This window comes from Leuciscus leuciscus (genome assembly GCF_965113295.1).
Source record: "Leuciscus leuciscus genome assembly, chromosome: 18".
Classification (NCBI taxonomy): Eukaryota; Metazoa; Chordata; class Actinopteri; order Cypriniformes; family Leuciscidae; genus Leuciscus; species Leuciscus leuciscus.
Window position 1 is genome coordinate 33,938,051 of NC_138742.1, and position 58,240 is coordinate 33,996,290.

General features: G+C 35.8%; 2 protein-coding genes and 3 long non-coding RNA genes across 6 annotated transcripts; 4 read left to right on the forward strand and 1 right to left on the reverse strand.

Annotated features, from left to right (window-relative positions):
- The first annotated feature begins 6,576 nt into the window (after positions 1–6,576).
- Positions 6,577–7,500, forward strand: LOC309481533. Its single transcript, XR_014200043.1, has 2 exons — positions 6,577–6,672; positions 6,831–7,500. It is a non-coding gene; the product is annotated as an uncharacterized lncRNA (long non-coding RNA).
- A 16,484-nt stretch (positions 7,501–23,984) lies between these two features.
- Positions 23,985–27,092, forward strand: LOC309480144. 2 transcript variants are annotated; one of them, XR_014199554.1, is made up of 7 exons: positions 23,985–24,110; positions 24,490–24,526; positions 24,705–24,775; positions 25,047–25,102; positions 25,365–25,446; positions 25,849–25,959; positions 26,525–27,092. It is a non-coding gene; the product is annotated as an uncharacterized lncRNA (long non-coding RNA). The 2 variants fall into 2 exon arrangements; XR_014199555.1 differs by lacking the exon at positions 24,490–24,526 and having other exon boundaries at positions 24,027–24,110.
- Positions 27,093–27,217: 125 nt separating this feature from the next.
- Positions 27,218–27,866, reverse strand: LOC309480145. Its single transcript, XR_014199556.1, has 2 exons — positions 27,810–27,866; positions 27,218–27,721 (listed from the first exon to the last, which is right to left on the reverse strand). It is a non-coding gene; the product is annotated as an uncharacterized lncRNA (long non-coding RNA).
- A 3,302-nt stretch (positions 27,867–31,168) lies between these two features.
- On the forward strand, positions 31,169–35,571 carry kcnk15 (potassium channel, subfamily K, member 15). The gene is made up of 2 exons (XM_082146496.1): positions 31,169–31,767; positions 33,872–35,571. The coding sequence occupies exons 1-2, from the start codon at positions 31,479–31,481 to the stop codon at positions 34,801–34,803; spliced, it is 1,221 nt and encodes a 406-aa protein (XP_082002622.1). The 5' UTR covers positions 31,169–31,478; the 3' UTR covers positions 34,804–35,571.
- A 17,111-nt stretch (positions 35,572–52,682) lies between these two features.
- Positions 52,683–55,462, forward strand: LOC309480302 (uncharacterized protein). The gene is made up of 5 exons (XM_082144715.1): positions 52,683–53,407; positions 54,362–54,427; positions 54,639–54,722; positions 54,940–55,029; positions 55,221–55,462. The coding sequence occupies exons 1-5, from the start codon at positions 53,310–53,312 to the stop codon at positions 55,429–55,431; spliced, it is 549 nt and encodes a 182-aa protein (XP_082000841.1). The 5' UTR covers positions 52,683–53,309; the 3' UTR covers positions 55,432–55,462.
- Positions 55,463–58,240: the final 2,778 nt, after the last annotated feature.

The window sequence follows — 58,240 nt, forward strand, 5'->3', positions numbered from 1 at the left end:
CAGCAAAGACAACGTCGGCATTGACGGCAAAAGGCTACAGAATATTTCGTTTTGTATTGACAGGTGCAATATTTTGAAAATCGATAATATTATCTGCATTTGTCTCGAGCCGCGTCTGAGACGCGAGCGTCTCACGCAGGCAGTGTGCAAACTCTAACCTGTTCACATGGGAGCCGAAATAAAAACGGACACGCCACGCAGCTGAGCTGATGGAGATTTGCCGGGTGCGGTAAAGTAGGTTTTATGTTGGACATTCGTTAGACATTCGATCTTTTCTGCAGCATTAATTGATATGTAATGGCTTAATAGTCGTGGATGATGCTGTATCTCGTCTAGGTCACATTGTAAAGCATAATGTCAAAAGTGAATTTTAATATTATTCGATGATGTAATTTTTTTAAGAATTGGAAATGAAAAAGTCCTCACAACTATCCCCACTTGGGCACTTCAAGTTAGGGAGTGTCTCAAAAGTGCCAAATCAGCAACAAAGTTTGTAAAGTATGTGCATTATTCCACAAAAACACTAAAAACGTGATCCTTTTACGTATGTAGTTGATGTTAGTAAATGGATTAAAAATAGAATAAGCCAATTTTTAACTTGTATATGATTTATATATCTGTTATACATATGTAATTAAACTGAATGTTTTAAATTAAATACATCTAGGCTATTTAACTTTGTGGTTGTTTTATGTAAATACCTCAAATGACCAACAATGTATTTATACACACATGCAGCATATAATACACAACTTAGATTGGTGAAAAATGATGATGTCACACCACATGTAATGTATTCACCAACCCTTAGAGCACACCATACACGACTTGGATTTGGAAAATGCCATTTGGTGTATTTTTAATGAATTTTTGAAATACGCAAATCTATATAACTTCCTGGTCATGTGACCTGATGATGTCACACCACATGAAATGTATTCACCAACCCTTGGAGCACACCATACACGACTTGGATTTGGAAAATGTCATTTAGTGTATTTTTAATGAATTTTTTGAAATGCGCAAATCTATATAACTTCCTGGTCATGTGACCTGATGATGTCACACCATATGGGATTTATTCACCAACCGTTGGAGCACACCATACATGACTTGGATTTGGAAAATGTCATTTCGTCAATTTTTTATGAATTTTTGAAATACGCAAATCTATATAACTTCCTGGTCATGTGACCTGATGATGTCACACCACCTGTGATTTATTCACCAACCTTTGGAGCACACCATACACGACTTGGATTTGGAAAATGTCATTTCGTCAATTTGTAATGAATTTTTGAAATACGCAAATCTATATAACTTCCTGGTCATGTGACCTGATGATGTCACACCACCTGTGATTTATTCACCAACCTTTGGAGCACACCATACACGACTTGGATTTGGAAAATGTCATTTCGTCTATTTGTAATGAATTTTTGAAATACGCAAATCTATATAACTTCCTGGTCATGTGACCTGATGATGTCACACCACATGTAATGTATTCACCAACCCTTGGAGCACACCATACACGACTTGGATTTGGAAAATGTCATTTCATCTATTTTTAATGAATTTTTGAAATGCGCAAATCTATATAACTTCCTGGTCATGTGACCTGATGATGTCACACCACATGTAATGTATTCACCAACCCTTGGAGCACACCATACATGACTTGGATTTAGAAAATGTCATTTCGTCTATTTTTAATGAATTTTTGAAATATGCAAATCTATATAACTTCCTGGTCATGTGACCTGATGATGTCACACCACTTGGAATGTATTCACCAACCATTGGAGCACACCATACACGACTTGGATTTGGAAAATGTCATTTAGTGTATTTTTAATGAATTTTTTGAAATGCGCAAATCTATATAACTTCCTGGTCATGTGACCTGGTGATGTCACACCATATGGGATTTATTCACCAACCCTTGGAGCACACCATACACTACTTGGATTTGGAAAATGTCATTTCGTCAATTTTTAATGAATTTTTGAAATACGCAAATCTATATAACTTCCTGGTCATGTGACCTGATGATGTCACACCACTTGTAATGTATTCACCAACCGTTGGAGCACACCATACACGACTTGGATTTGGAAAATGTCATTTCGTACATTTTTTATGAATTTTTGAAATCCGCAAATCTATATAACTTCCTGGTCATGTGACCTGATGATGTCACACCACTTGGAATGTATTCACCAACCCTTGGAGCACACCATACACGACTTGGATTTAGAAAATGTCATTTCGTCTATTTTTAATGAATTTTTGAAAAATGCGAATCTATATAACTTCCTGGTCATGTGACCTGATGATGTCACACCACTTGGAATGTATTCACCAACCCTTGTAGCACACCATACACAACTTGGATTTGGAAAATATAATTTTGTCTATTTTTAATGAATTTTTGAAATACGCAGATCTATATAACTTCCTGGTCATGTGACCTGATGATGTCACACCACATGTAATGTATTCACCAACCCTTGGAGCACACCATACACGACTTGGATTTGGAAAATATAATTTTGTCTATTTTTAATAAATTTTTGAAATACGCAAATCTATATAACTTCCTGGTCATGTGACCTGATGATGTCACACCACTTGGAATGTATTCACCAACCGTTGGAGCACACCATACACGACTTGGATTTAGAAAATGTCATTTCGTCTATTTTCAATGAATTTTTGAAATGCGCAAATTTATATAACTTCCTGGTCATGTGACCTGATGATGTCACACCACTTGGAATGTATTCACCAACCATTGGAGCACACCATACACGACTTGGATTTAGAAAATGTCATTTCGTCTATTTTCAATGAATTTTTGAAATATGGAAATCTATATAACTTCCTGGTCATGTGACCTGATGATGTCACACCACCTGGGATTTATTCACCAACCCTTGGAACATTTTTACAGGTTTTCAATTTTTTATTTTTTTCTAATTGATATTAAAAGAGGACTTTGACAAAGCTGTGAAATTAGATTGATTTCACAAGTAATGACCATTCACATTAAGAAATACATGTTTTGTCATATTTTCATAGAGGAAAAAGAAATTAAGTGCATACAGTTAGCTCATGACATCCCTTTATTGAAGAAAACATACAGAAGTTAAACAATCAAGAGATTTATTTAATTTTCGTCTGTTTCTTTAAATATTAACAAATGTGAACTTATGGTATTGGGATTTTGTAATATCACCATTATGTAGGCTAGTATAACAGTGAAAAAAGTAGTTGCATGTCTTATAACTGTAAAACCAAATGCTATATTTCAAAAGGCACCAGAGTTTTTACTAAAATGCAATTTTCATGTTAATAACATACCAATTACACTTATACACTCATAAATAGGTTTTACTTTGTACAATAATAATTTCTTCCTCCACAAAGGATTGATGCACAATTTGGAATAGTAAATAAATCAAGGTTAGAAACAAAAACTTTTTTTAATGACAATTGGTTTGGGAATTTTGGTTGTGGAAATTGATTAAAGATGATGGTCTCTTTAGTTTTATAGAATTTACTAATATTTAGCTAATATTTAATTGTATGCAATTCCCAGAGAACTTTTGAGGCTTATTGGATTAGAGACACTTGGTGTACTTCCCAATTTAGGCTGAATAATAAACATTTTTTAAGTTATGGATGTAATAATTGCTTATGCTCCATTGTCTAAACAAAATATATTCTTGATGTTACAAATACATTGAACTTTCTGTTCAAGAAACATGTTTTAGATTGGAGTAAATTATAGATGACACCTCATAGATATTCTATAACGAACAAAGTTAATGAGTTTTCATAAGATACATAACACTGAGTAGTAGGCCTACACTCATTAGACACTTGTGCTTTAAAGTTGATGTGGAAGACAATTGTATATGTCATGCCCATGAGCCACTCATATTGAAGCTGATATTGTTTTGAAGAAAGTGATATTTAAATGTTTTACAATTGATATAGATAAATATTTATATATTTATATAAAATCAATACGAACCATGCAACTGTTTAGTATTATTATGTATTTAATGTTTAAAAAAAAAAAAAAATCCATTGCCACTATACATTGTTTTGATGTTTTCTAAAAAAGAGAAAAAAAAGTCTTTGATACATCAAACAAACAAATAAAATAAATTAATATATAAATAGAAGGACATCTCTATTCATATAAGATGTGACGTGATCTATCATTTTGATATCACAATGTTTATTTATAATGCTTCATTCTCTTTCTCTAAAGTAATGACTAAAAATGTTTGATTTTTTGTTTTGATAAAAAAAATTATATATATATATATATATATATATATATATATACACACATATATACACTACCGGTCAAAAGTTTTAGATTGGTAAGATTTTTAATGTTTTTAAAAGAAGTCTCTTCTGCTCACCAAGGCTGCATTTATTTGATTAAAAATACAAACAAAAACAGTAATATTGTGAAATATTATTACAATTTAAGACAGCCGTTTTCTATGTGAATATATAGTAGTGTAATTTATTCCTGTGATCAAAGCTGAATTTTCAGCATCATTACTACAGTCTTCAGTGTCACATGATCCTTCAGAAATCAGTCTAATATGATGATTTGATGCTCAAGAAACATTTATGATTATTATCAATGTTGAAAACAGTTTTTTACATTTTTATTTCATGATGCTATGATGAATAGAAAGTTCAAAAGAACAGCATTTATCTGAAATCTAAAGCTTTTGTAACATTAAACACTACCATTCAAAAGTTTGGGGTCAGTAAGAATTTTATTTTTATTTTTGGGGGAAAGAAATAAAATAAATCAATACTTTTATTCATCAAGGATGAGTTAAACTGATCAAAAGTTACAGTAAAGACATTTATAATGTTAGAAAATATTATATTTTAAATAAATGCTGTTCTTTTGAACTTTCTATTCATCAAATAATTTTGGAAAAAAAATTTACACAACTGTACATTTATTTTCTGAATTTTTTACTGAAAAACATGCAGTTAATTATATGCATGATTTGTTGTGACTATACATCACTGCATCAGCAACTACACAGTTACTGTCTGTTAAATAAAGCAACATGCAGCATTGAAAATAATAATGAATGTTTTTTGAGCATAAAATCAGCATATTAGAATGATTTCTGAAGGATCATGTGACACTGAAGACTGGAGTAATGATGCAGAAATCTTCATAAATCTTTTTTAACAGAAACACACAGTTAAAACACAGTTAATTCACATTTATTTTCTGAATTTTTTACTGAAAAACATGCAGTTAATTATATGCATGATTTGTTGTGACTATACGTCACTGCATCAGCAACTACACAGTTACTGTCTGTTAAATAAAGCAACATGCAGCATAACATCTGTGTTTCTCTTCTCATTCTGAACTGAAGCTCAGGCTCTACTCTTCAACACAATGGTGACACACGAAACACACCATACAGAAACACTTTAAACCCCAACAGGACATTAAACACTACCAGATCTCTCAGGATCTCAGCATCTTCACTTATTACAATCCAGACTTTATTTATTTCATACTAACATTCTTATTGAGGATTAACAGAGGTTTAGAAGTTGAAGTTTTATTGAAAAGAATAAAGTTTGATGTCACCATGATGGAGATTAGTGTTTGCTTTAGTTGGGCTCTTGACCGTTTAGTGTTTAACTTTAATGTTTCTCTGGCTGCATTAACTGTGTGTCTCTGATGCATATTAGTAATTGTAGCAATCCAAGAGAAACTCAGATCAGATGATGTTGGTCTCTTTTTAGTGATAATAGTCATCATGTAGTGTCCTGCTTCATTAATACTACCTGAAATGAAATATCTGATTAAGTGGTTAAATATTAGTTGTTCATTTTGCATGATAAAACTGCTGTAGAATATCCTGCAGTGCTGTGATACTCAGATTTTATGAAGTCATTATACAGAAAAGCGTATGAATCACAACAATGGTGACAATGAAAAAAAATCTGAATTACTATAAAGTCACAAAAAGGCTTTGTTGGTTGTCACCATTGTTGAGTTTCATATGTTGATTCTTGATGTCTCTATACTACTAAAAGAATGAACCAGCTCAAAACTTTTTCTGTACAATATATATATATATATATATATATATATTTTTTTTTTCTATTATAATCACTCTATTATATAGAGTGTTATAATACTGATGGCACAATATTTCAAGGATTATGTGAAAAATTATGACATTAATTATAGACTTTGTATAAAACTAAACTCAGTCAACATATTATGAAATCTAAGCTAATATATTCAGAGATTTGACTGACACATTAGTGAATCAGATCATCATATAGTGACTATAACATCATCAACGAATAACCAAGATCATCTGATATTTTCTCCAGTATTTATTGCTATAACAAATGTGTATCAATTACACAGTTAAAGCAGCCAGAGAAAAATAAAAATTATAAACTCAAGGGTCATGAGCCCAACTAAAGCAGACACTGATCTCAATCATGGTGACATCAAAATTATTTTAAAGTTTTTTACACTTTATTTAAATTAGCATATTATACTTAAATTTTATGGTTTTTGTTTGGCAGCCGCAGCTGCCAGTCATTTGACCCTTTTTTTTACGATTTTTTTTTACAATGAAGGTGTTTGATCATAATAATGCAGGAAATACCTGTGAAATAAGTGTTTTTTCGGTTTATTTAAATTATAATATTTTACTTTAATTTTAAGGTTTTTGTTTGGCAGCCGCAGCTGCCAGTCATTTTACCCTTTTTTTTTTATTTATTTTTTTACAATGAAGGTATTTGATCATGATTATTCAGGAAATACCTGTAAAATAACAGTGTTTTTCAGTTTATTTAATTTAGGATGTTTTACAGTTTTTTGGGGAGCTGACAGTCATTTGACCATTTTATCATTTAACTGTTTTGTTTCTGTTAAATTACAGATTATGTTTGTAATTTTACATCCATTTTTATGTAATTTAAGAAAACAGAAAAAATATTGTATGAAAAATACAATCAATTTTCTGTATAAAAAATGTGAATTACTGTAATTTGTCATTAATGTCACAATACCTAAAATAACAGCTGAATTTTTATTTTACAGATATTATTTGTAATTTTACAGTGTTTTGAGTACAATTTAAAATTAAAGAAAATGATCGTCAAAAAATCACAGTTATTTTCTGTAAAATTAGGATTTTTTTTTTACAGTGTATGTTATTAACATGAAAATTGCATTTTAGTAAAAACTCTGGTGCCTTTTGAAATATAGCATTTGGTTTTACAGTTATAAGACATGCAACTACTTTTTTCACTGTTATACTAGCCTACATAATGGTGATATTACAAAATCCCAATACCATAAGTTCACATTTGTTAATATTTAAAGAAACAGACGAAAATTAAATAAAACTCTTGATTGTTTAACTTCTGTATGTTTTCTTCAATAAAGGGATGTCATGAGCTAACTGTATGCACTTAATTTCTTTTTCCTCTATGAAAATATGACAAAACATGTATTTCTTAATGTGAATGGTCATTACTTGTGAAATCAATCTAATTTCACAGCTTTGTCAAATTCCTCTTTTAATATCAATTAGAAAAAAATGAAAAATTGAAAACCTGTAAAAATGTTCCAAGGGTTGGTGAATAAATCCCAGGTGGTGTGACATCATCAGGTCACATGACCAGGAAGTTATATAGATTTGTGTATTTCAAAAATTCATTAAAAATTTACGAAATGACATTTTCCAAATCCAAGTCGTGTATGGTGTGCTCCAACGGTTGGTGAATACATTCCAAGTGGTGTGACATCATCAGGTCACATGACCAGGAAGTTATATAGATTTGCGTATTTCAAAAATTCATTAAAAATAGATGAAATGACATTTTCCAAATCCAAGTCGTGTATGGTGTGCTCCAAGGGTTGGTGAATACATTACATGTGGTGTGACATCATCAGGTCACATGACCAGGAAGTTATATAGATTTGCGGATTTCAAAAATTAATTAAAAATAGACGAAATGACATTTTCCAAATCCAAGTCGTGTATGGTGTGCTCCAAGGGTTGGTGAATAAATCCCATATGGTGTGACATCATCAGGTCACATGACCAGGAAGTTATATAGATTTGCGTATTTCAAAAATTCATTAAAAATAGACGAAATGACATTTTCCAAATCCAAGTCGTGTATGGTGTGCTCCAAGGGTCGGTGAATACATTAAATGTGGTGTGACATCATCGGGTCACATGACCAGGAAGTTATATAGATTTGCGTATTTCAAAAATTCATTAAAAATAGACAAATTGAAATTTTCTAAATCCAAGTCGTGTATGGTGTGCTCCAACGGTTGGTGAATACATTTCATGTGGTGTGACATCATCAGGTCAAATGACCAGGAAGTTATATAGATTTGCGTATTTAAAAAATTCATTAAAAATAGACAAATTGACATTTTCTAAATCCAAGTCATGTATGGTGTGCTCCAAGGGTTGGTGAATAAATCCCATATGGTGTGACATCATCAGGTCACATGACCAGGAAGTTATATAGATTTGCGTATTTCAAAAATTCATTAAAAATAGATGAAATGACATTTTCCAAATCCAAGTCGTGTATGGTGTGCTCCAAGGGTTGGTGAATACATTACATGTGGTGTGACATCATCAGGTCACATGACCAGGAAGTTATATAGATTTGCGTATTTCAAAAATTCATTAAAAATAGACGAAATGACATTTTCCAAATCCAAGTCGTGTATGGTGTGCTCCAAGGGTTGGTGAATACATTACATGTGGTGTGACATCATCAGGTCACATGACCAGGAAGTTATATAGATTTGCGGATTTCAAAAATTCATTAAAAATAGACTAAATGACATTTTCCAAATCCAAGTCGTGTATGGTGTGCTCCAAGGGTTGGTGAATAAATCCCAGGTGGTGTGACATAATCAGGTCACATGACCAGGAAGTTCTATAGATTTGCGTATTTAAAAAATTTATTAAAAATAGACGAAATTATATTTTCCAAATCCAAGTCGTGTATGGTGTGCTCCAAGGGTTGCTGAATACATTACATGTGGTGTGACATCATCAGGTCACATGACCAGGAAGTTATATATATTTGCGGATTTCAAAAATTCATTAAAAATAGACGAAATGACATTTTCCAAATCCAAGTCGTGTATGGTGTGCTCCAAGGGTTGGTGAATAAATCCCAGGTGGTGTGACATCATCAGGTCACATGACCAGGAAGTTCTATAGATTTGCGTATTTAAAAAATTCATTAAAAATAGACGAAATTATATTTTCCAAATCCAAGTCGTGTATGGTGTGCTCCAAGGGTTGGTGAATACATTACATGTGGTGTGACATCATCAGGTCACATGACCAGGAAGTTATATAGATTTGCGGATTTAAAAAATTCATTAAAAATAGACGAAATTATATTTTCCAAATCCAAGTCGTGTATGGTGTGCTCCAAGGGTTGGTGAATACATTACATGTGGTGTGACATCATCAGGTCACATGACCAGGAAGTTATATAGATTTGCGGATTTCAGAAATTCATTAAAAATAGACGAAATGACATTTTCCAAATCCAAGTCGTGTATGGTGTGCTCCAAGGGTTGGTGAATAAATCCCAGGTGGTGTGACATCATCAGGTCACATGACCAGGAAGTTCTATAGATTTGCGTATTTCCAAAATTCATTAAAAATAGACTAAATGACATTTTCCAAATTCAAGTCGTGTATGGTGTGCTCCAAGGGTTGGTGAACAAATTCCAGGTGGTGTGATATCACCTGTTTCTATAAGATAAAATGAAATTTTGGGAGTACAATGTAATAACCATGTACCCATTCATAGTGAATATCCCATGCACAGCTTAAAACTATCTAAGCCTATTTGACAAAAAATAGGTTGTCCACTTAATTCACATCTTTACATTTTATTAGTATGCTTTGCGTGGTTTCGCACCTTGGAATGCTTATTTGTGTGTGTGTGTGTGTGTGCAGTTTTGAGACAGTCCCTTAATTTGCTTGGCGAATGTCTAACGAATGTCCAACATAAAACCTACTTTACCGCACCGATTTGGCGTTCGATCGGTAAGATAGTTAACCTCGTTTAAGCCTGCATAGCCATTCCTACTAACGTTACTACTACTATTTAACATATTAACATCACATAGTCACAGGCTAACTTCAGCGCGCATGGCACAGTAATAAAGAAGTAAACAGCGTAGCTTTAAATAAACATTATTAAGAAGTAAACAGTGTGACTTACCGATTCAGTTAACATCCAGAGAGTGTGTGTTTGTTTATTTTTAAACCACAGCCCATTATGTCAGAATGTTTATTTTTAAACCACAACCTTTTAAAAATTATATATTTAACGATATCTTTAGCATTTCTCACCCAAACAACGTCAAACTTGGCACTGCACTTTCTCGTTCCCGTGGAGAGACACCTGTCAAATTTCAAATCCATCGGACTAACGGTTCGAGAGATATGTGGTTAACAGACATACACACACACAGACAGACAGACGTTTCTGTAATTTATAGATAGATTATTATAGGCTACTTAAAGGGTAACTAAACCCCTGGTCTGAGCCTGACTCCACCCACTGGCAAATTTGAAAAATGCTGTAAAAGTGGGCAGAGCCCAGCGGAGAGGGGGCGTGCATCTGAGACGCATCTCTCTGTAGGCAAGGGCGTGGTTAGCTGGTACCCTCTGACGTCACCGGCCACCATAACTTCCAATAGGAAAATTAAACTGCAGTAGCCACTGTTCAACCTGAAGAGGGCAGCACTCAGACGTTTTTACACCATATATTGTAGAATTAAAACACTTAAAACCCAAATGTCAAAAAAATGACTTGAATCAATGAACAGCATTAATAAAGCCCCAGTCTTACAGATCATTAACTAAAAAAAAGTTGGTTTAGTGTTTAGTTACCCTTTAAGTTTGATTCAGTATACATGCCCAGGTGAAAAAGACGTACTATTAAAAATGTACTTGAGTGTGTTTTTAGTAGGCCTATACAATACAAATATACTTTAAAGACCCACTCCGATGAAAATCATGTTTTTCTAGGTGTTAACATGTTCTTGTGGCATTTTTCTTATGCTAGAGGACATATCTTGAGAAAAATAAGCTCAAAGTTGTATTTCTGAGTATGTCTGCATTCAAATGGCTGTGAATCAGTAGCAGACGCTAAAATGCCGGCTAAAATAGACTGGAGTTGTGACGTAGTAACTCCACTGGGCGGGGCCCGCCCGGTCAGGTTCTGAGGAGTGCAATGCTAAGAGGAGAGATATTGGTATTAGCTTTCATGCTTTACCAAAACATGTTGCTGTGAGAGATGAATGGATTACGTTCCAGGGTTCCAGACTGCGACCATTTTTTGAGAATGTGCGAGTTAAAATTTTATGTGGTCGCATTTGTGCGAGTGCATGGTCATGTACTACTCAGTTAAATTCACGCATGAATTTTCCTGCATTGAACTTGTTTTAGCGCCCGCCAAAGTGAATTTTTGTCCCGCCAAAGTCTTATTTGATCGGTGAGTAATGTAGATGAACGGCTGCATTTGTGACAGGACATGTTTATAACTGAAAGAACGAGCAGAGAGAGAGACCCGGACGCGCGCGCGCACTCTCTGTCTTCAGAGACAGGCGAAAATGTAAACAAGACCTCACCGTCTCCAAACTAAGCGCTGTCTTGCTCTCTCTCCCTCGCACATATTAATCAAAATAAATCGACACGGCGGTAAAAGGTCGGAAGACCAAAGTTTCATGTGGAGCATTCGGAGATTTTTTTTTTTTTTTCTGAATTGCCGCTGGGTGTGAATTGTGCTAAAAAAGTTGCCTTATCTTCTCTGAAAAGCGTTCCGGACATTCAGCTGACATAAAACAACACTTTAATTAAACGAAAAAAACTATCCAGTGATGAAATGTTTTCTGTGTTGACAGAAAGAAAGAAAGACAGAAAGAGGCTGTTGCTGCCTATGTATCTCGCTTCAGCCAACGGCTCCGCCCACAACGCAGAGGCGAATTGCTAATGAGCTACTGCCGCTCTGCTGAAGCGAAGTCCCAGAAAACGGCACAGGTTTTGTGATTTTGGCTAAAAACGGCATAATCATCATTTAAAGACCACTGAGAATGTTTAAAAATAGCTCAAAATATGATCGGAGTGGGACTTTAATACATTTTTAATACATTTAACAGTAGCCTACGTCTTTTTCACCTACACAGTAAATTCCCCAGTGTTATATTAACACTGCTCAGAGCACATATGGTCCCACTCTACATGGTGTTAAAGTAACACTGAAGCAGTGTTAAAGTTAATGAGACAATTAAGTGATTAATTGAGTGATGATTGAGCATTATTGAAGACACCTGATGATAACAAGCAGAATCACTGAAGGAGAAAATCTCAAATTGTAAGCCACCGCTATGGTGATGGGTGTTTGCTTTAGGGCGCTTTCACACTGGCAGTTTAGTGCGGACCGGGGCACGGTTCGCATGAAAAATCGTTAATGTGAACGCTGTCATCGGACCCGGGTGCGCACTAGAGTACCGAACCCGAGACTAGCTGGAGGAGGTGGTCTGAGCTCGGTTGCTCCCGAACCGTGGTGCGGTTCGCGTTAATGTGCAAGCAACACGGACTCGGGTGCGCGCTTGTTCAGGAAGTATAGTATCCCGCGCATGCGTATCACTGTCGATATCATTGTTTGATTGCGTTTGCGATGACGTAAGATCACTGCAAACGCACCTGGGTTCGATACAATTAATTGAGTGTGAAACCAGACCAACGCTGCGGGAGGCGCCGGGAACTAGCGCACTCGGGTTCGGACCGCAGCAAACGAACCCAGTGGAAAAACGCCCTTAGTTGGGCTCTTGACCCATACTGTATATTATTAACTTTAGACTTTGTTTGTCTGCTGTTATTGATTTATAACAGTCAAATGAACAAAGAAAAAGTGTGATCTGATAGTGGTGGTTATGTTTTGACATAATCATGCTGTGATCCGAAAATGAAACTTATTGAGATAGTTTAGTGTAACTTCTCAGCAGCAGCTTTTTGATTCTACAGTATGTGATTATCAGCATTTTTCTTATAATCCAATATATTTAATAAACATTGTTCTGATCAAAACACTTTCAAATGTATTAATTTAGAAACACAGACATCAATAATCAGCCTGTGAATCCCAACAATGGTGACAATAATAAAACATGTTGCAGTGGCTGCCACCAATCACAACTCATTAATGGCTCCCATCATGCATTGCGGTATGAACAAATTATGATCTGAATTGTCTATGTAATTTACTTTTCCCAATTGTCACCATTGTTGAGATGCATAGACTGAATCTTTATGTCTGTGTGTGGCTATAAAAAAAGTTTTTTTTTTTTTTTTACTTTTAAGAAATCCTTTATATTATATCTAAAATTCTGGATATTTATGCAGAATCACAGTTGTGCTGTAACCAACAACATAAATCAGAAACATAAAGTTAAAATGACGATTGTCATAACATAACCATCACCATCAGATCACTTTTTTTATTTGTTTATCTGGCAGTTGTAAGTCAGATACAGCAATCAAACAAAAACTTAAGTTAATAATTTAAGGGTCAAGAGCCCAACTAAAGCAAACACCCATCACCATAACGGTGGCTTACAATTTGAGATTTTCTCCTTCAGTGATTCTGCTTGTTAACATCAGGTGTCGTCAATAATGCTCAATCATCACTCAATTAATCACTTAATTGTCTCATTAACTTTAACACTGCTTCAGTGTTACTTTAACACCATGTAGAGTGGGACCATATGTGCTCTGAGCAGTGTTAATTTAACACTGGGGAATTTACTGTGTAGGTAGCTTACATTTATTTAGTATCTATAGGCCTATTTTATTGATTAATTTAAACCTTAAACAATAACACTAAATTATAATAATATTAATAATAAGAATTAATTCATTATTATTGAATAAATAATAGTAATAAATTAATAATTTTACCTACTTCTTCATAAATTATTATTTGAAGAAGAAGAACCAGGAGGAGAAAAGTTTTATTCTGTCACGAAACTACTTCTCTCTCCTCTGCTGTCGTCGCTTCAGTGATCCTCGCGCTGCTCGCGCGCAACAAAGCTCAGCTGATCGACGTCATCGGGTAACGGCTCCTCTCATCAAAGCTTCCGACGTTTGTTCGGCTCTCCGTTACAAGGTTTGTAAACTCGCCAAATAAATATAAATACAGATTCTACTCACTATAATATTCAAACACACACATATAAACTAAATTTATTATACATTACTACTTTCCCAGTAAACAATTACCGTCTTTCAACGTTGAAATATGGTTGAAAATAAGTCGGTCCGCCTTGGACTGGTTTACGACGTGATTTCAACTAAGTAGTTTCGGCCGGACTGTTTGACTACGTGTTTTCAACTGATCATCTCTAAGACATGTTTTCAACTGATAATCTAAGACAGCTAGGATAGTCTGTTATACATGCTAAAACAACGGAGAAAACAAATTACCAAACCATGTGCATTATTATCTCAAATAAATTTAAAGAGTTTTACATATTCCGTCAAAGTTATAAAAAAATACATTGAAACTGTACGTGCAATGAGGATTCATACTTGGAAAGAATTACCACACCCCAGCTGGCGGCAGTAATGCACCATTAAAGTGAAGTGGAGTAAAACTGCCACAGAAGTTGAAATCAGGGCTGCTATGGCTGAGACACTTAAACATGCTCCCGGGAGAGTTGGAGGTGGAGGTCGCAAAGTGTGAACATTTGTATTGTAAATTTTCTGAGTTGTGTTTTGTGTTGACTCTTGGAATGTGCTTTTGGAATGTGAAATCTGTGTTTTATTGCACTATATTTTATTTAAAATGTGCTGTTTTAAGTATAATAAAGCTATTCGCTCTTATTTGTTTAAATGTAAAATGTTATTTGGCATGTTAATGTAGCTTTCCTGTAGCTCAAACAGTAGAGTGTTGGTGCTAGCAACGCCAAGGTCATGGGTTCGTTTCCCAGGGAAAGCAAGAACTGACAAAATGTGTACCTTGAATGCAATGTAAGTTGCTTTGGATAAAAGCGTCTGCCAAATGTAAATGTAAATCTGTAATGTGTTGGGACTTGAGAATTGACAATTGTCAGGCATCGAGTAAACGTTGAACATTGACCTGTTTTCAATGTTGAAAAGTCGGACAAATTTGACGTCTTTTCAATTTTCATTTTCAACCTTCAGTGGACCGTAATTAGACGTTGAAGATTTACGTCTATTCAACGTCTTATAGACGACTTTTTGCTAGCTGGGTTACAGTGTTTACCACTCGTTTATTGCACAGTATCTGGTATGAAGGTTTTAGCCGCGATGCTAACTACGTTGATCTAACGTAAGTTAATGAACAAATGGAAATTATTGACTTATTGTCTTAGATTGATTTAGTCATTCAATTCAACATATTCTGTACAACTGTGTCTTCAAATTGCTGAGATAGCCTAACTAATGTAGCTGATTCCTGCTGTCGTCATTGGCGTTTATTAATAACAAAAGCAGGTTAATATAGTTTGGTCTGTTTTTGTTTAGCCTAACTTTACTTACTACAGGTGCCCTCATTCTCTCAAATACCATTTTAAAGCCATTTACTGGTCAATAAATATTATGTTGTGAATAATCAGCTTTGTTCTTTTGTTTCCCCAGAACAACCAGTACATTTCTAAAATAATCTGAACATTTCAGAGGCAACATTGAATTACAGTAAGTTACCTGCACCACATGCAAGTACCTTATTACTATGAACTTTCTCTGTGTGAAATTGTATTGTTTGACTGTGTACTTTTTTAATCAGTTATTCTCTGAAAATCTTCCCTCATGCTCTCAAATCTCATTCATGTTACTCAGAAAAATAATATCACAGGTTTGGAGCCAATAATGCTATGCATTTTTTATAGGCTATACCTTAATCATATGCATTTGAATATAAGACATTTGAACCCTGAATTATAACTTCAAGTTTAGTCTTTTTCGAAAAGAAAAAAAAGGAAAAAGCTATTATATGGCTTCATAAGACTTACAACACAACCCATAACACATGAGTTGTGAACTCATTGATTATTTTTAGGATCTTTTCTGGGACATTTTTGGAGCTTAACCATTTTTACATAAATTGTTGCATTGAATTGAACTAGACAAGTGTACATAAGAATAGTTTCATGAATGAATTACACAATTTTTTTATGCTTGTGTTTCATGCAGTGATATTGAATGGTGACGGGTTGCATTATGCCTGAGATCTGCTTTCGGGTTCCACAGACAGAGAGTCAAACAGGTTTGGAACGTCACAAGGCTGAGGAAATTATTTAAATTTCCCAACTATCACTTTAATAACCTTACTAACAGTAAATGTTGTACTTTGCAGGGATCTCGGTAAGCTGAAATACAAGTTTGATCAAGAATAAAAATCCTCCTGTAGACCTGAAAATCACTGAAGTGCCTGGACCATCCACCAGAAAAGAGGAAAAGCAAACAGAAAATGAAGCTGATGCACCTTTTCACTTTTCTAACTCGTTAAGTACCTCACGTGTCCCTTGTGAAGATTTTATAATTGATTGCATTTTATGTTGCAGCGAGTAAAGGTGCATCACATTTGTGAATTTCGTGAAATTACGCAGGCAAAAATGTCCATTGACCATTGTCAGCAGTGTAGCGATGTAATGTATGAAGCACCACACAAAATTGCTGATCGAGTGAATTCTTATTGAAATTAGTGAATTCACCTGTGAACATTCACAGAACAACAGATAATTTTACTGCACCTTAACTCTGTTAAAATGGAAAATGTTTTCTGCTTGTTGTGACATAAGGAATACTGGTCGAAGCCTTTACTTCTACTTCCTCTATCTTGTTTCTAGATATTGAGAATACTCAACAACCATTTATGGGAACTGTTGATTCAAGTCACACATTTAAGCTTTTCAAAAGCCATAGTGTACATAACAGTCTCCAGTCTCACGGCATCCCAGACTTCAACATTTTATAATTCAAAATAGCTGAATAACTAACCATCTGAGATTCGGAATAGAGATAAAGGTTAGGATCCTAATTTTCAGGAATAGGACAGTACAATGAGTGTATATTAGCACTGTTTGTTGTTTGTTTTTGGCATCTGATAGAGCTTTTGGACTTGGAAACAGTGACGTCAGACTTAACAAGTGGACTGAAACACATGTTTTAAAATTAAGTGAAGATGGACATTTTTAATTAGTCAAAATTGTAATTTTTTAGATTGATTTATTACATGGAACATGTGTTTTCCATGCATTTTGTTGAGATGTCTTTTCTTGTGTAGCTTATTGTATACACATGGTTGATTATTCATGTTACTTATGTATTATACAATTTTTTTGTATATACAATTCATTGATATTAATCTATTACTAGCTTTTTTTTCCAAGTGCATGGAAGTGTATTAAAATGGATCTAAAATATGTAATAAACAATTCTTATTTTGTATTTGGTTCAGTTTGTTTATTATAATAGAAGTTAATGGTGGTAACCATATATCAACATGAAATTAATTTAATACAAATAAAATAAAATTGAAATTTGGTTCCTGGAGGCACCCACAGTGGTTCCACACAGTGCCTAATATAAGAGTTCCTCAGGAAACCTGTGTGGTTCCTCAGAGAACCGCCCCTTTTTAAAGGGTGCCTAGAGGATCTACAGACGGTTCCGCCGGTGTGGCAAAGTGAAGAACCCCAAAAGGTTCTTCCAGGCACCTTTTATTTTATTCTTAATCACTGTTATATTATCAGGTGAAACTGACAGAATGGTAAGTTATTGAACTACTCATTTTCATGGTATCCCACGAGCAAAAAAAGAAAAAAAAGGAGGCAGCAACTAAAAATGAGGTATAAAAACAATTCAATCAGTTAAATCTTTAAGCATAGAAGGTTAATGGGTGTAGGCTACATGACTTTACAAGCATTTGACATTAAATATCATTGAGTGTCTATTTCAATGTGCAGCAGCTGTTTCCATAGTCGAATGCTCTTTTCACATAATTACATGTTCTCTAATCCAACCTGTAACATTTCCTAATTAGGCTGATGAAATTAACATTTGACTTCTACTCAGCCAACAGCAAGAAGGACCTGCACCCCCACTGACAGATGAAGAGGACACTCACACAATAAAGTGCCGGAAGAATATCAAAATCCAACAGCAAAAAGAATAATTGCTTTTGTATTTGTATAGGAAATAAAGATGACCAAATAAATTGTGAATCATTTTTGTGTATTTAACACACTGTAAAACCCAACAAGTTCAACTTGCTCATTTATTTTGAGGACACAGATTACCTCAATTTCATTGATTTGATAAAAAACAATAGTTATGAGTACTCTGAACTTGTTTTAATCGAGTCCACTAAAACAAGGATATTTCTTAATTGTAAATGAACTCGGAGTGCTTGCTAGCTCACAATATCACACTCAAAGTCAAATCCAATAAGTTAAGATAACTCTTTTTATCTTACTCAGATTACCTTAATTTGTTTAATTTTAGAAACCAATAGTTATGAGTACTCTGAAATGATATCAGTTGAGTCAGCATTACCAGCTTCACTTATTACTAACCAGACTGACTTTATTTCTGTCATTCATCTACAGAAATCTACATATTACTTTAGATATTAAATTTATTATTCATAATAACAGAACACTGCTTCTATGATGTATGATCGATTTTTATGACAATCAGATTTGAAAAATCTCTATTGAAATCTGCCGACACACACAGACATCCAGGATCAGCATATGAACCTAAACAACGGTGACAATTAACAAAATATTCAGATAAACCTCTGAACATCACAAAACAAGCAACTAAAGTCAAAACAAAAACAGCAAACAAAAGCAAATAGGAAAAATAAAATAAAATATACAATTAACCTGTGTTATTTATGCATGCCGCAATGCATGCTGGGAGCCATGGATACATTTTGTACGACGCTGGTACCCAGCATGCATTGCAGCATGAATACATTTTTTTAGGGTCACCATTGTTGTGACTCATATGCTGATTCTTGATGTCTGTGTGAGTCTTGACAACACCATAGATCCAATTTAATGTGCACAAACTTTGTAAAATCCTTCGTATTATTTGATGGTCAGAAAATTGCTTGCTCTTCTTCTGTAGAATCACAGTTTTGAATAAAACTAATAATGAGACACCCGTTTAAACAGAGGTTAGACTCTGAACGAGATCAGTGGATCAGGTCACTACATGATGGTTGTCATCACCAATACTTAACTATCTTCACCAGATCATATATTTTCTTGATGACAGTCTGACACTGAAGCTTTGAAACGTGCTTCAAACCATTAACTATAATTCCATTTGAACCACTGCTCCGAAGGTTGCTTTGGTACGGAAAAATCCCGTGACATATGACGTCCGAAGCAGCAACGATTCTCTGAATGAATCACTGAGAGTTCGCAGCGCCACCGCCACACGTGAACCAGTCACCTGTTGACCTTGTTTGAATAAGCAGACTATTATTAATAGAAAAAAAACAAGTTAAAGTGTAACCACTGATTTTCAACCTGCTTTGTATTGTAACAATATGTAAATTAATCAATGATATAATTTTTTTTTCAAAACGACTCATTGCAAGGTTTCTTTTATCATGTTGCAGTTGGCTTCCATTTTATAAAAGCAATAACCCAATAAAGCGTGTTTTTTGTATGCGATTTTACTAGGATTAAAGGTCCGTTCACACCAAAGACAATTACTATAACAATAGCTATACAGTTTTATTAGTCATTCTAATTTTATGTGAATAAGAAAAGTCAGCACCACAACTATAACAATAACGACTGGTGTGAACAGGCCTTAGAGGTTTCATCATCTTCAATACTGATTTACTGATTTTATAGTTATCTAAGTTGTACTGTAGCTCATTTTGGACAGCAGGGGAAGCCGAGTGTTCTGGTAACTGTTTCATCTCCTTTATTTTTTTATTCCCCATATCATTTAAAAAAAGAAAGAAATCCCATATACTTCTCAACACACATTCAACTGCAGTCTCACATTCTTATATAAGAAGTTCACGGTAAACTGCATGGTAAACCATTGCTGTCAGTGCTGCCACAGTTGTTCACTGTAATATTGGCATTTGAGACACTCAACTATTACATTTACACATCATGTCTTCTATTTCTCACTAACTCAATCAGTGCTGCCACTGCAACTGCACCGCCTCGTTTCCAGTCTGAACTGTAGCGCTCAAAGCATAACAACTTTAATGCACAACACTGCGTTTGGTTCGTAGCCTCTACAGCAGCCATTCTCAAACTGTGGTCCGCGGACCACTAGTGGTCCGTGAGGGTACTGCAGGTGGTCCGTGGAAAGGCTAAATAAAATATAAAATAATATTTTTTTTACCTTCATTTTACCAGGAAATTCCCATAAAAAAAGGAAAGTAAAAAGAATATGTAGGCCTATATTGATATAAAATTTTAATTAAATTGTCAAGTTATTGTGTGATTACTAAAATAGCCTAGTGGTGTTCGGCCGTGACATTCAAGTTCAGTGCCGTTAGAACCACAACATTGGTTCGGTGGATAGCAACAGGTTCTCTGAAGAGAAAAGGGCAGAGGCAAATATGTTCTCATTATCACATCACACGCATAGCCTTTAATGGTGCGTTCACAACGGACGAAATTTCGCTTCAAACTTTTGTTTTTACGCGCGTCAATTTCGCTCTTGACGCGCGAATTGATACAAAGTGGTCAAGCGTATCACTAGACGCGGCAGGCGCGAATTTCACATAATCCCTTTTTGAATTTGACGCGCTATTCGCGTCCGGTGTGTGAACGCACAGTTAGGCATAGGCAGTTTATATGAAACGAAATGTTTATAAATGGAATGAATAAGGCCTGTTATTATTTAATTTCCATTTAGTTTCTTGATCTCGCGTTTCTGAAATGTTTTGCAGATGTGCTGTTAAGTGGACAAACTTTTTGAGGACTTGTAAAACTCTGAAGATTAATAATAATAATCCCCTAAAATCGCCAAAGGTTTTGAAATGTTGACTATATTCCAGTGTTCTTATTACTGTATGATTTCATACTACATTGCTATGGAAATAAGCCTGTTGTTCAAATGAACCTGATTATGCCCTGGGCGCTTGAGTAGCCTAAATAAATAAATTAAATATGTGGCAGCCGTTGTGTGCAGTAAACTTTCCTTTAACAAGCCTGTGATGTGATGACCAGTTATAGTTTTAGTGCTAGTAAGCCTATTTAGAGGTGCAGATTAATTCAGGTAGGACTGTGTGTAGACATATTTTATTATGTGTATTATGAGGTGGTCCGCGAAAATTCTTGATTACAAATAGTGGTCCACACACTCAAAAAGTTTGAGAACCCCTGCTCTACAGGGACAAGCATTAGTTAGTTTGTATCGATTTGTTTTCATTACTATGGAAGTACTAGGAAGAGAGGTCCTTCTGACATGTGGGAAAACTTTATTCTGATTGCTCCTGATAAGGTATGTGCGCTGGCTGTTAAATATTATTATAAAATATTAGGCTAAAAGTAGAGTTATAGAACTGTAACTATCAGTAGCCTATGTCTCAAGTCTGTATAAAAACATTAGCCTACTTTATAATTATAGGCCTATATGATTAGTGTAGCCATTAGACTCTCTGAAGACTCTAAATGCTTTTTTATTTACAAATAATGATAAAAATATCTCTGAAGGTGATATTCATCCATGAATAGGCACTTCACCGGAAAGCATAGAGCTGCTGTGTCCACTATCTAGCCGGGATAATTTAGATGCAGCCTTGGCTCTTCACCAGGCGAGGTCGCTGTTATTGAAGCTTCAAGTAAGGAACACATTTTCAAAACAATTCTTCTGAGTGGTTCAGTGCTTTACCTAAACTTCTTTTGCCCATCACTATTTTCTTGGTTTTTGTGTCATAATAAACATGTTTTATGAACACTCAGTTACAGCAGCTGGAGAACTTATATGCAAAAGTCAAGGGACAAGAGTTCCACTAAAGCAAACACTGATCACCATAATGGTGACTACAAATGAAACTCAATAAAACATCAACATCTAAACCTCTGTTAATTCTCAATAAGAACTTCTGTAGACGTCTGACAGAAATAAAGTCAGTCTGGTTAGTAATAAGTGAAGCTGGTAATGCTGTTTGTGGAGTTGTTTAATCCTCCTCTGCTGAGATCTTCAGAAATCAGCACTTAATTAATCACTTAATTATACAATTATTACCCAATTATCATGCTGGGAACTAAAAATATTCTATAACTCATTCAGTTTGAGTTCTGTTTCAATCATTGTGTCCACATAACTTTCTGTAATATTTGAGTGCAGTTACCTCATTTTTATTTAGCACATATAAAAATCACATCTTTCAAAGATGAATCTCAGTAGTTGCTTCACTATTGCGAAAGATCCATCTACAAACAGTTACGTTATAAGACAGTTATAATACATGAAGTCTCCATGCTTAATTAATGCTGAAATACAATTCATGCTAAGAATATAGTTTGATTGACTTAAAATCAGCCAATTAGACAAATATTTTCTAGCTTATCCTCGTATTATCAAATGTTTTTATTTGTGACACCTCTGACTTGACTACACTGTTACCCAGCAAACACAGAACGTTCCCCTAACGTTCCCGTTTGGTTCCCATTTGGTTATTTTTTTGGGAACCAAACAAGAACGTTCTGGGAACGTTCCCTGTAGGTTATTTTTAGGATCTATGTTTATAACATTAAGGGAACGTTCCCAGAACGTTCCCTGTAGGTTATTTTTAGGTTTAAATTTATAACCTAAAGAGAACGTTCTGGGAACATTCCCTGTAGGTTATTTTTAGGATCTATTTTTATAACTTTAAGGGAACGTTCCCAGAACGTTCCCTGTAGGTTATTTTTAGGTTTAATTTTATAACCTAAAGAGAACGTTCTGGGAACGTTCCCTGTAGGTTATTTTTAGGTTCTATCTGCATAACTTTAAGAGAACGTTCCCAGAACGTTCCCTGTAGGTTATTTTTTAGGTTTAATTTTATAACCTAAAGAGAACGTTCTGGGAACGTTCCCTGCAGGTTATTTTTAAGTTCTATTTTTATAACTTTTTATAACCTCCAAATCCGAGACCATGGTCCTCAGTCGGAAAAGGGTGGTTTGCCCACTTCAGGTTGGTTCAGTTCCTGCCTCAAGTGGAGGAGTTTAAGTATCTTGGGGTCTTGTTCGCGAGTGAGGGAAGGATGGAACGGGAGATTGACAGACGGATCGGTGCAGCTTCTGCAGTAATGCGGCCGATGTACCGGTCTGTCGTGGTGACGTCCAACCAAGTTTTATAACTTTAAGGGAACGTTCCCAGAACGTTCCCTGTAGGTTATTTTTAGGTTTAATTTATAACCTAAAGAGAACATTCCCTGTAAGTTATTTTTAGGTTCTATTTTTCTTAAACCAATTGAATGGTTTGCAATGTTTTGTGCTTTAACACCATTTATCAAATGCTTAATTACATGACCATTATCAGGCAGTAGATAATGCCTAAGTAATCAATAACTTTGCTCATTGGTAGGCAGTCTTTTTTAGTTAATTATTTTTAGGTTTTATTTGTATAACCTAAAGAGAACGTTCTGGGAACGTTCTCTGCAGGTTATTATTTTAATATCACTTAACAGGCAGATTACCAACTGACAACGTCGTCAGTACGGTCCCCTAAGGTTATAAGATAACCAACAACGTTCAGATCTATTCGCAATAACTTTTTATAAATGATATTTTAAATTATGTTATACATTTTAATTCTATATGTTTATTTAAATGCTGCGTGACTTTGAAGTGTTTTAATGCGCATGCGCGGAATCAAACACTGGAGCGCGTAATCAAACACTGGAGCGCGCACGTGAGCTGCGCAAGGGCAGATGGAAACCAGAAACGTCATCAACAACTGACAAACAACAAAACTCCCGTCTGTCGCTGTTGGTTTCACTGCTTTCAGGTAAGTTTAGTCAACAAAATCTCACAAATAATACACACAAACGTCCCTGACACATTTCTTACGTGTAATTGACACGCTTCTGTTGAATATTTACTTTAAAGAAATGGTTTTGTGTCTTTGAAAAAGTCCATTAGCATCTAAGCTAACCGGTTTCAGAAGAGAACGTTAGGCCTAAGTTACGTTAAGTTAAGGTCTTATTTATGAAAGTTTGGGTTTTTAAACACATATTTAGTGTAGATAACAGTTTTTTTATAGTTTTGCTGGTAATTTGTCAATGGGTGATTGGAAGTAAGCTAATTTATTTAACCTAAAAGAATGCACTGTATTGTTAACTTAATCAGTGACGTCACTTACCAATATTGCTAAAATGTGATTTCAGAATAGCGAGAGAGAAAAAAAATCCTCTACAACAAGGGGTGAGTTATTGTTTAATCATGATAATAATTCCATATGCATTTATTTCACAATATATTATCTTAAGATTTTTATATATTTATCTTTTCTGCATTTCACCTCTGTTCTAGCTTGGTTCCTTTTATTAAACCAATCCCATGTAATATTGTTGGCTCTGTGACAAATAGCTTATGTTCCTAGATCATCATGCTGTGATGGCCTGCTGCACCCCCTGTCCAAGACAATCTCCATGGCTATGAACCATATGACTAGTAAGCAAAACCACCTCAAACATACAGTGCACTACTGTTCAAAGGTTTGGGGTCTGTAAGATTTATGCTTTTGAAATAAGTCTCACATTTTAAAATCATTAACCCCAGGGTTTTTCAGTGAGATTGTCCTTGAGAAGCCTGTAGGCTAAATAATCAGCTAAATAATAGGCGACTAATACAGTATTATAATGGTCATAGTTATAATAATTCATTTAACTATTATGATAACATGATATCCTGATCATTAGTATATTTTATTTTATTTCTTTAGGTCTGTTTTGAATTATGTTGGCCAATGAGACTGACACCATACTGTCCAACTCAAAGGTATTTATGTATTTGTATGTTTTTTTTTTATTGATCAATACTGAAATTCTGATTTTCTGAAATTCTGAAATTGTACTTTTAAATGCTGAATGTGGTTCAGGGGGTCGACAACTTTAGGCAGTTATTTTTCACAGATATCTTGGGCAGCTGTGGCTCATACTCTTAGCCTTTAAAAATGTTTGAATTGATATCCCCAATGCAATATCAGGGGGTAAATATATCATTAGAGTTCTTAAAGTTATGGCTTTGCTCTTGTTACCAGATGAGATATAATCCCTATTGTTTGGCCCTGTGATTCTTCAGGACAAGACCTTGATGCCATCCATAGTCAGTAGATGAAGAAGGTAAGTTTAGCCCATCTTGTCAAAATGCCCATCTTGGCGAGTTTCCTCGTAAACAGTCTTGTGTGTTTTAAACAGAAAGAAAACAGATGCGTGTCATTTATATTAGGTCTGCGCATTCGTCTTAAAGGGACAGTAGCCTAACGTACCCGCAGCTGTTTGTGTCGCCAATGGTGATCAAACATCAAAAGAGAAAATGACTTGTAGCTTTAGCAAAGATACATTTAATTAATTTATAGTTATTTTATTTTTACAGTGAAGACTTATTTTACATTTTGATAATTCAATTTCTGTACCTGATGTTTTCAGATTTAACTGAAAAACATAATGCACTGCTTATTTCAACTGTGTTTTTCTTCTATTGTATTTATCTATGCTTGTTATCTATTGTAATTTTCTATGCAGGTTCACTCCTCTACAAAATCCCCCCAATAGGGGTTATGCGGAGCGCCCAGCGGTCGAACCGGAAAGAGGTCTAAGCATTTCCGCTTTTCACTTCTGTACACATCTGCAGCGGTAGGTGATCTCGGTTTACTGTTAATTTTCGCTTATTACACTAAAATTCTTATTTCTGTTTTAATTAAAATGTCACGAATGCTAAAATATCAGAAAAGGGAACATCCGAACAGCAGTTTTTGTTGTGTGCCGATCTGCTCTATGTCGGGGAAAATGAGTAGTACAGAAGTACAAATGGGTTCTGTACTCATAAAGTGACATCAACATTCGCGTCAGCAGTAGCATTCGCCATCAGGCAAATGTTATTTAAATAAACTCCTGATGTACTTACAAACTTTCCAATGCCTGGTTTAATGAGTACAGAACCTATTTGTACTACTGTAGAAGTTTGGTGCCATTCTGGGCATTATTAGTGGGGTAATTTACGAGATACAAACCTGGAGCCGTTAGCGCATGCACTAAACCATACGGCTGATATCTCTAAATAAACTCTAAATTTTTCAATATTGTGCAGCCCTAATATTGAGCATATCTTAAAGTGAACTTGGAATGATAATTTGTGATACCAGATGAGATGTATGTATGATAGATTTTGAACTGTAATATATATATTTTTTTTTTTCAGGTTTTCTGGGATCCCAGCGGAAGGCATCAAGGCATCAGATGTTGGCCTGGACAGATGTTCCTGTAAACTACACCGACCTTTGCTTTTGCATGGATGGCTGATTATTACCATGTTCTGTGAGGGCATTATTATAGCAAAACTGAGCACCTGTGACGGTGGAATTTGTAGGTGTAAAGTCACAGATAAAAAAAAAAATGTTATAGTAGTTTCAAACTTTTTTTCTCTTTCTCTCTCATAAACACAGCAGTTACAGGTTTTCAAATTCTTCATTGGAGGTGAGACTTATACGTTATATGTAGAGTGAATTCGCAGGTCAGAGTTCACTAGACTTGAATATTATTTTCTCTGTTTTTTATTTGACTTCAGAGTCGAAAGTGGGCTTAAAGGGTACATAGGCTTAATGGGTATCCTTACCCCTATATAAAAAATTCCTTTTTTGATTTGTAGTCTGAAATAATAAATAGTGCAATATAAATAAATGCAATGTAGTGTTTTCAAATATATACATTTTTCTATACACATTGATGCTGAAATATCTGAATAAATACACGATACCAGCAGCGCTCGTGCTCTCATATCTCCTACAGCTTGTGACACACAATCCCACCTCACTCTTTTCATTTGCTCCGGATGAATATTAATGCCATTACAGGGCTTGAATTTTGGCATGGGATTGTGTGTACATGTAACGTGTTGTCTTTTTATTTTCTTGTTAAATTTGCAGATGGTTTTGGGAGTTTAAATGTTTTGAGCGGAGTGAAGATTGGCACATTCATGTATATTGTATATAAATGAAGACTTTTTCAATTTTGTTCTAAGTTATAGGCTACAGTTTGCAAAAAGATAGTTTTAATTAAAATGTTTGTGCAGTTTTATTTATTGAAATATTTTCATGTTTGAAATATTAAATGTAAATTACTGTTCCTGAATACATTTTGCTAACGCTGTTTTTGATTACTTATTTTAGGTTGATAATTAAACAAAGAATCAACAAAAACATGGATTGTGTGCTGATTTATTTATTTAATACAAACTGATTGATTTACTTATTAATGATAGTTTCTGTAAATTCAATTTATTGTAATAATATATTCATAGGATTTTTAAGTGTTTGAACAATAAACAATGTAGAATATGTTGTTTGTAGACCTATAATTTGTGTACAGGCATATCAGGATGTGTAGACGTTAGGAGAACCTTCCGGGAACGTTCCGAGAACCTTCCGGGAACGTTCCGGGAACCTTCCGGGTACGTTCCGGGAACGTTCCCCTAACCTATAGGGAACGTTCTATTAACGTAAAGAAAACTTTCCTGGCTAACCAATAGGGAACGTTCTTGGGAACGTTCCCAGAACGTTCCCAGAACGTAAAATTGTTAGCTGGGTAACCCTTGCTGTAAAAAAAGGCCAAATTCTGACAATATCATACCATTTTCTATTAAAACAGTAATATACCGTAGAAAACAAAAATAGCCTAGAGTAATATACCGTAAATCAACAGTGCTCAAAGTCGACACTCAGAGGCTGTTTTCCCAATCCTACCCTATGCCCTCATTCACTATTCCCTACATTAGTTCACTAATATAGTCCACTTGACAGAGTGAATGAAAAGAAGTGAGTGAATTGAGACACTGATGAACACCTGATAAGCAGAATCACTGAAGGACAGAGAAACAAGAATAGAAAAGAGGAACACAAGAACTACAACTGACTTCCAGCAACACTGAGTGTGAAACCAGTTTAACATTATTTCTTTCGTACAAAAGTTATTGTTGAGAATTAACAGATATTTAGTTCGTTGTTGATGTTTTATTGAAAATAATAAAGTTATTATCACCATGATGGAGATCAGTGTTTGCTTTAGTTGGTCTCTTGACCCTTGGCTTTATAATATCAGTTTTTCTTTGACTGCTTTAACTATGAGGTTATAAAACACATTTGTTATGGCAAGAAGAAGTCAAGAGGAAGATGATCAGGGGTTTGTGATTGTTCTGATGATTACATAATCATTCTGGACATGTCTGGTTCTCTGATCTTAACCTGTGTAAAAGCTTTGGATTTAAGGGTATTTCATATTAGTCTGTTAATCTATAACGTGAAATTGATCATTGATCATTACTGGAGACACCTGATGTTAACAAGCAGAATCACTGAAGGAGAAAATCACAAATTGTAAGCCACCGTTATGGTGATCATTGTTTGCTTTAGTTGGGATCTTGACCCTTACATGTTTACTTTAGATTTTGCTTGTCTGCTGTTATTGATTTATAACAGTCAGATGAACAAAGAGACAATGTGATCTGATGGTGTTGGTTATGTTTTGACATAATCATGTTGTGATCTGAAAAACTAAACTTATTGAGATAGTTTGGATTTGTTAATTACAGCAGCTCTGTGATTCTACAGCATATGATTTTCAGTATTTTTCATGTAATCCAAAATATTTAATAAACATTGTTCTGATCAATAGCCTTTCAAATTAATTTATTTATTTAGAAACACAGACATCAATAATCAGCCTGTGAATCTCAACAATGGTGACAATAATAAAGCATGTTGCAGTGGCTGCCACCAATCACAACTCATTAATGGCTCCCATCATGCATTGCGGTATGAATAAATTATGATCTGAATTGTCTATGTAATTTACTTTTCCTAATTAAATATTCTGCTCGTCACCATTGTTGAGATGCATAGACTGAATCTTGATGTCTTTGTGTGCCTGAAAGAAAGTTTTTTTTTTTAAAAAACAACTTTTAAGAAGTCCTTTGTATTATATCTAAAATTCTGGATATTTATGCAGAATCACAGTTATGCTGTAACCAACAACATAAATCTAAGTCAGAAATATGAGTTCAGTGATCAAGTTCAAATGACGATTGTCATAATATAACCAACACCATCAGATCACGTTTTTTCTTTGTTCATCTGGCAGTTATAACTCAGATACAACAGCCAAACAAAATCTAAAGTTAATAATATAAGGGTCAAGAGCCCAACTAAAGCAAACACTAATCACCATAATCGCTTACAATTTGTGATTTTCTCATTCAGTGATTCTGCTTGTTAACATCAGGTGTCTTCAATAATGATCAATCATCACTCAATTAATCACTTAATTAGCTCATTAACTTTAACACTCTTGAGTGTTAATTTAACACTCATATTTTAACACTTTACACTCTACAAGTGTGGTCTCATATATACTCCCAGGAGTGTTAATTTAACACTGGAGTTTTTGCTGTGTACAGAACTAAAAACTGAACGTGATTTAGTGAATGAACAGGTTATATGATGATTTTGAAACAATATAACCACAATCATTCACAAACCATGTGTGTGCACAAGTGTGATCTGCAAAAACACAACTCAAGCAGCAAGAGAGACACTAATGTTAAAAAGTTAAGGGTCCGCATCCCACCTAAAGCAAACACTGATCTCTATAATGGTAACTTCAAACCAAACATTTTCAATTAAACATCTCAATAACAACTTCTGTAGATGTATGACAGAAATAAAGTCATACTGGATAATAATAAGTGTAATAATGTGTAATGGCTGGAAGTCAGTTGTAGTTCTTCTCATTCACTTATTCACTTATTATTCAACATATTCCCTTAATTATCTCACTGCAACACTGCATCAATGTTACTTTTTACTCTCTGTAGTGTGGATTTCCCTGTGGGGTTGAAAGGGTTAACAGTGTAAGATAAAAAGTCACACCCACAAAACGTATTTTAACAGTAATAAACTGTAAGTTATAAAACAGGTTTATACTGGTAACACTGTTGCCAGTAGTTTACTGTAAGATTTAGTTTTGTGGGTCACCATTGTGCAGAAGAGTAGAGCCTGTGCTTCAGTCCAGAAGAAGATCTATAGACATTAATGTTACGCTGCATGTTGCTTTATTTAACAGGCGGTGACTGTGTAGTTGCTGGTCCAGTGGAACTCTTTTTATGTACAATAAATGAAATAAGTTCACAGTAATACTTTGCTCACATTATTAATGCATTATACATTTTAGTTAATACACTTAAATGACAGTTGGTCATTAGACAGCCATGTTTAAGGCAGTCGGTTTCTGCAAGTGAAATTATTTAACACGAGTTTTAATTTAGTGCATTTTTACAGTAACATACTGTAGATTAAAGTAAAGAACTGCACATTTAACAGCATATTACTGGCAACAGTGTTGGAAAACTTGGAACGGTCTAGCAGTGTATATCAGAAATTAAAAAAAAATGAATACAGAGGGTCCAAGATCCCTTAGACAACTATATTATGTCAATTTACAGCAAAACAAGAGCAGTAAATTACTGTGACGTCAGCATCATTCTGCTGTTGTTTCAGTCATTTGTAAGAAAATGAACCAGCATGCGTTGATGTCACAGTAAATTAGGCTACTCTTTAAAACGATTTTTTTTTAAAAATATATATTTTTTTACAATGTTCTTAGCTTGAATTTCGTTGTATGAAGCTGAAGTTCAGGACCATGAACAGCGACAGTCTGCTCGCGTCCTCGCGCAAGCACTCAAAGCCTAGTAATGGTTCTGTTGTTTCCTCAGCCCGCAATGACCACGCGCTTGCAGACATCAGTACGCGCACTACGCTGAACATCTTCACACACTCACCAGGGTATGAGCATGTCCTGTTGAGACTGACTGTGCGCGTGCAGCTGGACTTCAGGAGATTTTATTGGTCGCCAGACATGACAGATTCAGCTTCGAAACCTCCCTCGCACGATTTGCGCATAACAGGAAGACTGTAGTTTGATCTCTACCACATCTCAACGAATTTACCTGCAACAAATGAAAACGGTACACTATGTTCTTCCTCAGAAACGCGTCTGACAGAATACCTGGATATTACTCATTGTCACATAAACCAAGAAGCCCCCTAGACTGAGCGTTAATACCGATGCACTGAATCGCGCAACCTGTTCGAGCTCATCTGAAGATGAAGATGAAGAAGCAGAACGTGCGCACGCTCTCGCTCATCCTCTGCATGTTCTCGTACCTGCTGGTGGGCGCCGCGGTCTTCGACGCGTTAGAGTCCGAGACTGAGAGCGCGCGGAAACGCTTCTTAGAGCAGAAGCGCAACGACATGAAGAGGAAGTATCGCTTCACTGAGGATGACTATCGGGAGATCGAGCGGGTAGTGCTGCAGGCTGAGCCCCATCGCGCCGGCAGACAGTGGAAATTCGCTGGGTCTTTTTACTTTGCCATAACTGTCATCACCACGATAGGTGAGTTTCAGTAAAGCCTTTGCGTGCGAAAAAAAATCTAGCCTACTTGCTAAATAGCTTTAAGAATATAGAAATTGAATTAGTAACGATCACATGACTAATCATACACACTTAAAAATAAAGCTTCTTTATTGGCATTGATGGTTTCATGAAGAACCTTTAACATATTTCCATTGGACAAAAGGTTCTTTATAGATTATTAGCCTAAAATGTTCTTCACACAAGAAGAAAATGGTTTTTTTAAGAACTGCTCAGACTAAAGAATTAAAGAAAAATAAGGTTATTTTATGACATCACTGCAAAAAAATTTTTACTTTATTTTTTATTTTACATTTTTAAGAATGTAACCTACAATTATACAGCTTTCTGTAACACTATTACAGTGTCTTTGTTACATTTGTTACATGTACATACAATGTGAAATCTAATTAGTTGGACTTACTTTAAAAAAAGCATGCAAACCGATTGAAATTTTTCACTTTTTAAAGTGAAATAGGAATAGTATGTGGTACTGACAAATGCTTAGTTCACTTACACAAGAGTTCTAGCACCTAAAAAAGAACTGTATAAGAGTACTTGATAATTTACTTTAAATAAAATATAATTGTTACCATTGTTGTGTTTTGCAGGCTGAATGTGGAAGTCTGTGTGACTCAAGTATTATTATATAATTATAGAGGGATTATATAAACCCATTTAAAAAAATTACAAGGTGTTTAGGACATAAGTGTTTGCATCAAAATTATAAAAGAGCATTAATTGATATGAAATATAGTAATGTTATACATCACTCATTCATACCCAAATACATTAAAATACATTTACATATGTAATAATATATTTTACTTCTCTTCATTTGGAATCAAATAACTAATTTCTTACCTCAAATACTGCATCAATGGGAAGAGAATTACATTAGCATAAAAGAAGTTCCAAGTGCCCAACCGAAGGGAACACTAATCGCCATAATGGTGGCTAAAAACATTTTAGGAAAATGTATGAAGTCAGCTTATGTGATGTTCTCTTTCAGTTGTATTAAAATGTCAACATTCAAGATGACTTTGGGAAATGAGTGAATGCAAACAGAGAAAGATAACTGCAGAAGTGGAGGAAATGAGTGAAACGTCCATTAAGATTTTCCCCGCCTTAAAAACCACACTCAAACCAATCAATCAATCTTAACTTGGGTTTTCTGAGTAAACAAAGAATAGAATGTGAATAGTACAGATGACTAGATTTTTACAATTAAGTTAAGACATTAAGTAAAGTTAACTAAAACGTGTTAGATAGAATCACTGTTGGATTTTACAGTGTAGGAATGACTGTAAATTATGCATAATTACCTAAGCCAAAATCTAACCCTATCTTAATGATTAATATTAATATTAATATTAATAAGCACACTCTTTGAAATTTACAGTGCTTTGCTGGCAATTTTGGTTGCCAGTAAGACTGTAAATAAACAACAGGTGAAAAATTATAAAAACAAATGTTGTCACACTTCTGGTGACTGGGTGAGAACAGAAATTTGATATGAATATACAAGGTTTAAAGATCCTAAGCAAATGTAGTGAAGTGATGTGAAGGCCAAGTATGGTAACCCACACTCGGAATCTGTGGAAACACATTAGGAGTAGTGAGTAGTGAACACACACACACACACACACGCACACGCACACACGCATGCGCGCACGTACGCATGCACGCACGCACGCACGCACACACACACACAGTTTCTCTCTCTCTCACACACACACACGCACCCACACATACTCCCTCTCTCTTTCTCTCTCACACACACACACACACACACACACACACACACACACACACACACACACACACACACACACACACACACACACACTCATACACATAATCATATAAATTTCAGCCTGTTATTTTCAAATTTACTGTAAAAAATGACAGTATTACAGTAAAAATTGCTACTTATTTACCTAATTACACGGTAACAAGGACACCAGAAAATAAAGTGTAATTAATCTTTTAAGTAACATTGACAAATGTATCTATGAAGCATGTGTTTTGGCACTGATGTGTGCCTCAGTCCTCCGGCTGAGATGTTGGCACTGTTTTTCTGCAGGTTACGGCCATGCCGCCCCCGGCACAGACGCAGGGAAGGTCTTCTGCATGTTCTATGCCGTTCTGGGCATTCCTCTTACACTGGTGATGTTCCAGAGTCTGGGCGAGAGGATGAACACGTTCGTCCGCTACCTCCTCAGCCGCGTCAAGAGATGCCTCGGGCTTCATCGCACAGAGATTTCCATGGAAAACATGGTTTTGGTAGGTTTCTTGTCTTGCCTGGGAACTCTGTGCGTGGGGGCCGCAGCCTTCTCGCACTTCGAGGGCTGGACGTTCTTCCATGCGTACTACTACTGTTTCATCACTCTCACCACCATCGGCTTTGGGGACTTCGTGGCTCTGCAGAAGAAGGAGGACCTTCAAGAAAAGACACCTTATGTAGTCTTTAGTTTCATGTACATCCTTGTGGGCTTGACAGTGATCGGCGCGTTCCTCAACTTGGTGGTGTTGAGGTTCCTCACTATGAACAGCGAGGATGAGAAACGGGACGCTCAGGAACGAGCCTCACTGAAAAGGGGTCGCAACCTCACAGCCATGAATTCTGGGCGGGATAATCACTGCCACAGCAACCTCTTCTTGCCCATCGAGGAGGGCACCAGCTGCACCAACCTCATCCTGTCCCCGGCAGAGGAGCGCGAGCTGTACTCGCCTCTGCCCCTGCCGTTACACGCAAACCAGCGCCGCTCTCGGTCTCAGCTGAGCCTGCTGTGCTCCTGCATTTGCTATCACCTGGGCCTCTGCAACAGCCCAACCCCGTCCCAGAACAAGTGCCCTGAGTGCAACATTAACTCGGTGTACTACAACTCTGTTTCCTACAGGATACAAGGTAGCTCCTCAACCAGGAACAATACAGTTCTTTCCTCTCCTGGTAGCACACTTTCTCCTGGACTCAGCTTCAGAGAGCTGCCAGGCGTACGGAGGAAGTCTCTGTAACTAGTGGGCTGTCGTCTGCTTTAGATAGAGAGTATACTGAGGGAGCGTACGTTTTGTAGCGCAAGTCAGCAAAGACAATACGCAAATGTTTGAAGTATTTTTAAACCTGTTAAAAATGAATAAGTATGTGTTTTCAAAGGACAGCAGACGCGTACTCGGAGTTATGTTACAGGAGATGCATATGATAACTGTAAAAATCTGTGAAATATTGGGCATTGAAAACATCTGTCATCCAAATACCTGTTGCAACACTGCCATATTTTAGGGTGACAGGCACAGTAAGCCCCAAAAGAACATTACAAACACTGATAAATATCTGTTTCGTCTGGAAGTCATGTGGCTTGTTTTAGGGGCATAATGAAAGTGTAAATATACCTTTAGATTTCCGCTGTATAGGAACTGCACTAGAACACACAATGATAGACCAGCCTCGTGCAAGCAAATTGCCTTTTAGTGTTTTTACATGATATCAGAATGTCTAAAGTAAAAGTTGGTAGGTGTAATTTAAAAGTGTGGGATTTACTAAGAGACAAATCTTCTCACCATTGTGCCTTTGAGCAAGACACTGAGCCCCTGGTGACATCGAGGGAGCTGGAGGAGCAGTTACTGTAGGGTAATTCATACGTTGCATTTTATTAGACATTTAAAACCTTCTGTGCTCAGAAACAGATATCAGTTAAATCAGTATTGATGTACCCATTGATGTTGGGAAAATCATCTTTGGTTTCAGTATTGAAGTATGTGCATGTTATGGTTGTTTTGCAGTGCTTGCACAATATAAAATAAAAGCCTTTGGCTATGCTTATTAAGTTACTGTAGTTTTTATTGTTATTTTATTTTTCAGTTGTTTAGCATGTAGCCAGTACAAAAAAAAAGTATGACAAAATGAATCCAGAGACAGAAAAATAATTATATCTGATCTGCAAGAGACTTTCATTGTAAACGTTTAAAATTGAATTTTGAATTCAAGCTCATGGAAATAAATGTGTTAGTTATTCATATACCCTTTTACAAGTGAACAGGGCCTTTTGTGTGACATACAACTCAGAGAAAGAGTCCCTCAGCAAGACTGAGCTTTTCATCACTATCCCAGATAACAGATTTTGGTTATAAGAACGTTCTCCAAATATTCAGTGTTGGTTCTGGGAACGTAAACAAAGTTTTCTTGATGTTAGAGGAACGTGTTTCAGAAGGTATATGATGTTCCTCAAACGTTCTTTCAACTTCATTTTGATTAACAATTAAATATTCTAGTAAAGTTGATTTGTAATATTCCAAGAACATAGAAATGTCCAGTTTCCTGAATGTTAATATAATGTTAAAGGTTAGTATGATGTTCCTGACATTCTTTCACTCAAACACCTGCTGTGAACAAGCACAGAAAGAAAGAGGAATAAGAACACAAACTACTGTCTTCAGACACAGCCTTAGATGAACTGAGGATAAAAAAAGACATTAAATCGGTGTAGATCTCAGCAAAGGAGGATTAAACAACTCCACAAACAGCATTACCAGCTTCACTTATTACTAACCAGACTGATTTTATTTCTGTCAGACGTCTACACAAGTTCTTATTGAGAATTAACAGAGGTTTAGATGTTGATGAATGACTGTTTCGTTTGACGTTACTATCATGGTGATCAGCGTTTGCTTTAGTTGGGCTCTTGACCCTTGACCCTTTCAGCCTTTGTGGGTGATTTCACAAAACGTTTCTGCATTGATAAAGCAGATCAACATGGCTACTTCACTGGTCAAATGACTGCATAAAAGTGTTTTAAAAAATAGCTTTAATAGTTTTTTTTTTTTTTTTGAATTGAAAATTTTTTTGAGCATTAAATATTAAAGTCAAACGATTTGATAAACATAATTTGTAACACTGAAGTGATTGGTATAAGATTGTCTAAAACTATGTGAAAATAAAAATGAAGACACACACTTAGACATCAACACTCATCATACAAACCTCAACAATGGTGATCAATAAATAATTCAGCTGCATTATTTTTTCATGCCACAATAATAATAATAACAATAAGTTACATTTGGGCAAATCTTTTAAGATTTCGGTTTAATGTCTCATCCAAAGGACGTTGCTTGTTACAGTGTAGTGTGCCCACAGACCACAGGGTGAGCACCCCCTGCTGGCCTCACTAACACCTCTTCCAGCAGCAACATAGTTTTCCCAGGAGTCTCCCATCCAGGTACTAACCAGACTCAGCCCTGCTTAGCTTCAGTGGGAAACCAGTCTTGAGCTACAGGGTGATTTGGCTGCTGGACAATGCATGCTGGGAGCCATGACGGTGTTTTGTTGGCATGAAGAATGTCACCATTGTTGTGTTTCATATGCTGATTGTTGATCTCTGTGAGTGTATGAATGACACATAACATTTTCAAACACAGTTTTTAAAAAAGTAAACAATGACAGTGTTTTTTACACACTCATAAACATCAATATTCATCATCTGAAATGCAACAATGGTGATACAAACAATATTTATCAGATCTGCATGACATTTAAATGTTTCAATAATGCTTCAATTCTGTAAGGCAACAACCACAGAAAAACAGATGTTTGACCATTGAAGATGTTGAGTTGATCTGCTTTATCAATGCAGAAATGTTTTCTGAAAACACCTGCAAAGGTGCTAAAAAAGTAACTTAACATAAGTCAAGGGTCAAGACCCCAACTAAAGCAAACGCTGATCACCATGATAGTAACGTCAAACGAAACAGTCATTCATCAACATCTAAACCTCTGTTAAAGGTGCTCTAAGTGATGCCGGGAGTGTTGACATTCGAATTGTTGTCAAACAAAACGGAGGCTAGCTAGACCCTCCCTCCTCCTCATCCCGTCTCCTCCCTCCTCCCCTCCCTTCCGGCATAAAGGAAAGTCAAAGTAGACACTAAAAACAAAGTTAAGTTTTACTGATACTTCATTCAATGTGTAATGTCACCAAGTTAGATAAATGCTTTTATATATTGCAGAACAGAATGCAGAAAAAGAGAAACATTGTCTTAAAATCGTTTCGCCACCTGAGGTTATAACTATAACGTTAGCTCCCATACAAGGACGCAATAATAGCAAGATAACGTTAGCTTCGCGTTTCCCAGTGAGCATAAACAACGGCGGCGGCGTAAACAAATTTAGTCAAAGTTGTCAATAGCCTATAAATTAACATTCAAATCCATAACAAACAGTGGGTGAAAACAATCATTCACACAAATTGTCGCCCTACTGTGAATTTGCTTGACCATTTACAATAGAGATTGATCGCTAGCTGCTAGAAACATATATGTTGTATTCACCAAAGTTAACGCTGACTGCATAGTTCTAGTTAATTACATCCTTGTGTTGGTTTGGCGAACATGAACGTCAATTTAGAAAGAAAAATGGATTTACCTGTTCTGCAAAAACAGAGCAACTGAATGTCGGATTGGAAGCCCTTCTGCCGGCGGAGTTCTCGCACCTTTCGAGGGTTTTTCCGATGTAAATTCGGGACTTCGCGCGTTCCTTATCCTTGTCCCTCTTCTTTGCAATTTGTTCATCGGAACGTCGTCTCTTTAGTCGTGTGTCGGCCATAATTCAAACTTCCCTCTTCATGCTTCTCTCTCCTCCACACCCCCTTCATGTGTACGTGCACTAACCCCCCAAACCACACCCCTCAAATACTTCTTGTCGGTGATTGGCTGGAGCACTGTTTGTTGTGTTTCGTGGTACGGGTGAGCCCAGTTTGTTTTTGTTGCCGTTTGTGGAGCCTGTGGTGTCTACAGAGACCGCGTTTTTTTACAGTGTGTTCAGGGGACAGGCAGCTAGCGGATAGTGAGGAGATGTTTGCTGTATGTGACAAAAAAATGTTTGGCCTAAAAAACGCGTGACATCACTTAGAGCAGGGGTTCCCAAACTTTTCCATGACAAGGCCCCCCAAATACCACTAGGTTCTGGCCAAGGCCCCCCTTTTGCAGGATATGTTATTGAACCCATCGACAATACTATGGCAAATGTAGAAATAAATAAATAAAACATCTAGGTGAACATCAGATTATGTGATGGTGTTTGATACCAGCCAATCAGAAAGATTATAGAGATGAACCTATTACAATTTTCAAGGCCAATTCCGATTTGTCATTGAGTTTGACCTGCCGATACAGATTTTAGCCGATTCTGATTTATTTTTTTCTAACCACTTTACAGCACACACAAATATTTATTTTCTATATATACAGTGAGGAAAATAAGTATTTGAACACCCTGCTATTTTGCAAGTTCTCCCACTTGGAAATCATGGAGGGGTCTGAAATTGTCATCGTAGGTGCATGTCCACTGTGAGAGACATAATCTAAAAAAAAAATTCCAGAAATCACAATATATGATTTTTTAACTATTTATTTGTATGATACAGCTGCAAATAAGTATTTGAACACCTGTCTATCAGCTATAATTCTGACCCTCAAAGACCTGTTAGTCTGCCTTTAAAATGTCCACCTCCACTCCATTTATTATCCTAAATTAGATGCACCTGTTTGAGGTCGTTAGCTGCATAAAGACACCTGTCCACCCCATACAATCAGTAAGAATCCAACTACTAACATGGCCAAGACCAAAGAGCTGTCCAAAGACACTAGAGACAAAATTGTACACCTCCACAAGGCTGGAAAGGGCTACGGGGAAATTGCCAAGCAGCTCGGTGAAAAAAGGTCCACTGTTGGAGCAATCATTAGAAAATGGAAGAAGCTAAACATGACTGTCAATCTCCCTCGGACTGGGGCTCCATGCAAGATCTCACCTCGTGGGGTCTCAATGATCCTAAGAAAGGTGAGAAATCAGCCCAGAACTACACGGGAGGAGCTGGTCAATGACCTGAAAAGAGCTGGGACCACCGTTTCCAAGGTTACTGTTGGTAATACACTAAGACGTCATGGTTTGAAATCATGCATGGCACGGAAGGTTCCCCTGCTTAAACCAGCACATGTCAAGGCCCGTCTTAAGTTTGCCAATGACCATTTGGATGATCCAGAGGAGTCATGGGAGAAAGTCATGTGGTCAGATGAGACCAAAATAGAACTTTTTGTTCATAATTCCACTAAACGTGTTTGGAGGAAGAAGAATGATGAGTACCATCCCAAGAACACCATCCCTACTGTGAAGCATGGGGGTGGTAGCATCATGCTTTGGGGGTGTTTTTCTGCACATGGGACAGGGCGACTGCACTGTATTAAGGAGAGGATGACCGGGGCCATGTATTGCGAGATTTTGGGGAACAACCTCCTTCCCTCAGTTAGAGCATTGAAGATGGGTCGAGGCTGGGTCTTCCAACATGACAATGACCCGAAGCACACAGCCAGGATAACCAAGGAGTGGCTCTGTAAGAAGCATATCAATGTTCTGGCGTGGCCTAGCCAGTCTCCAGACCTAAACCCAATAGAGAATCTTTGGAGGGAGCTCAAACTCCGTGTTTCTCAGCGACAGCCCAGAAACCTGACTGATCTAGAGAAGATCTGTGTGGAGGAGTGGGCCAAAATCCCTCCTGCAGTGTGTGCAAACCTGGTGAAAAACTACAGGAAACGTTTGACCTCTGTAATTGCAAACAAAGGCTACTGTACCAAATATTAACATTGATTTTCTCAGGTGTTCAAATACTTATTTGCAGCTGTATCATACAAATAAATAGTTAAAAAATCATACATTGTGATTTCTGGATGTTTTTTTTTTAGATTATGTCTCTCACAGTGGACACGCACCTACGATGACAATTTCAGCCCCCTCCATGATTTCTAAGTGGGAGAACTTGCAAAATAGCAGGGTGTTCAAATACTTATTTTCCTCACTGTATATGTTTTATAAAACACCACTTTTATCCAAACTGATTAATAAAAACAAGTTTAAATGGGTACATTTTCTATAAATATTTTTGAGTCTTCATTTTCTTGAAGCCTACTGAAGTTCTTGTTAAAACACACTATACATGCAAATTATGTGCATTTTTGGTACTTTTTGTGTGAAATCATATTTATTTTGTCCATCAAAAGTGTGCTTTCACTTTAATTGAGCGTGAGCAGCGCAGCAAAAATAGACTCGGCGCCAAAACCCTCCGCTTCACTACTGCTCACAGCACGCGACGCTCCTGCTTGACCCCTCATTTACACTGAACACGTCTGCGGCGCATTACGGCTGCGACACGGCTACCGGAGCTGATCGCGCTCATTCTAGTCAATGCTTGTGTTTACACCAGCCCATAGACGTTGGAACAGGGGGGGCAGGGGGGTCGGCCGCCCCCCCCACCACCCCTTTTCCCCACCCCTCTAGGGGTCAGCCAGCTGTTTTTTTCGTTGTTTTTGGTTTCCGTTTTATATATACAGAATCTGAATTAAATGTATTTGATTTAAGCCTACATTTCAACATTTTGTGTCATAACATTTCTTGTTTTTAAGCCTTTCGCACGTACGGTCACACCGTTGTGATCAGAGGCTGGTCCCTGGAGCGTTTCACACCGTTGTGATCAGAGGCTGGTCCCTGGAGCGTTTCACACCGGTGTGATCAGAGGCTGGTCCCTGGAGCGTTTCACACCGGTGTGATCAGAGGCTGGTCCCTGGAGCGTTTCACACCGTTGTGATCAGAGGCTGGTCCCTGGAGCGTTTCACACCGTTGTGATCAGAGGCTGGTCCCTGGAGCGTTTCACACCGTTGTGATCAGAGGCTGGTCCCTGGAGCGTTTCACACCGTTGTGATCAGAGGCTGGTCCCTGGAGCGTTTCACACCGTTGTGATCAGAGGCTGGTCCCTGGAGCGTTTCACACCGTTGTGATCAGAGGCTGGTCCCTGGAGCGTTTCACATCGTTGTGATCAGTCTAGGCTGGTCCCTGGAGCGTTTCACACCGGTGTGATCAGAACGGTCAGTGCATCACATGATCAACTGCTAAATTCAAATGTTGAATTTAGCCAGAGACAGGCGCGCTCAGAGCTGTCATATATCACAACTTTTCAGTGTTTTCAACCACATACTGTTTATTTTAGGTTTCAGACATATAAATTCACATAAGTAGGCTACTAAAAAAACAATACATTTAGAATTTGTAAAATACACACTGATGTCTATGCATAGACATCAGTGTGTATTTTACAAATTCTAAATGTATTGTTTTCGGAGGTAATAATAATCCTTTCCATTATAATTCGACACGTTTTATTCATCAGATACACATTGTGTAAGTAACTTTAATGTTTACTCTATTCTTCTCCCAGTTCACCAGCCACTTACTTTTATGTATTTCGGGAGAAGTGGATGAATGTGAAATTTACACGTGTTGTAAATCCAACAGATCCGATTCTCTGAACTGCGTCTGCGGCACAAACTAACACGGCGGCGCCCATCGCGCATACAGCTCAACTAACGCGATCGTTATAAAGGTGTTTAAACAACAATACACTTCCACTTGCATATATTTGACAATCGGAATATCAGATATTTCATGCCATAGCTAACACATTTGTGAATATTCTGAATAAAAAAGGAAAAATGACATAAAAGCAGATCATCATTCATTCAGCGCTGTTGACTTTAGAGCGCTCCGTGGATAGGCAAGGCAAGGCAAGGCAAGGCAAGGCAAGGCAAGGCAAGGCAAGTTTATTTATATAGCACATTTCATACACAATGGCAATTCAAAGTGCTTTACATAGAAGAAATTAAAATAATGAAAAGAAATAAGAATAATTAAAACAGTTTAGAAAAATAAAATAAAATACAGTACTTTTAAAAAATAAAAAAAGAATATTATTATAGATCTTTCTTTCAAAGGATTCCCTTAAGACTTAAATCTTTCAACCTTCTTTTAACCTTCAATCTTCTTACGACTTCCATCTATCAACTTTCCTTTAACTTTCTTTTCTCCCTCATTTACTCACACGTTCTTTTCACTTTCTTTAGCACTTTAGCACTGCGTTCACATTCTTTCTCAGACGAAAACTTTAATATCGTCATTTAAATACTGTTCTACTTTCAAACCCACATTAATACACGTCACTTTCACATTATCACCTTCTGAGTGGGCATTTACAGTTTCGGGCTAAATGCCCTGCTGACATAGGAGAAATTAAAATAATTAAAAGAAATAAGAATAATTAAAACAGTTTAGAAAAATGGGTCCGTGGAGTGGTCCGTGGAGCTCGCTGAACTCCAGACACACATGGCCACGTTTTCTGCGCGTTTATGACCCTGCTCTGCGTAAATGCATTGCCTCTTTTGACGCGTTTTGACATAGATTTCATTGAAGGTATATTGGAGCGGCCACACTGAGCTGTGCGTAACGCCCACAGACTTGAAGTGAACGAGACAGAGGCTGTCCGGTAGCCTACTGTCTGAAATGGTTAACTCTGTGGCGATGCATGTGCAAAACAGGTTTAACTAATCATAAAGTCAATCAGGATACATAACACAGGCTACTATAGGCCTACACTAACACCCCCCCCCCCCCCACCTCCCTCAAGAATCCCGCCCCCCCCTCTCACAATATAGTTCCCACGTCCCTGCACCGGCCGCGACGCGGCGCGTTTCAGAAGCTTCCCAGAAGCGGCTCTCCGCGCCGCTTCGCTAAATTTAGGCGCCTAGTCTATTTTTGACAGACGCGCGTCCAAGTCGCACCGGAAATACAAAATAAAAGTTAAAAAAACATTGTCAAATTCAAAATAAACACCCTGTGCAAACTCCCAAACGTATTACACACCAATATCCTTGGTACACAGTAAATTCCACAGTGTTAAATCAACACTGCTCAGAGCAAATATGGTCCCACTCTACAGAGTGTTAAAGTAACACTAAAGCGGTGTTAAAGTTAATGAGATAATTAAGTGATTAATTTAGTGATGATTGAGCATTATTGAAGACACCTGATGTTAACAAGCAGAATCACTGAAGGAGAAAATCATAAATTGTAAGTTACCATTATGGTGATGGGTGTTTGCTTTAGTTGGGCTCTTGACCCTTATATGTTTACTTTAAATTTTGCTGTTGTTTGCCTGCTGTTATTGATGTATAACAGTCAAATGAACAAAGTAAAAGTGTGATCTGGTAGTGTTGGTTCTGTTTTGACATAATCATGCTGTGATCTGAAAAATGAAACTTATTGAGATAGTTTGGTTTATCTTGTTACCAGCAGCTTTGTGATTTTAACAGCATATGATTATCAATACTTTACTTATAATCCAAAATATTTCATAAACATTGTTCTGATCAAAACACTTTCAAATTAATTTATTTAGAAACACAGACATCAATAATCAGCCTGTGAATCTCAACAATGGTGACAATAATAAAGCATGTTGCAGTGGCTGCCACCAATCACAACTCATTAATGGCTCCCATCATGCATTGCGGTATGAATAAATTATGATCTGAATTGTCTATTTAATTTACTTTCCCTAATTGAATAATCTGCTCGTCACCATTGTTGAGATGCATAGACTGAATCTTGACGTCTGTGTGTGCCTAAAGGAAAGATTTTTTTGTTTTAAACAACTTTTAAGAAATCCTTTATATTATATAAAAAATTCTGGATATTTATGCAGATTCACAGTTATTTTGTAACCAACAACATAAATCGAAGTCAGAAATAAGGATCATAATGAGTTCAGTGATCAAGTTCAAATGATGAATTTCATAATATAACCAACACCATCAGATCACTTTTTTTTTTCTTTGTTCATCTGGCAGTTATAACTCAGATACAACAGCCAAACTAACTCTAAAGTAAACATATAAGGGTCAAGAGCCCAACTAAAGCAAACACCCATCACCATAACGGTGGCTTACAATTTGTGCTTTTCTCCTTCAGTGATTCTGCTTGTTAACTGCAGGTGTCTTCAATAATGTTCAATCATCACTAAATTAATCACTTAATTATCTCATTAACTTTAACACCGCTTTAGTGTTACTTTAACACTCTGTAGAGTGGGACCATATTTGCTCTGAGCAGTGTTGATTTAACACTGTGGAATTTACTGTGTAGAAACCCAAAAAAATCAAGAAAAACCACGTCGGACAGGCAAATCACGTGGTCTCGCGCATCCAGTCGCTCCACTTCTGAAATGCTCCTGGTGTGAGTTGGCACTGCGTGGAGGACGGAATAAAACCTTGTCGCAGACGTAATGCACCGCACACGTGTGCAGTGTAAATGAGGGGTGACGCTCACGCGCTGCTCCTGCTCGCGGTGTGAATGCACTCACTGAACATGCACGGCGGAAAAAAAAACGGCCGTAATTCACAAGGTTTCCTACATGTGCGTTTTGTGTGCACGTGTGATGCTGATGTTGCGCGATGTTAATCATGCGGCGCCCGAGTGCATTTGAATCGGCATTATGTCAGACTGAAAATCACGTGAAAATCGGCCAATTCTGGTCACCAGCCAATCAATCAGTTAATCTCTAAAAGATTAGCATTAAAAGTATAATGTTCAGATAGGCTATGAAACAAATTATTAAAATGTTATTTTATAACAATACTCATATTAACAAAATTTTTTTCCAACTTGCTGCGGCCCCCCTGGCGGCCCCCAGTTTGAAAACCCCTGACTTAGAGCACCTTTAATTCTCAATAAAAACTTGTGTAGACGTCTGACAGAAATAAAGCCAGTCTGGTTATAAGTGAAGTAATGCTGTTTGTGGAGTTGTTTAATCAGATCTTCAGAGAGTTAATGTCTTTTATCTTCAGTTCATCTAAGGCTGTGGCTGAAGAAAGTTTTAGTTTGTGTTCTTATTCCTCTTTCTTTCAGTGCTTGTTCACAGCAGGTGTTTGAGTGATTGAATGTTTCAGGAACATCACACTAACCTTTAACATTCTTTTAACATTCAGGAAACTGCACATTTCTATGTTCTTGGAATGTTACAAATCAACTTTACTAGAATATTTAATTGTTAATCAAAATGAAGTTGAAAGAACGTTTGAGGAACATCATACCTTCTAAAAAATAAAATAAAAAATGCATTCAACGAACATCTTTTAATTTAGCAATAGGTACATTTCAACTGAAAGCCGGCCCATGGGCCCAAGTGTCCTATTTTTAGTCTCTATTACAGTATAACAAAAACAATTATTACAGTTTTTTTTAATAATTGCTATCAAGCGTTTATCAACACTTAATGTACTTTTTCTAAACTCTTAACACAGCAACACACCTACGTCACACAATTGGTCAAATAGTACATTTCCTGGCCAAAACCACATTTTGTTAAATAAATACGGTAACACTTTACTTGAAGGGGTGTGCATAAGACTGACATGACACCTTCATAATCATGACATGACACATGTCATGAATATGAAGGAGGTTTTATGCATGTTTATGACAACTTTGTCATTCACTCAATTATGACATTTTTAATGCAAAGACGACATTGTTTGAGATGTCTTTTTATTATGACAACTTGACATAAACCAATACATCATAACCTGTCTTAAATGTGTCATAAACATGACATAGCAGATTAATTATCAAACTTGAGAAACTACTTAGCTTTATGGGTTAACATTACATTAAACTGTCATGTGGTTGGTTTTGACATTGGCTGTCATGAGGCCATTATAACTGTGTCATGAATATATTTCTGACCATTTTTTCCCCCAGTATTCCAGTATTAGTTATAAAATAATTTGACAGTATTAACACTTGATGACATTTTAATGACAAATTAAATTTGTACCACTGCAAAACAAAAGTGGTCAGAAATATAATGTAATGGTAACCCATTGAAGACTAAGTAGTTTCTCAAGTTTGATGATTAATCTGCTATGTCATGTTTATGACATATTTATGACAGGATGTTGTCTTGGTAATGTCAAGTTGTCATATTGCATAAAAAAATATCATAATTGAGCGAATGACACTTAATGACAGTTGTCATAAACATGCATACAACCTCCTTCATATTCATGACATGTGTCATGTCATGATTATGAAGGTGTCATGTCAGTCTTATGCACACCCCTTCAAGTAAAGTGTTACCGAAAAGTGAGAGTGCCCTATAGACATTGGAGATGCACCAGTTCTTGACACAAGAGAACAAGAATGAAAATAAAGAGTGGCGGAGGGGATGAATCAAGTCCAGTGAAGCAGGCTTGATCACAGCTGCAAAAATATGGCCCAGAGAGCAATTTCACCACTTTGCAAACCTTATTTATTAGTGTAGCCTGCACAGCAAAAACTCCAGTGTTAAAGGAGAACTCCGGTCAATTTTAACATTGAGCTCATTTTTTTGTAAATTTGGAGTGCTGTCAGTACAGAGAACAACGACAAAAATCGGTGTTGCCTACACCGTGTTATCCTCTTTTTAAAATGTGCACCCTGTTGACTTCAATGGGGCAAGTTTTAAACCTGATTATTTAGCCTCTTAACATCCTTGATGTGTCATTACAAGTACACAGCCATTGTGAGTGATTCCTTCAGAGTGAACACGGTGAATCTGACTGCAGTAGATGTGAAAGATATGAATAAAAATTAAGTTAATTCGGCCAGCGCTCATACACAGCAAAAACTCCAGTGTTAAATTAACACTCCTGGGAGTATATATGAGACCACACTTGTAGAGTGTAAAGTGTTAAAATATGAGTGTTAAATTAACACTCAAGAGTGTTAAAGTTAATGAGATAATTAAGTGATTAATTGAGTGATGATTGATCATTACTGAAGACACCTGATGTTAACAAGCAGAATCACTGATGGAGAAAATCACAAATTGTAAGCCACCGTTATGGTGATCATTGTTTGCTTTAGTTGGGTTCTTGACCCTTACATGTTTACTTTAAACTTTGCTTGTCTGCTGTTATTGATTTATAACAGTCAGATGAACAAAGAGACAATGTGATCTGATGGTGTTGGTTATGTTTTGACATAATCATGTTGTGATCTGAAAAACTAAACTTATTGAGATAGTTTGGATTTATTAGTTACAGCAGCTCTGTGATTCTACAGTATATGATTTTCAGTATTTTTCATATAATCCAAAATATTTAATAAACATTGTTCTGATCAAAAGACTTTCAAATTAATTAATTTAGAAACACAGACATCAATAATCAGCCTGTGAATCTCAACAATGGTGACAATAATAAAGCATGTTGCAGTGGCTGCCACCAATCACAACTCATTAATGGCTCCCATCATGCATTGCGGTATGAATAAATTATGATCTGAATTGTCTATGTAATTTACTTTTCCTAATTGAATATTCTGCTCGTCACCATTGTTGAGATGCATAGACTGAATCTTGATGTCTTTGTGTGCCTGAAAGAAAGGTTTTTTTTTTTAAAAACAACTTTTAAGAAATCCTTTGTATTATATCTAAAATTCTGGATATTTATGTAGAATGACAGTTATGCTGTAACCAACAACATAAATCTAAGTCAGAAATATGAATTCAGTGATCAAGTTCAAATGACGATTGTCATAATATAACCAACACCATCAGATCACGTTTTTTCTATGTTCATCTGAGAGCTATAACTCAGATACAACAGCCAAACAATATCTAAAGTAAACATTTAAAGGTCAAGAGCCCAACTAAAGCAAACAATAATCACCATAACGGTGGCTTACAATTTGTGATTTTCTCCTTCAGTGATTCTGCTTGTTAACATCAGGTGTCTTCAATAATGGTCAATCATCACTCAATTAATCACTTAATTATCTCATTAACTTTAACACTCTTGAGTGTTAATTTAACACTCATATTTTAACACTTTACACTCTACAAGTGTGGTCTCATATATACTCCCAGGAGTGTTAATTTAACACTGGAGTTTTTGCTGTGTACCTGTATTTTCTTCCTGTTTTCGGTCGAAGTCCACAGTAATCGATTGTCGAGTTCACATGCGTGATCATAGGTAACTAAGCAACAGTGGAGAACTCGACAATCGACTACTGTGGACTTCGACCGAAAACAGGAAGAAAATACAGGTACACAGCAAAAACTCCAGTGTTAAATTAACACTCCTCAGTGTACATATGTGTCCACACTACAGGGTGTTAAAATTAACACTGAATCAGTGTTGAAGTTAATGAGATAATTAAGTGATTAATTAAGAGATGATTGAGCATTATTGAAGATACCTGATGTTAATCAGCAGAATCATTGAAGGAAAGAGCAACAACAAGAACAGAAAAAAGAGAAACACAAGAACTACTGACATCAAGCCATTACACATTATTGCACATATTATTTTACCAGTTTGACTTTATTTCTGTCATACATCTACACATGTTCTTATTTAGATTTAACAGAAGTTTAGATGGTAATGATTTATGTAATGTTTCATTTCACGTCACCATTGTTGTGATCAGTGTTTGCTTTAGTTGGGCTCTTGACCCTTTCCTTTTTAACATTAGTTTTTCTCGGTCTGCTCCAGCTCTGTGTTTATAAAGCACATTTGTTGTGGCATGAGAAACTATGAACTGGGTTGTGTTACCCGAAAGTATTGTAAGCCTAATTTGATCGTATAGACAATTTATTGCAGTTGATCAATGATCAAGTTAGGATTAAAATGCTTTTGGGAAATGCAGCCCTGGTATGTTTCGATTATGAAATTACCAGTGGCCTGATTCACTGATCTCACCCAGCATTATAAACAGATTATGCAAATGCTTTTCACTATAATATTTAATTTCAGCAATGCTTTAATAATCTGGAGGTTGTAAAATCACACACAGACATCAAGAATCTACATATGAATCTCAACCAGAGGTGTGGACTCGAGTCATGTGACTTGGACTCGAGTCAGACTCGAGTCATGAATTTGATGACTTCAGACTCGACTCGACAAAATGTACAAGACTTGCAACTCGACTTGGACTTTAACATCAATGACTCGTGACTTCACTTGGACTTGTGCCTTTTGACTCGAGAAGACTTGCTACTTCCCATGAAAACTGGGGAAAAAATGTTCACACGGCAGCGCCGCTCTCAGTTTATCTGCATCTGTGGAAAAAATGTGCACCACCTGTATGCATGCAGAGAGCACGCGCGCTGCCTGCACGACATCCAATCACAGTAGTCCCACGTTGTTTTGATTCGACAGCATCTAAGAAGGGTACATTGCAAGACAACCAATGAAGCGCAACAAGCAACAACGCATGCTACGAATTTGAACGAATGCTAAGCACCTTATCGGATGTACCTTACTAGCTGACATAGCTGCCAAACTCTCACGCATTCACCGTGAGACACACGCAATTGACACTTTTCACACGCTCAGAAAAATCGCGAGGCAAAGAGGACACGGAGATCGACAGACTAGACAGAGCAGGTTACTTATGATATAAAAAAATCTCAGCTCTCAGATTCTGTCAATTTTATTATGAAATTTTTGGCGCTTGTAAATGTGACACGACAGATCCCTAGCGGCACGTGAACCGATCATCTCTAGCTGATAGTAAATAACGTTAAACACGAATGAACACTGTTGAAAGATACAGTACAACTTACCGAAATGTAGATAGCCTATTCCTCATTCATAATATCGACCCATCAATCAAAGGGGTCAATAAAACAGTTGGAGAACAATTAGCCTACACTGTTAGACCTTACCGGGTTTTTTTACAGTAAAATACTGGCAACACTGTTGCCAGTAATTTACTGTTAATTGTACAGTTCTTCACTGCAATCTACAGTTTGTTTCTGTAAAAATGCACTAAATTAAAATTCAAGTTAACTAATTTCACTTGCAGAAAACGACTGCCTTAAATTGACCAACTGTCATTTAAATGTATTAACAAAAATTTACAATGCATTAATAATGTGAGCAAAGTATTACTGTGAACTTATTTCATTTGAAACCACAACAAAACTTTTGTAAATAAAGAGATTTCCACTGGACCAGCAACTACAGTCACTGCCTGTTAAACAAAGCAACATGCAGCATATCATCAATGTTTGCAGATCTTCTCCTGGACTGAAACACAGGCTCTACTCTTCTGCACAACGGTGACCCAAAAAACAAGATTTTACAGTAAACTACTGGCAACAGTGTTGCCAGTATAAACCTGTTTTATAACTTACAGTTTATTACTGTTAAAATAAATGTTGTGGGTGTGTCTTTTTATCTTACACTGTTAACCCTTTCAACCCCACAGGGAAATCCACACTAAAAAAAGAGTAAAAAGTAACATTGACAGTGTTGCAGTGAGATAATTAAGTGTGATTGATGAGCATTAGTGATGAACACCTGCTGTTAACAAGCAGAATCACTGAAGGAAAGAGGAACACAATAACATAAAATAGAGAAACACAAGAACTACAACTGACTTCCAGCCATTACACATTATTACACTTATTATTAACCAGTATGGCTTTATTTCTGTCATACATCTACAGAAGTTGTTATTGAGATGTTTAATTGAAAATGTTTGGTTTGAAGTTACCATTATAGAGATCAGTGCTTGCTTTAGTTGGGTTCTGGACCATTGACTTCTTAACATTAGTTTTTCTTTTGCTGCTTGAGCTGTTTTTGTGCAAGTCACACTTGTGCACAAACACAGTTTGTGAATGATTGTGATTATGATGATAAAATCATCATTATATTGCATGTTCATTCTCTAAAGAATTCATTCTCATTCGTTCAGAATTTAAAATTCGTTCATTCCTCAATCAAAAGTGTTACATTACCACCACTGTGAAATAACAGCAATACATTACAATGACTCATTTTTTTTTTTAACACATCATAAATAAACCCAAAAAAAAAAACAGAGCTCCACTGTTATTTAGAAACACAGAGATATCACAATTTAGCACATGAATCTCAACAATGGTGGCAATATTTATTTTTTATTTTTTATTCATGCAGCAGTGCATGCTGGGAGTTTTATACTATCCTGGAACCCAGCATGCATTGCGACATGAAACTTTTGATTGTCACCATTGTTGAGATTCATATGCTGATTGTTGATGTCTGTGTGTGTCTGAGTCGAGCAGGAATTCAAAAAGTTTTAATGCGCTATATGATTATGATATTCTTTAGAAGACCTGATAACAGAAATATTGATTTCATGTTGTAGATTCACAGATATATGGTAAATATGAAATACCCATAAATTCAAAGAATATATACAGGAAAGATCTGAGAATCAGACATGTCCAGAATGATTGTGACATCATCTCAAAAGCCAAAAACACCTGATCATCTTCCTCTTGACTTTTTCTTGCCATAACAAATGTGTTCTATAAACTCACTGTTACAGCAGTCAGAGAGAGATGAATGGTAAGAAGTTAAGGGACAAGAGACCAACTAAAGCAAATACTGATCTCCATTATGGTTACAAAAAACTTTATTATTAACTAAATCTCTGTTAATTCTCAACAAAAACTTTTGTACATGTATGAAATAAATAATCGTAAACTGGTTTGTAAACTGGTTTCACACTCAGTGGCTGGAAGTCAGTAGTAGTTCTTGTGTTTCTCTGTTTTTCTGTTCTTGTTTCTCAGTCCTACAGTGATTCTGCTTATCAGGTGTTCATCAGTGTCTCAATTCACTCACTTCTTTTCATTCACTCTGTCAAGTGGACTATATTAGTGAACTAATGTAGGGAATAGTGAATGAGGGTATAGGGTGTGATTGGGAAAACAACCTCTGAGTGTCGATTTTGAGCACTGTTGATTTACAGTATATTCCTGTAGGCTATTTTTGTTTTCTACGGTATATTACTGTTTTAATGGAAAATGGTATGATACTGTCAGAATTAGGCCTTTTTTTACAGCAAGGGTTAACAGTGTATGTCACATAACATTTACCTCAGGAAAGCCATTTAATGACCATAATAGGCTATTGCACGTTAGTTGGTTAGAAAAAAAGAGCTATAGAGAGTATTTTGCTAAATATGTGTACTATATTGCATGTTTATTATATTTTTACTTATATCATTAACCCTCTGAGGTCGAGAAACGCGCCCACGCGTTTTGCTGGATTTTTTTCACATAGCAGCAACATAAACTTAAAAAAATCCGTCATTTATGGTCATATAAATAAAATAAATACATGATTATAAACTATAGAGGGTCTTCTTTTTTTTGTGTACACTCACATTAACATCAAAACCTTGTTTTTATTTTTAAATAAATAAAATAAACAGGGTGCGCTTTCAGCTCACTCTGTCTCCGCAAAAATCTTTCTGAAACAAGTCTGGAAAACTCAGCGAATACTTATCACACAACCATGAAACATGCGTCTAAAGAAAGCTTTAAATTTCTACTTTAAAATAAAACAGTTCACATTCAAAACAAATATTCTCCTGCAATGTAATCTGTATGAAACTAAAGAGAAGTACAGTTTCTCCCGTCTCATCTAATTATCTGTAATTAGTTCACGCCCTCTCGCAGAGCGCGCTATTCATAAGATAATGTGCTGAGGTGATCTATGCAAAATAAGGTAAAAAGCCCCCTGAAATGCTTTAAAACCAGCAAGTTTAATTCACTCACTTTCCTGCGCCGTTGGAAGATGACACACAGCCCTTCAGCTCGTCCTGGATAGTGATGAAGAGTTCACTTTTTCCTCAGAAGAAGAACAGGACTCTGACGAACGTTTGTATTTTTGAAGAGCGACTTGATCCAGCCGTGGATATTTCGGATGAGTAAGTCTTTTTAAATTTACTTGCATTAGTTGACAAGCTATTTTGTATAAACGTAGGCTACATATTTTACTGGTTGGACCATTTCCATACTTGTCATTCAGAGTAATTATATTTAAATTGTCTAGGCTATGCTTTATAAAGTAGGAGAGAGGCTTCATGCAGTCTGTTTTCTTTCGTTTTTAATAGTTTTGTTTAAAATAACACATTTCGAGCTTTCTATATATTTCTCTGGTATTTTAGGCAAAGCTTATGAGTTTGGGTTCATTTATGAGGCCTCCAGTTCCTGCTATTTTTAATTCTTATGTTTTAAATACAGGCATTTGGTTGATGAAACAACTATTAAAATTAAGATACAATTAATACAAAACGAAATTCACTTTAAAGAAAGGCTTTATACAAAAAATAAACTTAATGAAATGGTCAAAATCTTCTCTGCCCACTCCATTTGTCTCGCGATTGCGAATGATCTTACTCATGCTTTTCACTTTTCATATAATCAACATAAATGAAATAAAAAATATTTTTTTTATTTAAACCTAAATATGAACTAAATTGTTTTATTTAATTTTAATGACTAGGCTACAACACGTAGGCCAATTAGCCTACAGTACAGAGAAATTAGTTGACAAGCTATTTTAAATAAACGTAGGCTACAGATTTTACTGGTTGGACCATTTCCATACTTTCCATTCAGAGTAATTTATATTTAAATGAAGAGTGCTTGCAAATATCTATTGCAAATGTGTGTATGTGCTGAAATGTGTAAATATGCCCAGCTGATGAATTGCAAATGTGTTAATGTTTGCATTGTGCTATCTCCGTAATGGCCCATTACACACAATATATGCCTACAGCACGTGTCTACAATTATTTGCATCAGTTATTCATATAGACTAATGGTAATATACTTTGAAATATTTATGTTATAATAGTTTTCAACTTTTTTTAAAACAGGAATGCTGCATCTCCTTCATCTGCAACTCGGAGGGCACGCAGCAACACAGTTGAACGTCAGAAAGAGTAAGTACATATTTACCAATGTTTGTGCAATTTTGTTTATATACTTATTACAATATGAGCCTGTATGAGTTTATTTATTTTTGGAGGTTGGTTGATAATGTTACATATTTTTCTTTGTGCTATCTTATCAGCATGCTAATGCCCATCAGTTGTGCATGTGCTGGAATAGTACTCTATATGATAATAATAGTTTTCAACTTTTTTTTGAAAGGAATGATGTAGGTTGCTCACTCTCACCTCTCACTGCAACTCGCACTAAGAGGGCACGCAGCAACACAGACAGAAATCAGAAGGAGTAAGTACATATTTACCCACTATTTTACAGATGTTAGACCAATTTTGTTTATATACTTGTTATGTATGCACAATATTACAATTAGTGATTGGTAATGTTAGTATAAAAGAGCTTATTTTTGTTGTTTTACCAAAATGCTGACTGTCCATCAGTTATGCATGTGCTGGCATAGTACTTTGTTCAACCTTTATTAATATTAATATTATTATTTTTATAGGAATGTGGTAGCATCACTCTCACCCTCACCTGCAACTCGCACTGGGAGGGCACGCGACAGGTGTCGTTCAGTTTTGAGAACAACTGAAAAGTAAGTACACTTATTCCCTTTCTTTCAGATATTAGTATAATTCTGTTTACATATTCTGGTTTTACATAGTCCATACAAACATTATGTGTCTGTATGGCTTTGCATCTGGCCAATGTTACTTATAATGATTGAAATGCAGTTGTTATATTTTGTGTAATAAACATGCTCACAGTTGTTTGTTTGTTTTACAGCTATAAAGGTGATGGTGATCATCAGACGCCTGTTGCAAAGAGGGCCAAGACAAACATTCAGACAAGCAACAAGCAGTCTACTCTGTCATGGAAAACAGAGACTGACATTGATATGGTTCCACAGACTCTGAGATTCCTGCCTGCACGGGAACCTGGACCACAGCTGAGTTTAAAACATTGCAAATTTAAAACATTTAGTTCCTCCTCATAGAGGAATTACAATAAAACAGTGAAAAACAAAACCTTTGAATCTCCTCTTTGTTCAGGCTGCCTCTCTTGATGGCCCATTAGTCATTGGGGGAGTGTCTATGTCACACCCCTGGTCTGAATCTCATTAATATTGATGAGCGATTACCCCTCCCACGCATAAACCTCTTCTGACAAAAAAAACTGTTTTACAATGTTTAAATCAATGTATTGTTTTAAGAGAACGATCAGGCAGGATGAATTTCACATCATTTTGAAGCCAGAACTAGAAACGACAACATATATTAGCCAAGAGTCTTCCCACTAAGCAAAATGATGTCCGAAAGACGTCTTTTCAACGTCTTTGTCACAAAAATCGGACGTTGAAAAGACGTGCACTGAGGGTCTAGAATGGAAGTTTTTATGACGTCTTTTTTTGACGTATTCTGCACGTCCGATATAGACGTTCATCGAACCTTCGTACAAGGTTAAAACTAGTTCAGATGTGGGCATTGTGGACATATTTCAACATAATTTATTGTCTTATTTAGATATAATTACTTTGACTATTGCTGTCAGATGATCTCAGTGAGAATTAACAGAGATTTGATATTTGTTTAATTTGAAGTGTCACCATTGTGGTGATCAATGTTTGCTTTAGTTGGGCTCTTGGTCCCCGTTCCTTATAATTCAACTTTTATATGACTGCTTTAACTGTGTGTTTGTGTAACACAAATGTTGTGGCAGAGAAAGCCAATAATAAGTAAGATCAGCTGTTGTCAGCTTATGGTTGATGATGAAAGCATCACAAAAAAGCATCAAATGTTTTCAGCTGTTTTGGCATTAATAACCACCAACCTTGTGGAACTGCAATATTGGTGTGAAAAGCATTAAAATGATCACTTATTTGAAGGTGCATATAAAACATGTGTACATGATGTTTTGAGCAAATGTGTCATATAGTCACACACAGACATCAAGATTTTGCACATGATTCACAACAATGGTGACAATAAAAACTAGAAAAAAAAGTTTGTTGAGACAAACTTTAAGTTGGCTTGAGAAAGCCTGACCAGAGAGTTTGAAGAAGTTTAAAGAAGTTAGAAGTTTAAAGTAGGTTAAAGTTAGATTGATAGATTAGTTAGAAAGAAATAATATTTGGGAAGAAAGAAAGAAAGAAAGAAAGAAAGAAAGAAAGAAAGAAAGAAAGAAAGAAAGAAAAAGATTAGTTAGAAAGAAAGAAAGAAAGAAAGAAAGAAAGAAAGAAAGAAAGTAAAAAGATTAGTTAGAAAGAAAGAAAGAAAGAAAGAAAGTAAAAAGATTAGTTAGAAAGAAAGAAAGATTAGTTAGAAAGAAAGAAAGAAAGAAAGAAAGAAAGAAAAAGATTAGTTAGAAAGAAAGAAAGAAAAGATTAGTTAGAAAGAAAGAAAGAAAAGTAAGAAAAAGAAAAAAGAAAGATTAGTTAGAAAGAAAGAAAGTAAAAAGATTAGTTAGAAAGAAAGAAAGAAAGAAAGAAAGAAAGAAAGAAAAAAGATTAATTAGTTAGAAAGAAAGAAAGAAAGAAAGAAGATTAATTAGTTAGAAAGAAAGAAAGAAAGAAAGAAAGAAAGAAAGAAAGAAAAAAGATTAGTTAGAAAGAAAGAAAGAAAAGTAAGAAAAAGAAAGAAAGAAAGATTAGTTAGAAAGAAAGAAAGAAAGAAAGAAAGAAAAAAGATTAGTTAGAAAGAAAGAAAGAAAAGTAAGAGAAAGAAAGATTAGTTAGAAAGAAAGAAAGAAAGAAAGAAAGTAAAAAGATTAGTTAGAAAGAAAGAAAGAAAAGTAAGAGAAAGAAAGAAAGAGAAAGAAAGAAAGAAAGAAAGATTAGTTAGAAAGAAAGAAAGAAAGAAAGAAAGAAAAAAGATTAGTTAGAAAGAAAGAAAGAAAAGTAAGAGAAAGAAAGATTAGTTAGAAAGAAAGAAAGAAAGAAAGAAAGAAAGTAAAAAGATTAGTTAGAAAGAAAGAAAGAAAGTAAAAAATTAGTTAGAAAGAAAGAAAGAAAGAAAGAAAGAAAAGCAAGAAAAAGAAAAAAGAAAGATTAGTTAGAAAGAAAGAAAGAAAAATGATTAGTTAGAAAGAAAGAAAGAAAAAAGATTAATTAGTTAAAAATAAAGAAAGAAAGAAAGAAAGAAGATTAATTAGTTAGAAAGAAAGAAAGAAAGAAAGAAAGAAAGAAAGAAAGAAAAAAGATTAGTTAGAAAGAAAGAAAGAAAAGTAAGAAAAAGAAAGAAAGAAAGATTAGTTAGAAAGAAAGAAAGAAAGAAAGAAAGAAAGAAAGAAAAAAGATTAGTTAGAAAGAAAGAAAGAAAAGTAAGAAAAAGAAAAAGAAAGATTAGTAAGAAAGAAAGAAAGAAAGAAAGAAAGAAAAAAGATTAGTTAGAAAGAAAGAAAGAAAAGTAAGAAAAAGAAAGAAAGAAAGGTTAGTTAGAAAGAAAGAAAGAAAGAAAGAAAGAAAAAAGATTAGTTAGAAAGAAAGAAAGAAAAGTAAGAAAAAGAAAAAGAAAGATTAGTAAGAAAGAAAGAAAGAAAGAAAGAAAGAAAAAAGATTAGTTAGAAAGAAAGAAAGAAAAGTAAGAAAAAGAAAGAACGAAAGATTAGTTAGAAAGAAAGAAAGAAAGAAAGAAAGAAAGAAAAAAGAAAGAAAGAAAAAAGATTAGTTAGAAAGAAAGAAAGAAAAGTAAGAGAAAGAAAGATTAGTTAGAAAGAAAGAAAGAAAGAAAGTAAAAAGATTAGTTAGAAAGAAAGAAAAAAGATTAATTAGTTAGAAAGAAAGAAAGAAAGAAAGAAAGAAAAAGAAA

What these genes read in the sequence shown, in the direction of transcription:
- kcnk15 (XM_082146496.1), top strand. Translation starts at nt 31,479, where the DNA reads ATGAAGATGAAGAAGCAGAACGTGCGCACGCTCTCGCTCATCCTCTGC. An exon ending in AACTGTCATCACCACGATAG is followed by an intron (nt 31,768 to 33,871) that starts GTGAGTTTCAGT and finishes GTTTTTCTGCAG; the next exon opens with GTTACGGCCATGCCGCCCCC.
- LOC309480302 (XM_082144715.1), top strand. Translation starts at nt 53,310, where the DNA reads ATGAAGAGTTCACTTTTTCCTCAGAAGAAGAACAGGACTCTGACGAAC. An exon ending in ACAGTTGAACGTCAGAAAGA is followed by an intron (nt 54,428 to 54,638) that starts GTAAGTACATAT and finishes TTTTTTTGAAAG; the next exon opens with GAATGATGTAGGTTGCTCAC. An exon ending in GTTTTGAGAACAACTGAAAA is followed by an intron (nt 55,030 to 55,220) that starts GTAAGTACACTT and finishes TTTGTTTTACAG; the next exon opens with CTATAAAGGTGATGGTGATC.